The 72,089-nt window shown below is 39.2% G+C and overlaps 1 protein-coding gene and 1 long non-coding RNA gene across 2 annotated transcripts; both read left to right on the forward strand.

The window, feature by feature from the left end:
• The first annotated feature begins 1,263 nt into the window (after nt 1-1,263).
• On the forward strand, nt 1,264-47,945 carry CLVS2 (clavesin 2). Its single transcript, XM_079297989.1, has 5 exons — nt 1,264-1,720; nt 10,054-10,228; nt 40,189-40,299; nt 42,807-43,027; nt 47,645-47,945. Exons 1-5 carry the CDS (start codon nt 1,332-1,334, stop codon nt 47,730-47,732), a joined length of 984 nt encoding a protein of 327 aa, XP_079154115.1. The 5' UTR covers nt 1,264-1,331; the 3' UTR covers nt 47,733-47,945.
• Nucleotides 47,946-50,081: 2,136 nt separating this feature from the next.
• LOC306798122 lies at nt 50,082-55,872 on the forward strand. Its single transcript, XR_013773282.1, has 2 exons — nt 50,082-54,190; nt 54,243-55,872. It is a non-coding gene; the product is annotated as an uncharacterized lncRNA (long non-coding RNA).
• The last annotated feature ends 16,217 nt before the right edge of the window (nt 55,873-72,089 follow it).

A 72,089-nucleotide genomic window follows, 5' to 3' on the forward strand; every position in this document is an offset into this window, starting at 1 on the left:
ACTGCAGCATCAAACTTCCCTGCATGACAAAAGCCATCTTTCACGGAAATAGTAAATAGTCTGCATATAGAAACAATAAATTTTTCCCTTTGCAATATAATGCAACTAAAGACATGCCGCATCCAACACGAGGACACAAAAGAGGGCTGCTTCATTTTATTCCCAGATTTTTAAACTCACAGTGTTTCATGTTAGGAAATTCAGGCGCAAGACAGGATTGCTCGGAAAAACAGATTTTGATGAACAGCATTTCGCTACTGTCACGGCCCCGACACCGGGCGCCTGGGATGCTCCGTGGGGGCTTACGGGTGGCGCCCCTGACCCCGCAGCCCCCCGGGCACCGCCCCGCACCGGCACCACCTTCTGCGCACCCGCGGGCTGCGCTGCTCCGCGCTGAGCGCTGTGCGGGGAGCGGCGGGCGCGCTCCCGTGCCCGCGCTGCCTCCGCGGCCGGGGGCGCAGCGCGGCGGGCGCGCTCCCGAGGCGGGAGCGGGCGCGCGCGCGAGGCGGGGCCGCGCAGCGGGCAGCCCCGGCTGGTGCCGCCTGCGAGCCGGGGCGTGGAGCGGAGGAGGGCGCGGGAGGGGGCACGAGCATCCTCCAGCCAGGCCGGGGCTCCGCTTGGCTTTCCGGGCTCCGCGCCGGCGAAGTACCTGCGGATCGGCTTCCCTCCTCCTCGCCGGCTTTTTTTAGTTTGGTGGTAGTGGTGCTTTTTTTTTTTTTTTTTTTTTCCTTAACCCTCCCTCAAATCCAGGGAGACGCTTCTGAAGCGGGGCGAGCGCTGATCTTACGTAAATGGTGCGGCTCCGGGGAGGGCATCTCCCCTGCCAGCCGCGGGCCAGGGGCGCATCCCCGGGCGCCGCTCGCCCTGCCTAGCGCCCGGGCTCCTGGCTGCCGCCCGAGATCCGCACCGGCAGCGGCAGCGGCAGCGGCGGGGGCGGGCGGTGAGCAGCAGCCGGTGCGCAGCCCGCAGCCCCGCTCCCGGCGGGTTTCGGCGCCTCCGCGGAGCGGCTGCGGGGATGATGCGGCGCGTTGGAGCCCGCGGCGGGGAGGGCGCTATGTCAGAGAGATAACGCGGCTCCGCCAGCAGCCCGGGGGCAGTGTCGGTGCCAGCCCCCCCGGGACCCGGCTGCCTGGGAGCCCCGGAGCCGCTCGCAGCTCGCTGACGGACTGGCCGCGGCGGCGGGGCCGGGCGGCGGCGGGGCGAGGCCCGGCGGGGCGGGGGAGCGGCGGGCAGCCGCGCCGGGGCACCCCGCCTCCGGGGGGCGAGCGGCCGGGAGGCTGAGGAGCGCAGGCAGCAGAGCCGGGCAGGAGGAGGAGGAGGAGGGCAGCGCCATGACTCATTTGCAGGCAGGGCTCTCCCCGGAGACTCTGGAGAAAGCCCGGCTGGAGCTGAACGAGAACCCCGACACCTTGCACCAGGACATCCAGGAGGTGCGGGACATGGTCATCACCCGGCCGGACATCGGCTTCCTCCGCACCGACGATGCCTTCATCCTGCGGTTTCTGCGGGCCAGGAAGTTTCAGCACTTCGAGGCGTTTCGCCTCCTGGCCCAATACTTTGAATATCGCCAGCAGAACCTGGACATGTTTAAGAGCTTCAAGGCCACAGACCCGGGCATCAAGCAGGCGCTGAAGGATGGTTTCCCCGGCGGGCTGGCCAACCTGGACCACTACGGCAGGAAGATCCTCGTCCTTTTTGCTGCCAACTGGGACCAGAGCAGGTAAAAGAGCCGCTCGCCCACCTAAACCCCTTCTCCCCCGCGGCAAAGGGTGGGAAAGCCGTGGCAGAGCAGAGGGAGAGAGGGTGGGCAGCAGGGACACACCCGGCGCTGCCCACAGGGGGCTGGGCAGCAGCCTGGAAGGCAGAGGGAGAGGATAAAGAAGTAATACGTTCTGTGGTTTAGAGCCCTCTCAGCCAGCTCACCCTTTGGGATGTGAATTTTGGGAGGCCAGTAGACACTGCTGGGGTGCTCTTCTCAATTGTCTACTAAGAGGTTTACACCCTTCTGCCTCCCTTCAGCCGAAGTGAGCTGGCACGTAGATGATGTGCTTATCCCCCAGACAAAGGCTGATTGCACTCTTGGCTGGTCTTTCTGCTTCAGCACACACGGAGCTGCTCAGGTGCCATGGGACAAAGTGGGAGATGCTGTGTGTAGAACAGGAGTATCCGTCATGCATTTTGAGCTGAAAAGTTTGCCTGTGCAGGAAGCTGAGAATCTGAATCCTTTCCCTCAGCTGCAGAAAGCTCTTCCTGAGCCACCTGGAAATGCCAGGATGGAAGTTTCTGTAATCACTTCTTTTTCCACGCATGCTGCTCCAAATGTCAATTCTCTGCATAATAAAATTAAGAAAACAAAGCTTTGATAGCAAATTGAAGGCTAGTCTCTAGAACAGTTTCTGTTCTTTTTCTGGGGACTACTCTAGCCTGAAGATGATTTAGTAGGGTGATCCAAGAGCTGTCTCCCATCAAAGCCCTTTTTAGCAACTGGCTTAATATTATGTGACACTATTTGTTTATTCTGAATACAGTGTAGGGGTGTCATGGTCAGTTTCTCATGCAGTCTAAAATTATATCCACAAAAATGACTTGATTTCAGTACATTTAACTTCTCTCAAACCTGCTTCTGTGAGTACTGCATTGTTTTCTGCTTCTAACCTGAGTGGAGGTTTAGGACCTGAAGCACTTTTTAGTGAGAAGACTTAGAATCTTGTAAGTTGCCATCCTTATTGCAGTCAATGTAGCACTGAGTGCTCAGTGCAGACACCCTCAGCTCAGCTACTGTGAAACCTTTGGGGGGACTTAAACAACTGTCAGTGTGGATAGAAAGGACAAAATCTGGGGGACATGCATGTTTAAGTTTGCCCTTTAGGTGTTTGTTTAGCTGTCCTGTTGCAGGCTCTGTGGATTGCCATGGCAGGGAGCATTCCCACAGCTCCCTGCCCCGGCTGATGTTACAGCTATGGACAAGTTTCTGTCCAGAGGGATGCTGGCCCACCTTGGCTCTCCTCTCCTCCAGACATGGCAGCCACACCCACACTGTCTGTGGAAGAAGTTTCCTGTCCCTTGCTAACCCATGAATCAAAGCCGGGGACTAGGAGAAAGCTGTCTGGTAAAAATCAAATCTGCCCACTGCTAGAGTCATGACTAGAAAGGGTAGATGAATATGTGCTGAGCTGGGGCCAGCATCCTTGTTCTGCTTTGCTTTTCTACCACATGGAGCATAAAAGCTGAGTGAAGAGCAGTGGTGATGAGGCTAAGGACTTGCTGAGTGTATTTCCTTCCCCAGATAAGAACCTTGTTTCCTACATAAGGAGCAGGTCAACTTTTAATTTTATAAATGACTCCACAAACTCTTAAAAATCCTTGAAGGAAGAATTAGCAGAGAAATGGATGTTTAGGATTTTTATTAAGTTGTATGTCTATGATGAAGAAGTTGCCTAGTTAAAAGTAGCATGACCTACTGTATACTGTTGTTTCTTATTAATGAAAAAATCCTAAAGCTTTGTGTGACATTTGCCATATCACCTGACTTGATCCTAGTCAAAGTGATGCCAAGAATTCAAGTGCAGAGATAAAGTAACATTTAAAATAATAATTGTCATGTAGAAAGGTTTATTTTCTTCTTGATATTGAATATGCTGATATTTAAAGTACATGAGCTTAGCTGACACAGCAATAAATTTATTGTGGTATTTTTTCATTAACTCCTATCGGTATGATTAATATTATTTATGCTGTGATGACAAAGTGGCTGGGGTACACTAGAGTACTTAATGGACGTGTTTGCAATTGGTTGCCTACTGCTTTGAGCCCTGCGTGCTCACGGCACGCCTCTCCTCCAGAGCAAAGGATTTGTTTTCACGCAGACCACTCAGACAAAGCAGAGAGAGCTGAAGCCCAGCTGCGGGGAGTGGCTTGCCCCAAGGCACATGACAAGTCAGTGGCACATCTGGGAATGGAGCTAGGTCACTTTCTTTTCTAATTAATTTAGTGCCTTCCATTATCTGATGCTCAGTGGCTGAACCTGGGCAGGGAGCATTGTGGAACTTATGCCCGGGCTGCTATGCAATATGTCTCAAGCTTATGCCTTAACTGACTTGAGATCTTGCAGTGTATAAACCAGTGCTCCTCTTACAGCAGCAATAGGAGGATTACTTATCAAAGCCTGTCTTGTTAGGCCCTCTTTGTGTGCTTCATAAACCAAGTTAATGGAGCACAGCAAGCCTGCACATTTATCATATATGTGCAACTTGTTATGGCCAGGATGTAACAATTAGAAATAAAAAGTTCCAATTTGTTATTTAAATGAATAGCAGATATATACTAGAGATGATTTATATAGCACTGTCAGCCTATGACTTACATAGTTCCAATTAGAAAGAAAAGTGTGGGAGGCAAAAAAATCCTGTGGTAAAACAAGCCTGTGTACTAGATGTTAAATCATTAAATTAAAGCAGGGCCTGAAAACTGTACCAGATGTCCTGCCATCTGAACAACCCAATCAGACACATATTTAAAACAAACAAACACAAAAAGAAAAGGTGAAGGATAACGTGCTCAGCAGTGCAGCAGTTTTTTAGCAGGCTGCAGCCTAACTCTTCACCCTGTCTGCACTATGAGGAAAATGAAGGTCAGTGGCATTCCTGCCAGGAAGCTGGATAGCACTCAGGGAGGGATCAGCCTTCCCTGTTAGCTTCCAGATTGTTGACTCTTAGCTACATTTGGCTTGTAGGTGTCTATGTGCATTTGAATACCCTTTTGCTTAATATGTCCAGCTGGTGAAGTTTTTTTCAGTTAATAGTGCAATTAACTTCAGCTCTCAGCTGCAAGAGATCTGTTGTCATGCATGGTCTTCTGTATGCTTCCTGGCACCTGGCACAAATTCCCTAATCAGTCCATTTTGATGCTGTGTCTTTGAATTAATTATCTCAGGTTTTTCCCCAGAAAGTGCATTAGAAAGTGCAATGGTACCTAGTTCTGTCAGTGTCACAGTGGCCCAGTGAGCTCACATCATCCTCAGTGAATATGGAAATTCCCTGCACTCATTTACTGCTGCCTCTGCTGTTGCATCAGACAGTTTACAGCAGGGCAAAGACAGTGTCCATGGGTTTTGCTTTCAAAACCAGGCTTTCAGGTGCACAAGTGCTAGAAACTTTTCCTCCTGTTAAATGAAAATTTAACTTCTGTAGCTATGAGGAGGCTGGTCAACTCCTCAGCTCACTATAAAGAACAGACAAGATGGCAAGGTATTTTTCAAGCTCTGATGGAGGCAGTATGACAAAATAAATATCAATGCTAATAGTAGTAACATATTAACAGTAAAAAAACTGCTTAGCAGAGTCAGTTTTTGTTTGGAAGTTACATCTTCCAAATGATTACTATTAACTAGTGTAAACATTGTCGTTTTTTTCTACAGTTACTCCTGCTGACTGATGCTGTTTTAATGTTTCCTAGTTTTCCCCCAGGTAACCTGATCTGCCTATCATCCACTTGAATTTAGAGCAATGGAGTTTTGGCTAGGCAGACTTTTGATCGGTGTGAAATTTAGGGCAGCGAGTCTTCATCTGTGGCTGTGACTGTTAGACGCTGGGCTAATATGTAGCATAATGAATGGTATTAAACATGAATCTAAAAGATAATGTGGTAAAATATTGAAGCTGTTTCTATGTTTTCTATGCATTTGTTGTAACAGTGCTTTTTGCTTTTAGAATAAGGTATGCTCAGGGCATGCCTTCACAATTTAAGCAGAATAGCCATAAGAGAACTTTCAATCACCCATCTATTCATGATTGAAATCTGTACACAAAACTGTCAAACCAAGGAGATATGAAGCATTATTTCATCATTTCATTATTTGTGTATCTTGAGAGCTCTTGTTTTGGTGAAGTTCTAAAAATATTGAATCAGAACAGTAGCTTAGAGATGGGATAATGGCTTAGAGACTTGACCAGCTTTCTCTTTTAAATCACAGTGGGCATAAGAGCTCATTTGACATAAGCCTTTTCTTGTCCAAATGGTGAGGTGCTTAAAACACAAACTGCACTCTTACTGTGTTTTTGACCTTCAAGAGACATATGGCTCCAATTCAGGCAAAGGAGTCTTACAATTTATCTCTTTTAGTTCACATCATGAGAGGCAGATTCGTGTCATTCAGTCTTAATTCTTAGAATGACTTCAAATTCCTTTCTTTTAGGGAGGAGATGACAAATAGCCATAGAGATAGTAGGGCAACTCTGCTACATCAGATTATCTGTTATTCAGGGCAAAAATGAATTGACTGGAACCAGAATCTGGTTAAACAGAAGATATGGTTGATGCCACTCATTGTCAAGAGCATAAAGTATTGAAAACAGCTGACATAGCTGAGTTTGACATGATGCATCTGTATCTTGAATTCTCCCTGTCTCTTTATGTTGGCCTGGTGGAGATCACAGTGGATGCATACAAGAGGATGTATAGACCACATAACTTAGAGGTAAAGGTGAAAGGTCCTGGTGAAGTATTGCCAAGAGTTGATAGTCATGTCTGCCAGACTGTTTTCCCAAGAAATCCTTGAAAATATGTTGAATCTGTTCATGTCCCATAAAAAAAGTCATATAACTTTTCTTTTTTGTAAAGAAAGAATTGCTACCACTATTGCATTACAAGAGTAGGATGCTCGGTAAAGTGTTTGAGGTCTTTTTTTCTTGACAAAGACTCCAGTGAGGCATTTCCCTCCAAAGCTCTGTCACTGTTGGGGTAGAAATGGTAGCCAAAAGCTACCAAAGCATTTGAAAAATTCACTATCAGTGTGGCTGTTAAATTGTCACACCTTTTCAGGTTCTATTACTTTCAAGTCAACCTGAATAAAAAATTTCAAGAGGTATCAGAGTGTCTCGCACACCAGTCCCTGCTTCATTCAGTCTCAAAGTAGGACCCACATTAAGAGTGCAATATATATGTGATAACATATTTCCAGCATTTGTTACACACATTAATGACTGGACTGAAAAACTTGTCCAAGTTTTCCATCGAATTAAGCATGGTTCTATAAATGGAAGGCATTAAATGCATTTAAATTAACTGTAAGTTCTTGATTATCCTAGCAATTAGTAATATCTTGCTAGCTACAATATGTCCCGTAAGAGTCTGTTTAAACAAGTTAATGCAACTGGGTTTAACCATAAATAAATTAGGATTTATTTATTCACAGCCTAACTTCAGGCTGCTACAGAACATGCACTGCAGCCAGTTGGGCCCAGCACACCCTACATATCTGACAGCACTGGGGCAAGTCATTAAAAAACTGTGCCAGGGCAAAATGACTGGCTTGCTGTTCCCTAAGTGCACATTTTTACTTAGCACAGATTGGTAAGAATAAAACAGTACCATCTTCCCCTCAGACTGTACACCATAGTCTCTTCAAATCAAGGGCTATTATTTTCTTTTTTTTCTTTTCCTTCAAAGTAGAAAGGCAGGACCAAATATATTTCACACTCACTAGCTTGTCCTGTTTTTCTCACTTTTGAATTGTCGTATTTCTGTATCTATATGGAAATTAATTTCTGTGTGGAATTAAAGTTTCAGCAACAGAATCCAGAGTAATTTTTTTCAACTTCTTTTTATGTAGGATTTTAATTTCCCTGAAGCCCAGCCAGGGGTGGAGTGTATTTTATGGCAGAACCTGTGCATCCTAGTGCTGGCACACAGGGTAGTAGCAGTGAGGTGAAATGTTGGACAATATGGGGATGGAGTGGATTAAAGATGAGTGTTTACACAAATAACTCTGTGCTGTGTGAAAGCTTCCATGCAGATTCTTCAACCATATTTTTTGCTTGGCCTGTGCAACTGATACTTTCAATACTCAGCCTTTTGCACCACCTAAGATTTCATCTGGCACACCAGGTTTACATTTCTGGCTTACCTTAGCATGTATTCAGAGCAAAAGCTGCTTTAAGTGCTCACTAATGGATTTGTCTGTCGTTCTGGTGCTCTGTACTGCACTTAAGTAAGATATTGAAACCAAGAGAAGAGATCCAGTACAGAAGGAAGAATAGCTCCTATCTTCATCTAATTGCCCTGAAGGGTATTTGGGGTGGGAAGCTTGATTGTTAGTGACATGTCCCTGTGTACTCCAGATGTAGCTTTTTAGACATTAAGAATACTTTGGATACCTCCCTCTGGCAGAAAGTGTTCTTGCTTGCTTTTAGCCAGACCTGTTTTGTGTGGCACCTCTCTCTTATTTTCAGTGAGTAAACATAAATATTATTGTTGTTGTGGACTATATTTCTTACACTAGCAGACCTATAATAGGAGTTATGGTGATGGTGAATATGCCACAGATTTGTGGAGACCCAGCCCTGTCACTTATTTACTCTCTGTGGCAGCTGAAATCCTGTTCCCATCGCTGCCTGACAGTTTTTCTGTTGACTTAAATGAATTCAACACATAATTAGGTGTATTTCTGTTTACATGTATACATCTTGTATTTTACACCTAGATATGCATAAAAAAAGCATTTTATGGTCAGTCTTAGAGAGCTGACTGGCCTCATAAACAAAGAATCTTTATGTCTGATGCACCAGATTTCTAGCAACCTTGTGCCACCAGGAAGCTCTTAATCCAAGGCATGTGATGTCTCCTTAAACTCCTTAGGGAGGACATTAGAGATGTGCATCAGGAATTTGGGATCCTTATTCTGGGACTGAATGTAGGGTTCTGCATTGTGGAGCCCTTCTGCAGAATGAGATCTTTTGAATGGGACAGCCTAAATGTCAAGGAGGGTTGAGGCAATTTTAGAATTTGAACATTTTTAATGTCTATTCCTTGCAAGAGCTGTGGTCAAAATTGTCCTCAGACCAAGACATTCCAAACTTCCTGTAAATCTTAGTTCTCAGACAAGTAAAGCATTAGAAGAGACTCAATTCTCAGAAAAGTTCAAAGGAGAGGAGTGAATATGAAAAATAATAAAAACCCCAAAAATGTAAAGATGCAAGAAGTCAGCTACAACAGATTAATTTCTCTTGTGTTATTTCCTTTTGCCGATATTTTCGAAATACAGTTATGTCCACAACAGAACAGTGCACTCATTGCATTAAAGCAAGTTGAATTCAGTATTATTTTATGTAATTTCTCAGTAGGCAGATACACTCTTTGCTACCTATGCAGAATGATGAAGAATTCTCTAGGGACTCACAATTTTGAAAACTTCTATTTGATGCCATCATGGGGACATTTAAAGGGCCTTGCTTAAAAATATTTGTACACTGAATATTTAACTATTTCATTTCTGGAATATTTGTATTTCTGATTTTTTCAGGTTTAACTTTCTAATGCCTCATTTGATATTATGGTGTGGGCTGGCAAATTTATGTCTGTTTTGGTAACTGCTTATAAAATCCTACAATCCTAGAATGGTTTGGGTTGGAAGGGACCTCAGAGTTCCTCTGGTTCTAACTCTCCTGCCATGAGCAGGGCACCTTCAGTACACAAACATCTCAAAGCCCAAGCATGTGTTATTTTCTGCTTTTAAGACCCTTGAAATCAGTCTTCTGTAATTGTGGATTTAAGAGAAAAAAAATTACACAGAGTGGGATAAGGAGAGCATGTGGAAAATCCCGATTTTAGTTGATAATTTTGTAGGACCTGTTATTTAATTTCCTTAGAAAAATATAGGAGGAAACTTTGGATCTACTCTTCTGGTATTAGTCTTCATTTTTGTTATCATCATGATTTTAGAAAAATACAGTTTGTGTAGAAGCTCTTATACAAACATGTCATTACATACAAAGATATTAAAGCAGCTTAGAATACTAGGGAAGAGTTCAAATTTGTTTTTGATGTGTTACATTCTTGTGGTTTTTTCTGGCTGGCTGATGGTCTATAGATACATAATCCTGCTCCAGAAGAGCTCAACTAATTGAGCTTTTGAGGATTTCCCAGCTTTAGGTGCTTCTAATGAGGTCACATTTACGCTCTTTGATTTAAACTTTTGACAAAGGGAGGATACTCAGAGAATACTTCACCTCTGTGGCTGTTGTACCTTTCCTAACCACGTTCTGTTTCCATTCTCAGGTACACGCTGGTGGATATTTTGCGTGCCATACTTCTTTCTTTAGAAGCCATGATAGAAGACCCCGAGCTGCAGGTGAATGGATTTGTTTTGATTATAGACTGGAGCAACTTCACCTTCAAGCAGGCCTCCAAACTCACACCAAGCATGCTTAGATTAGCCATAGAAGGCCTTCAGGTAACATTATTATTTTCTTTCTTTTCCTAATTCTGCTTCATTTTGTAGTTCATTACAATTCTAGGTCAATAAAAAAGACTGAAACAAAACAAAATCCCAACAATTTTTGAATAGCAAGGCTATTAACACCTTGAGGTGTGGGTGTTCAGGCAAGCTACTTGTGACAGAAGTGTGAACTCAGTCAGCTAACTGCAGTAACTCCTGATGTGTAGCCTCCTTCCTTGCTATAAATATGAGGTAACTTTTTTGTCTTTATTCCAAAGTGACTGGCTTTCTGTAAATTCAGATGGCAGCTTCTGCAACAGGAAGTTAGAAGTAATCAGTTTATATTGTAATTATGCACAGGGCTAATGAAATAGGAGTTGCAGCTGCCATGCCAGGTTGGGTTTTTTTGTTGATTCTTTCACAGACAAGCTCTACATCATTTGTCATGAAAGTGTGGGGCCCTGTGATTGGATGGTTAGCTAGGACTTTTTATTTACTCAAGGTTCAGCATAAGCTTGGCTCTTTTCCTGGGTCAAGATTAATCTGAGCATCAGCTTCTGGGACTGAGTATGCAGTGATTTAAATTTCTTTCAGCTCGTTGTAAATGCACTTTACACGGCACAGGCACATTGGTGAAAGGATACTGCATAACTTGCATCTGTTTCCTATGGTATTTGATTCTTGTTAAAATGAGAAACTAAAGTTGTTAAAAGTGGTTGTTTTCTGCACAAGCCTGAGTTACCATGTTAAAAGTATGTGTAATGCACTCCTGTGGCAGTGTGCCTTGCTTTTAGAAGGACATGTATTCCTCTTCTGTGATGTTTATAACGTTTTTACATTTTTATAACTCCTAAAGCAACATAACAGACTTACCTTTGAACTTTTTTTACTGTGATAGTGCAATTTTTGAAGAAACATGTATAACAGTAATAAGGAGTTTTGATCTAACTGATGAAAAGGCTCAACTAGTATTCAGCCTGCTGTTGCACACAGAAGGGTACTGACATGAGACAAAGATCTCAGTTCTCATTTTGTTCTGTTTCCTTATGTAACAGTGTGATTTCATTGTCTTCACAACTACATTAGAAGGCAGCAGTGAGACCTGTGCTCCAGCAGTGCTGCATCTCCTTGTATTGCTTTCAAAGTTCTTTTCTTTTTTGTGCTTTTTTCAAAGTTAGTTCTCTTGTTTAGAACATGGATAAGTACTTTAGTAGTCTTTGTTTTCAAATGGTGGTGTTTCTTGGGCATTATCCAGAGGTGGTTATTTTGAGGAGAGCTGCAGTGAGTAATTGCATCTAAAAATATGAGGGGTGACCTACCAAATTTCAGGTGGGCTCTGAGACTCTGCATTCTTCTGCCATCAATTGGTTCATGACTGAATTAAGGAGAAGTCCTTTGGCTTACTTAACTTACCCATTACCCAACTTTGTAGTTTCAAAATACTCCAAGTCTGATGGTGATCAGCACCTATGGCATCATTTTGTGGCCACTGCCTTCAGTGCTCTTTGCTGCAGAGATGCAAAAGTGGGCATGAAATGCTCCAGAAGAGAGAAGGAAAAGTAATTTTAATTACTGCCTTTTATTTTGGATGAGAATGCATAGCGAAAATATCATTCTGAATGATGTCCAGTTAAAAAGTGCTTAATCAGGTAGAATGCAAAAGAACAAGAACAACTCACACACACTATTTATTTATGATCTTTGTAAATACTTTCTATTTAATCAGAGAAATGAAATTTACTTTGGCTTATAAGATTTAACAGGGCTCAAGATGCTGAACTTTACCATTTGGAGAATTTAAATATTTGAGTTGCTTAGGTGGAAGAGGACAGTGAGAGTGGGATTAGTGACCACTGAATTTGATGTTAACCAAATCCCTTTGCCTCCTGAATGAAATCTACTGAATTTGCATTATATTTGCTTAGCTTCCATGGTGAACAGAATACTCACTATGGTATGTACCAAAGACCTCACAAGCTATGGCATTTTTTGGCTTTTCACAATGCTTAATGTTTAGGAAATTGCTTTGAAGGTAAGATAAGTAAATATACAGTTTTCTACTGCATAGAAGATGAGCTCTGGTATATACTTTGTCTGCACACATGTTAAACGGGAATGTGAAAAGAATCATACCCCAAACTTACATGTTTAAATTAGAAACACTTCCTAGGTAGCCGTTTCCAAGAAAAGAGACTTTTGATCATGGCATTTACAGGACAGTGATTATCTGTATTAAGATGTGAAATTTAGCATACCCTTTGTAACAGTGCTGTGCCATACAGTTGGTGCAGTGTAGGTCAGTGCTGATTTGTAGGAAAGTGGTTTTGCTAGATAAGAAGAAAACTTTATGTGAAGGTGTGGGCACTTGTCTGGGGCTCTTGATGCTCCAGTCCTTGCTCTGGCTGTGTGCTTTTGGGGAAAAGGAGCAACACTCTTCCTTGCAGATGCTTGTGCCTACAGCACGCCTGTTGCTCCTCATCAGTGAGAAGGAGGATTTGCACTTAGAGCTCCTACACCTTTCCTAGTGTAAAGTCAGAAGGAAAACATTTATTGAGAGCTGAAACACATGCCTCAACTTCAGGACTTTGTGTTGACTCTCCCTAGTGTACTCCATGTGTGGATTTTTGTGTGTTCCAGTGTTTAGGTGCCCACTTTTCCTCATTCATTGATTTCTGTAGCCAATCACTGATTTTGGGCTTTATGAAGAAGCTCATATTACTCAGCACCTGTGTTCCTGAAAGCAGGGAGTGCTACAGTGCTCTGTGATTCAATACCTGAGTGCCCTTATAAGGTCTCTTTCAAAAACTTTATAAAATTTTGCCTTCTTCACCAGTAATGGATTACAATCCAGGTGCTTCAGCTATTTTTCCCATCAAAGAGAGAACTTTTGAGAGCTCTGAAGAAAACGAGTCCTAAATTTCCAGAGACAGTGATGAACTCTGAGCAAAAAACCCAGAATGTATCAGATGGTTTCTGTATAGGGAACAATTAAATTGGCTGGAATTCATCTGGATGGAAAGAAAAACTGCAGAGGGAAAGTACAGAAATCTCTAAAACCATAGAATCATATGATAGATAATTCAGCTTGGAAAAGACCTCAGGAACTTGGCAAATCTAAGCTCCTCCTCTTAAAGCAGGGTCCCTGATGAGGTCAGACCAGGATACAAACAAGATCATGGAGAGAGTGGACAAGCTGCAGATGTTATTTGTTATTTAAATTTTAAAAACTGGGTATCATCAGGTAATACTAGGAGGAGACCTGGCTCTTTATAAGACACCTTTGTACATCTGACTTGCAGAACTCTGTGCCATGAGGAATTCTGGTTGCTTAAATTTTAGCTGTGTTTAGGGAAAATGTAAAGAGAGATGAGCTGAGGATTAGTAAATATATAAAAACCAAATCAAAGTTCAGAATTCCTTAGGCTTTACAGTTGGAGATGAGATGGATGCTGTGTGGAAATAATCACATATGTAGTTCAAGTTTTATCTGCTCTAGGCTCTCTTTTTTATCCTCTGTTAAGGAAAGGATATAAAGCTAGGAGGACTTTTGGCATGGCATAATTAAATCAGGTGTTGTATATTCCACTCCTCTTCCCCTATTCTGAAAACTTGCTTTTTATTTTGCTGCTTCTGGCACTGCCCTGACCCCTGCTGCCAAGACACCTAGCTGAGAGCACTTAGGCAGAAAGAAGAAGGAGGTTGATAATTTTCTTGGTGATAGTCCTTTTTTACATAAGCCCCTATATGGACTTTTTCCCCCCTAGTTATCAAGGAAGCATTGTTTTCATAAGACAGATGAAAACAGTTTCAAAAACTGAAAATCCAGTTTGAAAATTATATTGAAAGTTTTGTTATTATTAACTCAGACAGCTTTGGAGGTAATTAAAATTGAGTTTTGCAAAATGGAACACTATAGGTATGCATGAATAACTTTAACTGATTAACTGATATTTAGTATTCTAAAACCTGGGCCACTAATTCCTTCTTAAATATTGATTTCTATTTAGTGCATAATAGTAATTGCATGCATAACAGATATTTTTCATGCATGTTTTCACTCAGGCAGGCTGTACATGCCAATGCTTTGCAAAAGTGTGTAGTTCTTGGTGGCTGTGAATGCTTTTCCTCTAGTTAAAAAGCTGGTGGAAAAGAGATGATGCACATTTAAATGGGGAGCTGAACATATGTGGACAGTCAGCATTGTTGCAGAAGACAGAAGACTCTTGCTTCTGGGACAAGGGTGTTTGGGAGGAACAGTGGTAGTGTTATGGGGGACAAGGCAGGGCTTTTAACTGTGTCGTTTTTTTTGTTTGTAACAGAGGAAGGTTTCATAAGCTAAAACAAACTCGCTCCTGTAAATGTAAAGAAAGTAAATGAAGGCAGCATCCTTGCAGCTACAATTACTTCCAAAAACGTCTTTCACACAGCTGTTCTTGTGAGCTGTAAGAGCAATATCCCCAACCAGATGTGCTGCAGCAGTGCAAGGTGGAAGTACCAAACATAGACTATGTACAGTCTGGTGATGAAAGTGACAGGACTTCCTATTTCCATTTTCTCCAAGTGTGAACTGTATCAGTGTCTTGTAGGGAATCATGCTGAACATCAGGGTTGGTTCAACAAACACAGAGTGCTTAAATTTTGCCACCTGGTTCTGGGCTGCATCTATGCAACCAGCATGTTGAAGTGCCAAGGATTCCTGAGACAGGAACTTCCAGAACTAAGGATGCCTCTGAAAACAGTATCATGACTTTGTATAATTATATGGTCACATGCTCTGTGCAGTGCATAATATTGTTAATAATGAGCTGAAGGAACAGTTAGTACTAGCAGTGAGCAGCAGTGAGCTGAAAAACACAAAATAGAGCTTTAAATGTTTTTGCATCCAGACTTGAAGCTATACAGCCCTCTCACTCTGTGCTTGAATTTTCCACCATTTTTTGAGAACAGGTTCCCGATGCTTCACTGCTTAAGAGAATATTAAGAAGTAGCAGACTCAAGCTTTTAATGGGACTATCTTCCATTTTTAGGAAGTCTAGTAAATAATTTAATTTGGGTTTTTTTTGATTGTTTGTTTTGTAAATCAAAGAATTAAGTTGTTTGTAAATACTAGGGTCCCCTGAGCCCAGGACTTCCCAGAGAATGGAGGGATGTGCATGTAAATAGTGCAATTTCATAGCAGTTCAACTCATGTTCTGTAGCAGCAGCAGTTAAATGGGATATTTTTCCTAAGAGCTTGTTATTTTCAACAGCTTACTTACACTTGGTCTTCCTCACTTGTAAAAAGGCCATAAAAAAGCTTAGCAGCAATTTACTGTGGAAACGGTGGACTGAAAGTGGTTGTTATTTCTAGCTCCTCACCTGCTGTCTGGATGAGCTTAACCTGCTGGGTGAGAAAGGACTTTATGACCACAGCTCGAGTTCAGCTACAAACAGGCACGTCTGTATAGACACAGCTATTATTCAGTGTGCTTCCAGGTGTTAACTTGTTGTCTGAAGACAGAATAATTAATTTCCCTGCTAGATTCTCTTACGGTGCTCATAAAAAAGTGTTGAAAGCCTTTGGACTGTTGATTTATGTATTCTCACAAACATACTTTTAAAATGAGGGGATGCCATCATCTGTTTTTCTGTTTATTTTCCTATTCCCTACCAACCATAATTCCACTGAAAGATTATTGTTAAGTGTTTTCTAATTTGGGGTGCCCACTGTGACAGGTTATGGTCTGATTGTCAATCACTTTTTATATATTCGGAGTCCAGCTGACATTTATTTTTGATCAGGAGGATTCAAGACTTTAATTTTGATCTCAAGCCCCCAAGCCAGGAGTCTGAGTTCTAGCATGGCTAAATTAAGAACTTCTCATTAGATTCTTTTTGAATGCACATGGTGCCATGTGGGCTGCCACCCCTGAAACAAAAGAGAAGAAGCAGCAAACTAAACTACCCCTTCCTCCCCCAGAAACTGCTCTGTGGCATCTTTCTGAAAACTGCAAGGATGCTTGTTGGAGTTAGATACCACCCTCCAAACACTGCTGCTGGAGCTGGTGGAGTATCTGCCTGCTGTGGGTTGTCATCCTCCATGTGAACCTGAACAACAGAGGGCACTTTGCCAGTGGTTTGCAGATATTTGCTGTGAGCAAGGCGTGATTAGTTATGGGGAGCTTGGCTTTTGTTCAGGCACTTTGATCTAACTGGCACAGACTCTTCTGCTCCTTCTTCCTGCCCTTTTTTGCTCTGAGCAGGCTTTGCCACAGTCCTGCTGTTTGCCCAGTTCCTCAACCCACTCCTGCTGACATTGCCTTACTTTGTTCTAGTCTTCACCGATGTGTTTTTTGTCTCTATTCTGATGGCATCCTCCAGAACCTCAGTCAGCATAGATGACTGCATGGAACATTAAGTTCATCTTAGACTCCTTAGGAGATTTCAGCCTTTTGGGATCTCACTGGCCAAATGCTCTCCACATCTGGCTTCCAATCACCTTCCAACTTCCCATCTCCAATCCTCTTTGAACTGATCTTCCCATTGCTCTTCATACCAGTCATGAAAGTAGCACTGGAGAGCAAGTCCTGATGTGTTTACATACCAAGTGAGTCCTTTAGGCACCAGGCTGTTGAGGAAACTCTCCTTCTAGTTCCTCACACCAGAGCTAGCCTGCTTGGTAAACTTGACTTGGTGCTCATGGGGCCAGACAGGAGACATTGGGAGCTTCTGAGGATGTTACTGGAATGACATCTAGAAAAAGAAGAAATTTTTTTTTTAATCTGATGTTTTCTTCTACATATACACATATACACAAAGTATATGTGGTCAGTGTAGAAATCAATGAAAATGCTCATAGTTGACATTTTTCCATCAGCTCTGTCAACAGAGAAAAATATCCAAATAAAATTGTTGCATCTTGGGAGAAAGAAAATAAACAAGACTACAGGACATGCAGGTTGCTTCTTTCTTGAGCTTTTGCTAAATGCTGTCCACTTTTCTGTTTTTCTTTATCAGGAAACTGAATCTATCTGCATTAACTAAGGAACGATTAAATTGCTCTGATTTGGCTGAGAAACTAATACAATACTAAGGTGACACAAACATGAAGGGCTTGTAGCACAAACTCGGTATAGACAATTAATTATTGTCACTGTGAATGACTTTCTGTTGTCTCTGGTAGACCACAGTTCAACAACTATATGGTTATAACAATTCCTCAGCTTCAAAATATCGGTTTTTGAAAGTGATTTTTCTCAGTCAAGGTCTCTTTTCTTCAGTATCTTAAGGCTATAAAGGGAATAAATAGTAGTCTTCCTTGTAAGGTCACTCAGAAATAAAACTAATTTGTTGTAAATTGTAATGTTAGAGACAGAAGACATGTTCTAAGATCATAGTTCACCTTTCTGCTAAGGCAAGATTATCCTGTGCATTATATTTTCTAGTGCTTCTCACAGTTTAATTTAAAAGCTTGGAGGCAGGTCTGGCACATTCTTTGGAAACCTCTCTACGACTTCTTGCTCTTCAGATTTCCTCTCGGCATTAATCCTAATTTTTCTATTTCAAAATGTCAACTCCTATAAAAGCCTTTTCTATTTCACTGTGTGCTGTTGGGTCCAAAGCAGGGATTGGTATGTGACTCTCAGTAACCCATGGAAAGGAATTATTTTGATGCAGTACCTATGTGCAGCAGCAGTGATTTGAAATCAGGACCTGGAGATGTTCCTCCTGACTATCTCCTCCTGGAGATAGTGAGATGTGAAAATAAGTGGGATCCTTTTTATTTGAATAGCCTAAATCTATTTTTATAGTGTTCAATTCATCTGTGTTATCAGTCCATTTTATATATGCATTTCATGTTTATTTCAAAAGTATACACCGGATCATTTGGTAATTATTTTCTGAAACCAGTCTAAACTTTATTTTCCATGATGCTGATAAATCCCCTGTGATCTTATTAGGCTGTGCAGAGTTGTCTTTATGTTACTGTCTTCTGCACATACTGCCCATGCATTTAGTGCTTCTGCAAGCAAAGCCCTACAGCACTCCATCCACAAAACAATACAATGTGTTTTTTTGTGATTTTGGTTTATATTCCTTAGCAAGCGTTCACCTCCTTTGACAGTTGTTTTTTATGAATCCAATTTGCCTTTGGTTATAAGCAAAATTTTGACTTTGTTTATAAGTGGTTGTTGTGCAGGAAGAACACTGCTGTCATAATTCACTGATGTTAAAAACAACTGTGGGAAACTTCTCTGGGGGAAGCACCATAAAAATGTGAAATTTTATGGCTGGTGATGGTTTCTCTCATCTCATGTTTCCTAATCATAAAACAGTTTAGGAAATTCAATTTTTGTTGTGTGTTTTAATAGGCATAACTGTTTAAATAAGTGGCATTTTGGTGTTCAGGAGCTGAAAGTTTAGGTATGTAACAAATGAAGAAAATTGTATTTCTGAAGAAAAAATAAAGTATTAATTCTTTATAAAGTATCATACTCCAGTGTGGATAATACACTAAAAAAAAAAAAAAAAAAAGCTCTCTTCTCCAAAAAGCATTTCTGTAGTTTTTTCCTGCATATTTCATAAAGATCAGAATATGTTCTTTAAAAAACATCTCTTCTTATTATGTGGAATATGAAATAGTGCTTGTAATCTTTTCCAGTGATTTCTGTAATTAAAAGGATTGAGTAGTAATATTTGTTTGCACATAATAAATATCCAAATGTGGATATGGACTGAAATCCAAGGTTGCTGAACATGTCATCCTTTTTGAGGAAAATAAATTTACATTTAATTGAAAAAAAAAAGGTTTCACTTCAGCACCTGATGCTGAGAAAGCCTCATGTCAGCATCTCCCCCAGCACAGTTCTGGCTATGCTTGTTCTTTTGGTTACATTTTAGTTGTCCCTCACAGTACAGGTTTGGACTATGAAATATGTATTCCTGTCCCTTATTTTGTAGGACTGACTCTAATATCACACAGTGTCATTGGAAAATGTCATCTTTAATCAGTGATTAAAGATTGTGTTTTCAGATGTATTAGTTATTTTCCTGCTCTTTTTAGTTGGTTCTCATGAATCCTTTATAGCTGTTAGAATCTTTTAGGGTGGGACTTCCTTTCTGAGAAGAACTGGATTTCAACCCTAGGCCTTTTCCACCACTGAAAATATTTTCTGGAAGGAGAAAGTAATTCTGCTGTGGTTCAGGGGAGTGGCTCCCTAAAGGTGTGTTTCAACTGCAGTTTTCATTACTTCTTACCTGACATTGCACTGAATGTGCCCTATTTTGTTGGGATGTGCCTTCATCTCATGCTAAGCTATTTCACTGAAAGTATAATTTAGAGTACTGCATCTTCTGACTGAAGGCATTGTGCCAAGTAGGAAACCCAGGGCGAATCATCAAGCACTGGTAGTCCTCCAGCATTCTCCTCAGAAAGTCTTTGCAAGGTACAGCCAGTCAGTCCTCTGAAACCTGCAGTGGATCTGTCTGGTCTTTATGCAGAAACTCCATGGATTATGCTGCAGAAACACTGGATACATTCAGTAATTCAAGTGCAGTTGTAAACCCAGCATTTGAATAAGGATTTTCAACCTGCAGAAGAGTATATGGCGAAAATGTAGATTCATTTTGTGATGAAGATGGAAAATATTTTGAAGGATAATGCTTAACAGAGGGAAAAAGAGAACACTAAGAATGCCAGGAGAAGACAGGATAGAGGAAGGTGTTGGGCAGAAGACAGACCTAAAACCTGCCCTTCACTTTATATTTTGAAATGTTTCAAATGAGACAATTATATTTCATAATTTATGGCTGTTATCAATCTCATTGAGTAAAATGTCATCTCTAAAACAAATTTTTTAAAAGTTATTCTGACATACCATTGGAAAATAAAGATTAACATTTTTGAAATCATAGCTATCACACATCTGCTGCAGTAACTAACCTTTACCAGATAATATCATTCCCCTCTAGCTTTAGTCAGTGAGCACACCACCATTACATAGTGACTTTGACAGGCACCAGGCGTGCCTTGAGACTGTGTTCTCCCTCAAATTCTTAATTCATTTTCCAGAAGAATTATATGGGATATCTGCATACCTCTAGCAACAGGTTTCCATTAACTCTGTCCAGGGGATGCAGTTAAATAGTTGTGCTGATAAGGGATTATGTATCAATGAGACGCTGCCTGAGGCTCTTAACCACTTATTTCCTCATCCTTTATTTTTCAGTGGTTTAGAGATGCAGAACTGCAAGCTAGGTTTGACATATGTTTTGGGCATTAGCTGAGATCCATTGGGTCATGCTTTTTAAAGCATTTTGTTAGGAATATTGAGCAATTGATTTTCTCTGGAAAACCCTAGGACGTCTTCATGCTATTGCTACCAGTATGATCCAATTCTGTTCTCCACAGAAATTCAGCAGGAGTGCAATTTAATGAGACCAGTGAAAGGAATCTGACTGCTCTATTTATAGCACACTAATTGATCAGGGTAGCCATGATAGGAGGAAGCTTCAGAGAAAATCAATGCAGTATCAAATGAAAGTAGCACAAAGGCCTTTAAGGACAGCTGTGTGAGAGCCAGTTAAGAATGAATTTATTTGAAGATCCATGGGAACATCTTGGACCATGTGTGTTCTTGCTTTAAGTTGTAGGAATGGAGTCAAGCTAAGCAGCATCTTACATGGAAGGTGAGCCTTAGTGTGTATTTTTTCTTCATCCTCTTGATACTCTGTCCCATTAAATCTTCTTGGTGGATTGTTTTAGTTATGTGTGGGGTCTGTAACTGTCTTCTTTTAAGACGTCCTCTTTCACAACCTCACAATTTTTTTGTAATGAGAATGGCAGCCACACTGTGTAGGAGAACTGCAGAGCCTCTTGGCTGTGTGTCCAGCACTCAGGCACAGTTCCAGGTCTCATGGCTTTCACTTAAATGCAGAAAGAAGAGGGTCTGTCTACCTCCATTCTCCTTCCTGTCATCAAAATACTTGTAATCGTAGTAGATATGTGAAGCATAACTGTTTGTACTTATTGCTAGTGTTTCTTGAATCTGTGTAATCAACCTTTGCTTCCTCCTCTAATTGCATTTTTTTCCTCATGAAATCTGCTAAAGTCCTGAACAGCCCCCTATTCGCCTTCCATGAAAATTATGGGTTTGTGGCAGGTATTCTCCTTTACTGGGTATATCCCCATACAATGGGCTGACTTCCCATCAGTACATTGCTTTTGGGCTGCTGTAGGAGGGTGAAGCTAGCAACAAACTACCATGAAGGCATTTTAGCAGTAACTTGTTTCAGAAAGAGTCAGAAGGGGAACATATGTATGCTCTGGTTACTTTGAATGTGCTTTTTGTTCTTGCGTTTGTACATTGACAAAAGTTTTACCTCTTCCCTAAAGAATGGCAAACACAACAATGATTACTAGCAAAGCTGTCCAGGCTGACAGTGTGTCTCCTTTCCTTCAATGCTTCAATGTGCTTGCAATTGCAGGAATAAAAAAATCTTGCTTCATTTTATGGCTTGTAGGATGCAGCATTTAGGTTTGCTTTCTGAGGAATAATGCACATAACTTTTTTTTTTTTCAGTAGGATTATTAAATGCATGACATAAAGAAGTAGATGCATGAATAATTCTGTTTTTCTGCTGTTTTGTAAGAAAGGAGTAAATAGTCTACACCTTCCATAAACAGTTAATTTCTGTGGGCAAATTTTATGTAGCACTAATTGCTAAGCATATTAATGGTGTTACATCTCCTATTCATTCAGTTTTGAGCATATGTAATGGCATGGAATTGTGGCTTAATTAGGTAGATGAGTAATGTCAGAAATATTGTCAATTATCAATATGGTCTTCATCTTTCTTTAAGCCCTGACTGGGAATCCAGTTCCCAATGACATCAGCAGTTGCCGTGGTGAACTTTCATAAGCTAGTCTTTAATCTTTCATTAAATCACAGGCTAGGAAAGCAGACATGAGGACTGAGATGAAAAAAACATGCATCTGCAGCACTGGTGTCTTCTCTGAAAAACAGGAAAGCCACACTTTTGTGTTTTTGGGAAAAAAAAAAGATAATTTGCTGCGTTGGTGAGCACACTCTCTCAGCCACATTGTCTAAGAAACACCATGCAAGGAGAATTTCCAGAATGTAAACAGAAGTGAGATGTGTGGGGCTTGAGAGCAGCTGAAATAAAATATTACAGGGTCTGAATGTGATGAATGACTCAGCTCTGTCATGTGCAAGGTTTGAGAATGGAAGTAAGGCTGGCAGGTTTAGGACCCCTTTTTCTTGCTACATTGGGCTTTAGCTGGATATTTCTTAGAGCAACATGCTGCAAATTTATGTTATTATTCAGAAGGGCACTGGGGATATCTCCATGTGAGCTACCAGCACAGAGGTGGTGTGTGAACTTGCACTCAGACTGACACATGGGGAAAAAAGAATGGGACAGAGGGCAGAGTACTTCAGGGCCCTTGTGAAGCAAGGTGGGACTTTAGAGAAACAGCTCTGAGATGGGAGGGGAAATGGAAACTGAGTTGTTACTGACAAGCCTGCAGGTGTTTGGTGCACTGAATTAGATTTTGAGCTGAGACTGGAAGAACAGAAATACCTGTGTTGTAAGGGACATAAAGGTGCAATATAAAGCTCCTGTTGTGGAACAGTTCCCCAGAACAGCACTTTGGGCCAATATGTATCTGTCTCATTCTGTGCTATGTTGTCTAATAAGAGAAAATTATTCTTCTCCATGAAGCTTAACGCACTTAGGTCATTACAGCATTGTGTCTCTAAGAATGCCATCATAGGAACTGTTACTGCTACAGCAGTTCATTCCTGCCCAGGTCTTGATCTAGCAATGCAAAACTCTGTCCCTGTTCTCTTTGTCCTAAATTAGTCCTGTGTTCTGTATGGGACCAGATGTTGAGCCAGTGCTTCCCTGCATTTATTCACTCAGTGCTTGCTTTTGGGGTAAAGTACAAAATATTTTTTTTTCCCCACAGTAGAAATGGGAAGCAATTATTTTGCGCCTTGAAAATGGAAAAAATATTAAAGAGGCAGAGAACAGACCTACAATTGCTTTGTTCTGTTTTGCAAATATAGTACTTCAAATTCAAATATAGTAATTAAAAAAACCCCTGAAAAATAGAAAAGCAGAATCTGGAGGATCTGGTTTGTTGGGGTTTTTTTACAGATTTTATAGTTTGGATTGATCTTCTTCAAGGTTATAAAGTCTTGTTCACAATCTTTTATGCTTTCCTCAAGGTTTTTTATTCCTGTATAGGTTTTTGAAAATTTAAAGTTAGTCAGAAGAAGTACACTAAGCTGTAATTTATGTTCTTAGGCATTATTACCCAAAGCCCTGCCTTTTCACGCAGGGGAGCACACAGGTGAAACTGCAGAATAGAATTATCTTTGCCCAGGTTGCAAAAAGAGAGCCTGTCCGTGTGAGCACTCCGTTATGTTTTCCTACCAGCATCAAGTTCACACTTATGTCCTTGAAAAATACAATTTGCTCGGATGACAGACTGTCACAGGCTGGGACATAGGTTATTGCTGTGAGATGAGAGCCTTTTGGCGTTCTTCTGAGTCACTGGCACCATCTGTCCCTGTTCCTGAGGTGAGGCCGGATGGGGCGAGCGGAGCCCTGGCACGCTGTTCGCATTTCTCTTGGCGCTCCCGACCTTGCATCAGTCGCGGTCTGATGGGGGCTGGTTTGGGATGAATCGCTTTGTTCCGTGTTCTGCTGTGCAGCCCGGGCATAATCTGCTTTGACTCACGTATTGAATTGCAGTGGATGTGTTTTGCTGCAGAGCAGATGGCTTCAGACTGAATGTTTTTGCTATAAGTGCATCATATTGGGCCAGGTGTTGCTTGCTTCTCTCACCCCTCCTTGTTCAGAACCTTGATTTTTTTTTTTTCCCAAAACCCGATAAAAACTTAGAAAGAATTCAATCAGGATTCACATAGATCACAGTTCTGGTCACTCAAATACTGTCAGCCTCATTTCCCTTTTTATTTTATTAGATGGGTGATGTGTTTGTGTCCTTTCTCTCTTGGTTGATCCTTTCAATATGGACTGAAATTCACAGCCCTAGGCTCATCACACCCATACTGATTAAAAAAACCTCAGCCCTTAGAATAACTTCTAGGCAGCAAAAAATGTGGTGGTGGTGTCACGTTCCCCACAGCATTGTATGTGGAAAAATGTGGTGAGTGTTGGCCTTGCAGACCCTGGTGTTAGAAACAGGACTTTACAGAGAAATGCAAGGCTGTGAGTTTGCTGGATTGAGTGCATTGTGAAGATTGCTGCAGCGCTAGGAAAAATATAAACTGAGTGAATTTGAGCTTAGTGCTGTTAGTGAGTTTTCAGATAAGTAATGATGGGTGAGGCTTGGCAGTGGGAGGCACAAGCTGAGGTTATATGCATATTGACACTGGAATGACACTGAAATGCTCGTAGGAAAAGGGACCTCTCAAGGGATGATGTTCAGTGTGAAGTGAGCAAGGAATAAGTGCTGAAGTCTGTAGGATGGTGGAAGGTGACCCACGGCAATGAAACCTGGGGAGGACAGCTGGCATGGATCAGGGAGACTGGGGAGAAGGCAGAGAGGATGGATAATGCAGCAACTGAGGGCATCTCATTTCTTGAGCATTAACCATAAAATAGAAATGGGATGGACAGCGAGTTCTTCTAGAATGAAATGTACTGTAATGAATTTATATGTTAATGAGAAGGAGCAGGAGGGGTGAAAATAGGAGCTGTCATTGCAGGAAAGTGTCATCAAGCATAGAGTTGGAGGAATTGGTGCTAGAAAGTCAAATTTCCATGATGTTTCCCAGGTAACAGGTGAGTGTGTTGAGGCTCGGAGATATTCAGCCTGTGAAGTGAGACTTGGGGATAGAGGCTCATGTCTGTGTGTGCCATTTGTCTTGCCCTCATTTTTAGAGTCCTAAAATAGATCTAATTTCCCTTAGTGTTACATAACAGTGAGTCAAACCCAGCTTTTAAATATCTTTAATTAGTTTTTCCAATCAGATTTCTAGCCAGCACATTTAAAGTAATGAATGCAGCTCTCCATCCTTGCAGAAGAGCCTCTATGGTTACCTGCAGTGAGTGTGCTGGTGACTTTCACCAAACCTGATCCATACCCTATTTCCTCTTGAGCTCGCCAAGATGCTCCAGTGGAGGAGTTCCAAACTTTCCCATCCATGATGCTGGTGTCTTTCTGTGTCTTTATGTTTTCTCTTTATTCTCTGTGCCCATCTTCATACTCCTGCAAGCTCTGGTGCAGCCTCCTGTGCTTCCAAAGCCCTGCAGCTCTGGAGAGTCGGCAGCGGTCGCCTGTCCATGGAGATCATCAGAGCTGGTGTCAATTTGATGTGGATTTGAACAAAGCTAGGCCTGCCAGGTTGGACAGAGAGTTACTTGCTTGAATTTCAAAATTTTGACTTCTGGTTTGATTCTTGCTTCAGGCATGATTTTAGGTCTCTCATTTGAAGAGAAAATATCTTCCCTACCTGGCTGGAAGCCATGTCCAGGGTAATGCAGTATGATCCTCATTGGGAATACTTTTCATCTGCAGAAACTGTAGATGGTGCACATACTTGTGCACATGCTTTGATAGTAAATAGCATCTGTACTTGTTACTGTTTTGTGTAGTACTGAAAAGCACATACCACTATGATAGGTATGGATCAGGAAAGAATTCAAGTTTGTGTGGACTAGGTAAAACTGTATACAGCCTGCTGATCATGCAACAATGCATCTATTTTATCAACTTTGTGCTCTATTGGAAATACATTGTGAGGTCTTTGCAGGGATGCTGAGTTATATTTATCTGTCAACACTTGTTTAACAATAGTGTTGTAGAAAAGATAATATTTTTTTTGCAAACACATCTACATCTGTATTTATGTTAGTGTCAAAGAAAACCAACACAATGAGGGAGAGTTTTATTTCAAAACTACAAAGTGCTTGTAAATATTTGTTTTCCTCTGTGAAATGCAAAATCATGCAAAGGTCTTGCTCACATTTTTTATTTACTATGAATTCAGCTTGTCCATTAATATAGCTCCTATTCCCACTGGGGTTATGCTGTTTACTCTACTGATGATAGGGAATAAGTTGCTTTTATTGTATGCCTCTTACATAGGAAAAAAAACCATTCAGTAGATATTCAGTAGTGGAGATCTGTTTTCAGTCAGGTATGTTGTTTTCAAAAAGGAGATTCACATAGCCCAGATGATTTTCTCTTTATCAGAAAGTTATTATCATTAACGTTTACAACCCTGCATGTGGATTTTATTTATTTTGGATTTATGAGCTGGGTACTCAGACTGGACTTGATTCCCACCTGAGAGTCGAGCTCCTCAGAGGCAGTTATGGAGAGCACTGAGATTCTCCAAAACCCTTGCATGCTCTCACTAGATCTGCTGATCAGTGAGCTCTGGTGTCCTTCACTTGTTACTGATATTCAGACCTGGGCTCTTCTCCCAAACTTTCCCCATTTATCAAATGTGGTTACTGATCCCAGGGTTCTTGGTTGAAACCTTTGAGTTACCTGCTGAATAAATTGGAATACGGACTGAACTTAATTAATTCATTATAACTTACATTAATTCTTTATAACTTACATTAAATATAAATGACAATACATTTCTCAGTGCTGTTGAAAAGGAATTGGGGTGCTGAAGACCTGATGGTTAACAAAGTAATAGCAATGCATTATTTTTCATGGAGAATTTTTTATATCTTGCAGCCATTTCTAGTCACCATTTCAGCCTATACAGAATATGGATAATAAAAGTTTCAACAGAGATGATATGAACAGAAGCATTTGTGTGATGCTAATTTTTGTAAAAAAATAAAAAAGCTATTCAGTAGAGATCATTCTAGTGGACAAAAATATTTCTCAAGACTCCTTAACATGTATTTACACAATAGACCTCATAGTGCTTGAGTAGCCACTCTGTTTAATTAAGGATATTTAGGGGGTATAATCTATGTAATGAATAGAATTTTAAAAATCCATAACTTATATTTGAAAGTGAATACATGCCCAGGGCTGCTCTCTTCTGCTGCAGTGACTATGTCCTGACTATTATTATTTTTGCTAACTTAAGCACATAGCTACATTCAAAGGTTGTTTTGGAATTGGTGCTTGATTTCTGTTTACCTTCCCAACTGTTTGGGGGAGGGATGGTGGCTATAACTTACTCTAATGGTTTCATAGTATTACAGATAATTTATTCTCCTCCATGAATGTTTCTGGGTGCTGTTAATTGTGCAGTATAGATGTTGCTTTGTAATTTTGTAGAGTGTTATTTTGTGTACCTTGGTACTTATGTTACATTTTATTAGGGAAAGGCATGTCTCTGAAGTCAGAAATGATGGAGTACACCTACTGCAAGTCCACACTGAGTTCGAGTGAGTGAGCTGTACATTGTTCTGGAGATCTTTGGTGGGCCTGCACTCACCCCTGCAGACTGATGTAGCAGAACTGGGATGCCTCAGAGCTGGTTGAGCTCATCAGAGCCACTTGCTATAAACTCTTACAACACTTGCAGTGATGACATGATCACATCTTACATGGGATAAGTTGTCATGTCTGGTGTTTTCCAGCTCTTGATGACACTTCGAGGCAGTTGAATTCTGCTGTGAAAATGCTGGAGTCAGCTGAAAGTATGGAGAGGATTTAGATAGGCAGACTGAGATTTCTCTAGTTGTTATTTGACCAAGTAATTGAGATTAATGCTTCGCTGCCTACAATGGCACCATGGGACTTTTTACACCCAGAAATGGTCAAGAACCTTCATTGCTTTTTTTCCTGCTGGAAGCTTGCAGATTCAGTGAGCACACCAACTGTTCAGTTGTGCTGGAATTTTGGGGCAGAGTTGAGGTGGGGGAGAGGAACCAATTACTGAAGTGCCAACAACCATTGTACATCACTTTGGGTTCCACCTGGAGGTTATTCATCATGGCCTCTCTTTGCAGGTGAGGTCTGTCACAGCCACAGGACTGGGCAATGAAATTTGCAGCAGTGTGACAGCTTAAAATAACAAAGCAATCTCTTTGAATACTGAGGGTGTCTTGGGACACACAGGATTGTGCTTGTCTGTGATTTATTTCATCACATAACTCTCCATATCAGATCTGCATGAAATTCAATTTCTTATCCTGGCATAAGCTTGTGTTGTGTATGATCACAGCAAGCAACAGAATGAAATCTTTTAGAATAGCACCAAGATGCTGCATTCTTATCCACAAAAACAAAGGCTATAGTTGTAAAAATTTAAACAGAAACATTATAACTTTTGACTCTAAAGCCTTTCTATGAAGAATCACAGATTTTCCATAATGACTAAAAGAAAATGTTTATGTAAAAGGTCTCCTTTCTAGAGTTTGGTTTTTTTTTATTTTTATTTTTATTTTTATTTTAAAAGTATCAAACAGGTCAAAATTGAAGTGTTTAATTTTGGGAAAGCTGCCAGCATTGAGTGGAGCATTCAGACACCTCATGTCCCCATTTGCCTCTAGGCTGTATCTGTTCTTGTGTCCAGGAGAGGCTGTTGTGCACTGTAGGAAAAAAAATATTTCAACCAAATAACATTGTCTCTGTAAGGAAATGGAAGCTTAGAGCACTTCAACTACAGCTCCTAGGGCAGTAGCAATAGCTGGCAAGAATTTCCCCCTTGTTTTTTTTAAATACATCTACCTTCCTTCCCTCCCTCCATCCAGTGAACTCAAATTCTACGGTAGCCTTCGCATTTTGTATAGTGGCAGATTGAGCTGCTGTGTTCTTGCCACAGAACATTTAAATATTCATGCTGCCTTTAATTTTAGTGCTGAAAGACTGTAGTGGATATGGTGATGCAGGAATTTGGGCCCAGAAAATCGAAGATTTTTTAGTGCCTCGGCTGCGTGTGAAGGTTTATCAGCCAGGCTCCAAAATGAGCAGAGCTGACTGAAGTACTGCTTTAAATGATCTATTTCAGTAAATACACAGCCAGGATCTTTAAATGGCTAAGCATACAGCTGGTGTCTGAATGTGGCTCGAAGTGTTGTTTATTCAAGATGAGAACAGGTATTATAGATCTATAGTACTACTCTGTACATATATATACACATCAGCAAATTTCTTTGTCTGAAGTGCCAAAACTAAGGTTGGCAAAGAAACATGTTAAAAATTATCTTACAGTTATTCCAGGTTGGGTTTAATTACGTTTAAGGGAATTTAAATTATTTATCTGTGTGTTTCTTATTTCCCTGTGTTCTGGCAGTAGGCAGCCTGTCCTCTCACTGCCAGCATCTGACTGATTAATTGGTCTCTTGCTTGATTTGTTTTCATTTTTGTTTATGTATAACTTATTCTAGTGCTTTCCGTTTTTAATATGGTAGCATCAAATTTGTTTAAGGTCTGTGAACTAATGTGGATTAAAAGGCAAGCAGCAGCAGCTCTAATACATAATTGATCTACCAGTAGGGCACAAAGAACTGATTCTGGTTCCTAGATAGGAAATGCCTTTTTTGTCCGACGCTGATAATCTGAGCTCTTAAATCTATGTTAAAGGAATAGGCTACTGGAAATTGCCAAATGATCCATGTTATTATTTTTTTTTTGAGATCAATTTGCTGTTTGAGGCATAATGATTTTTATACATAGACACAGACACCATGCACTCTATTTCCTTTTAGATTTCAGTGCAGTTCTGTTCATTGGCAATTGAAGATGTTTTATGTCTAGATGTGGTACATTTTGAGTCTGTATCTGCATCTTCTGTGACCTGTTAATACCTAACAAGTATTTTGCTTGCCTAAACTGTTTTTTTGTACAGGTGAAAGAGCTTTGTGACATGGTCTCAACAACAGCTTCCATTTGTGAATAGGTGGGTTGGAAGAGGCTATGTCTGCTTATATTAGCATTGGCTCTGATTTTATTTCAGCTTGTCCTGTGCTGCTGACTCTTGAGTGCTCCGTTAAGCGGGGCTAGAAGCTTGTTTAGTGTTTAATGTTTAATGATACCCTGGCTGAAGAGGGTAGTTCTGTATTTCCAGGCTCCTTGTGAGGTACACAGGGTGTCACAGCGGGGCCTTTGCAGCAGGAGCAGCGTGGATGGGGCTGCATGGCTGTGGCACCCACAGCACGATGTGCCGGGCAGCACGGCACCGAGCTGTGTGCTGCTAATGGATGGAGGCAAGAGACAGCCAGCAGGGTGCCTCTGCCTTCCATTAAGTCCACTCACACATGCTGTATGCCATCATCCCTGTGCTGGGGATTTGATTCTCTGCTTAGCATCAACTGGAGCGGCAGGAGTAGAGGAAAGCAGGAAATGTAAGCTGTGCTGTAGAAGAGGGCTGTAAATCAGAATGTGGCTAAATCAGAAAAGTAGAATAAAAGGTGAGAGAAGGAGCATCTTTTTGCATACATTCTTAGACTTCCTATAAAAAGTAGGTTACACTGGTCTAGTATATTGCATTGCACTTAAGATGCTACAATTTGAGGTTTTAGCAGTAGAGCAATAAACATTTTGCAATCTCTAGTTTTAAACATCTGAAGATGTTACATATGCAGAAGCAATATCTTTGTAAATAGTGCTATATTTAGAAAAAAGGACATACTTTGAGGTGCAACCACCCCTTGTTAGGTTGCTAGAGCTAAAAGCAGAGCAGCAAATTGACAGTTTCAAAATGGAAATTGAGCTTCTTTTCTAGAGGTGTCATTAATGAATGGAGTTAAGACTGCAGATGACTTTCCCTGGTGTGTGAGCTGCCTGTGTTGCCCTCTGACATTTCTGGAAAGGTGGGCTCACTGGTGGGTGTCAGAACTGGGGAGACAGCTCATTCCCAGCCTTTGGAAACTGAACTTGTTCAGTGTTGTGCAGACAGCTTGGCAGTGGCTATGTTTTGTGATGCTGGTTCAGAGACTGTGAGGCATGAAATGTCAGGGTTTGCAGGTTAAGGTAAGCCTTAGTTTAGGTGGAGAAAGCCAAGCACATTTTTGACAGTCACTTGTTAAGATGAGTGACCTAAGCCAAGCCAAGAAGCTTGAATAACTTGCATAGGGTAAATATTAAATATCTACCTGCAAATAATTTTTTAATTGCCTTTGAGGAGTTTATCACATTGATTACTTCTGCTGCTGAGGAATTCCAAAAATAGCACAACTGTGGTAGGTGGTTTGAAAAATACCAGGTAAAAAGACTATTTAACCTCAGTGATTTTACATTTTTCATCAATGTCTAACCTGTTTAGAGCTGTGTGCTCTTGTATGGTTTCCTTATGTTCAGAAGGACCCTTTTGTGTTTCAGTTTGTTCCCATGGCCTCTGATCCTATCACTGGGCACCGCTGAAAAGAGTCTTGCTCCAGCTTCTTACACCCTCCCTTCAGGTGGTTATGTACGTGGCTGAGATTCCCCTGAGTTTTCTCCATGCTGGACCTTCCCAGCTCTCAGTCTCTGTCCATATGAGAGATGCTCCAATCCCTGAGTCATTTTCCTGGCCCTTTGCCAGTCCAGTATGGCTCTGTCTGCTTTGTACTGGGAAGCACTGGACCCTGCATTCCAGACTGTTTCAGGGTTGAGTTATTTTCTCTGTGTGTATCCATGTGATGTGAACTGAGGCTACTGTTGTTTTCTCTTGCTAAGAATACAATCATGTGAGTTCCACTTTCGTCTTAGCAAGAAGACATCTGCATTTCTGGTTTTGATCTCCCAGCTCCTTGCACATGAATTTTCAAGAGTTTCAAAGTGTGGTTTTAGGAGAGATCCTACCATCACATTTCTTCATTACTGGCACATCCTGATAGCACAGCAAATGCATTAGCTATGCCCTAGATGTATATGGTAAAACATGCAACTGTTTTCCCAGTTGTTGTGAATCTGGTTTTTACTGGTAGGTTTCCTCCATAGAAGCTGGCACAGACATACTCATGCTTATATGGCTTTACAAAGACAGGGAGTTGATGTTTGAAGTTAGAATTCAACAACAGTGATTTATGGGCCTCTAGAGTAATAACTTGAATGACAGTTCTCCCTCAAACAATATTGAAATTGCCTGTACTCCCAGGCACATGTTGCATGTGTGTACCACCAGTAGTTGCTCAGGAGTGCAGAAGAGGGAAGCTGAAGTGGAGTTAGAATGTAGGAAATCATATCTTTTCAAGCACCTTTGAAAAGATAAAGTGTAGCTGTGCAGTTCAGACTAAGGCTTTCTTAAAAGCTGAAAGGCTGAAATAAATCTTCATTCTGTACTATGACAAAGATATTTGAACACTTTTGGAACTGGAAATAGATTCATCCTGTGGGGAACTGACCTCTTGAAACTATATGTGCTGTATAGTTCATGATACCTCTGCTCTTAATAAAATACAATACTTATTAATGGATCTCAAGTCAGTTATTCAATTTCATCAGTAATTTAAAGCTTAATTATGCTGCGTTCTAGATCTTAGTGGCTGTTCTCAGCTGATTTTTCTTAAATCACTATCACTCCAATTTTACGGTTCAGTTCAATTCTCAGGACTGTGATTTGCATGGACTGACAGATTAAAATTGGATGGCTAAAATGATTATGGCTTTTAGTGCTTACTGCAGTGATGAAGATTGATTCCTCATAGTATGAGGAAACACATGGCTCATGAAATAACCCTTGAAACTCTATACTTTTCAATTTATTGTATTGTTGTAAATTGAAACTTACAAAGGGCTAATCCAATTTTAATGCATCTTGTCTGAAACTGAGAGTTGCATTTCTGAAGGAACTTTGAATAATAAAATTGTAGACACCAGTTTAGAAGTTCTTCATTTCCAGGGGAGAAAAAGTGAATATTATGGTAGGAGAAATGGTGTCTTTCAAGTCAGTGACTTACTGGCACTGGATAGCTATACACTGGTATTTCAAAACATGCATTTTTGCCTCTCTGCAGGATCTTTCTTCACCTTATATATCTGCAGACCTGTGCACCCTATTGCCTGGACAGGTTCAGATTAGCTTCTTGCAATTTTGGCAGAAGTCAGTCCTGAGCTGAAAATACTTAGGCTGGATCTGGTCCTAGAAGATTATGAGCAGGATTGATGTATGAAGTTACATGGAAGATATAAGATTTGGTATTTATTTACCCTATTTGAGTTTAGGTCTGCAAAATCAGTCTTGACATGTGACTGTAAAACATGAGTCCTCCATGCAGGAATACTTTATATTTTTCTTTCCCTACCTTCCTGTGACAATTTTGAAAAGGGGCTAGAGAGGGAATAAGATGAATGCTTTTCTCTTGTGCATCACAGTAGTATCTTGATATCTCTCTCTGAATTACTTTTTAATTTCATCTCTTCTGCTCCTCACTTTTACTTTATTACTATGGTTTCTGCCTTACCTTATTTCTTTCAATCCTCATCTTAACATTATCCTAAAATATGCCTTCATTGCCAGGTTCTGCTTAACCTCCTCATATTTGAAAGTGGTCAGGTACAAGGAAGGGGGGTGGTATTTGGTAGCTACTAATGCTCCTCTTTGAAATGACCTCAAGCCTGTGGGAAGCTTTCTGCATGATGAAAAACATCCTGACAGTAATCCTGTGGTCAGCAGTTTGGCAGAGATCAGGGGCTGTTTGGACAGCCTCACTGACAAAAAGAGGGTGACTTCAGGACGAGGGTGGTACAAGTTGAGATGCTGGTGTGGCACTTCAGCTCTTGCTGTGCAGTCCCTGCCCAAAGACTTCTGCCTTCAGGAACTGAAGTGTGGAATCCTTTATGAACAGTAATTTTCCACATTATTTTTGTTCCACTAGTATTATGAAAGTATTGCTACTGTATTTATGCACAGCAGTTTGCAGCATGGTGTTTTTTTCTCTTTGTCTGTAATCTTAATCTAATAAGGCATTCACAAACTGCCTGGGAAGCAGACTTTTTTCCCCCCCTATGGGAATTTCCATAGAATAAATCACCATCTGATAATTGTCTATTGTAAATAATAATTTTCATCACAGGGTAGAGAACAGAGCAGAAGAACCTACTTCTACCCTCCTTCTTACTCTTTTTCTGGCTTTGCTAATTTGGAAAACAGCATCAGGCTGTAAAAATTTTTGGGTTTCTTTCCCCCTTTTTAGTATTCCACATTCCAAAAGAAGTGTTAGAAAAGAGGCAGCTCAGTTGAAAACAGTATTGTCCTTGAAAAACAGATGTTTTCATTTCTTTTTTAGAATTAAATATATAATTTTCAAGGTTTAAACTAAAATAAGCCAAGAATCAATGTTCAAAATCCTGAGTGCCCATTAAAACAAAAAAAAAAAATCTAAAAGAATTTCACAATTTCTAATTAAAACTTGAAAAATAAAATAAGGTTAAAACCTACTGAAGGTAATTTACAAAGAAATAAAGTAATTTCAAATTAAAATGAAGGTTCTACATGAAATACTTTCTTTATCAAGCCAACGTAATTAAAAATTGAGAGTGATGTAATCCCTTTATCTAAACAGTGAAAGCACAAAATCTATGTAGGTTTTAAATTTTATTATATTTATATATAAACATGCAGACACATACAGTCGAATGGCTTTTAAATCCCACCTAATGAATTTAAACAATATATAATTTTTATGAGTAGCATATTGAAATAAAAGGTGGAGCACTATTTGAAATTAAAACAGATACTCCAATAAAAAAGCAATATTCTCCCTGGATGGATACCATCTCTCTTCTCATTTCATTCAACTTAACATATTTCTATATGAGCTGTAAGATAAAATGACTAATATAAATGAAAAGGACTGCCAAAAGTCAAATTACTTCACTGGGAGCTTCTTAGCAGAATGACAACATCCAGTTCTAGATAATTAAGTCTTATTTTGTAGGAATGTCACTGAATGATGGTAATTTGCCTTTAGGTACTATGCTTTTGGTTGAACACAGTAACAAAAATCTATTTGGGCACTTTTTGTTTGTCTTAGAAATTGCTCAACATTTTATAATAAAAATGAAAAGCTTAGACTTGGGAGAGAACAATTTAGCCTTACAGAGGGAAATCACTAGTGCAGCTGTTCCAGGAGTCAAACAAAATTTCGCCACCTGAGACTTTTCTTTTTCTGAGCCTTAAAGAGCCTTAACAAAGAGGTGCAAAGGGAAAGTCTCCTGTTGTTAGACAACCTGACCCTTAGCTTCTTCAGAATTTACTAATTTTCTCAAAATGAGTTAGGCTGCTGGCCTAGGGTTAGGGTGCTGGTCCCTGCCAGTCTTGTTGCATGTTTGGTAATTCAAAGCTGTCTACCAGCTTCCAATCTAGTTGTGTTCCTGGTCAGCTTTCTCTCCTTTGTGTCAGCATTCTCCTTTGTTTTGAAAGGTTCTTTCCTCACCTGTTACTTATTCTCTCTAATGTGTTTAGAATCTGTTACCTTTAAAAAATCCAAACCAAATTCTTTTAGATGCCAAAGATTCACTTTCCAGTCTCCTCATCATCCAGTCCTCACCACAGGTTCCAGTCATACCTTGAGCATAGATGATCCGTATTGACATAAAAGTTTGTTTGTTTTGAGGCATTGAAAGTACTCATATCATGGATGGATGCTGGCAGGAAGTTTGGCATTAAAAATGCCTTGTTCTTTCCTACCTTTGGTGAAAGTTGCCATTTGGTAGCAGGATGGAAGTGCTTTCCTGATGTAGATGGCAGTGACTCTTGGCTCCTGTTCAGATCTTGAATGCTAAGAATGTGATCTATTCATTCTAGCTAGAGCCTTTTCTTTCCATGAGTTTCCATAGCCTTCTCTTTAACATGCTAAAAATTAGGTTTAGTTGTGATGCATTTTGTAGCAGACAGAGTGTTTCAGTTTCTTTCTAGTGGAGCCTTCCATTATAAAGATACTGTTTTGGTTCATCATAATACATTTTTTTTGTCCCTGAACCGCTTGGCTTTTCGAAAAAGCTAGAGTACTAATGTGTTATCTTCAGCAAAAAGTCTTTAAGTTAAGCTGTTAATAGTTGATATACTTTCTTTGAACTTGCAGTTTTTGTTATGAAGATACTGCTGTTGCAGTTTTGACTTTGTAACTTCTTGTTGTCTGCAGATGCTACAGCTGAATTCATCAGAGCGCTGAAGTGCAGCCTTAAGTAAAGGGTGTGACCACATTCATTATGTTTGTCTAGACTGTCCTTTGAAGGACGTCTTTAGACTGTCCACAAAAACAATTTCACTGCACATAAGGACAGCAAATAACCTCAAAACACACATGCCCACGCACTCTTTCAATGTTAATATATGGCAAGGTGTCCAGATAGTCTGCTGTAAATGTGCAGCATACTTTTAAGGCTCTGATGACAATGGGCTGCCAGAGCACCTGTGGGCACAAAGTGGTCTCAACAGTTTCTGAGACTACACTTGTAAAAGCTGTGCAAACAAATTTGATTACAGTCCTGAGTTCAGCTAGGAGGGCTGAACTGAAGTAGGCTTCAGAGATTTCAATCAAGGAGTGAAGAATGCTGTGGCCTTTAAGAAGTTCTTTGATTTTTGGCATTTGGTAAAGATAAAAAGATGGGTCATTTTTATGATATGATAACAGTCCTGACACCATTAAGAAGACTCACATTGGTTTTCAGTAGGAATTTGGCACTTTCCTCTCATAAGTACTGTTGAAAATTTCATATATTGGTTTTGCAGTTACTACCTGTGCTGTAAGAGTTCCTGCTGGCCCAAGGGGGTCTATGTCTATGGCATGGCCAAGTCAGAGACAAACTGTGCTCATCAGAGACAAGCAAAAGTTATGTTCTGCTGCTGAAACAGAGGTTATGTGAAGAGTGAATATGAAGAAAAATCTAACCACTGTGTATACATAATTAGTTCTTTTTTGCAGTTTGGTAATACCCCATCAGATTTATTACTTTTCCAGTCAGAAGCACAGCTCACTTTACAGCTGATCTCCATTTCTTACTGTTTTCTGCCAAGAGATTCCTTTTACTTAGAATGTGATTCATGGGTTACAGGCTCATCTGTTGAAGTACAGTATGTCTGCAGAGGCAGTTGTGACTGCCACTGTGCTTGTAACCTAATCTGCATAAAATCCCAGAAGAATCAGTGATTTGAAAGAAATTCCTGCCTGCTGTTTGTGTAGGTTGACCATCTGTCTGGCAAATCCTCATGTGGAAATCAGGTATATCTGCGAAGAGCAAGACAACCTTCTGACACCTGTTCCTCTAGCAGATGTAGTTGCATATTCTGCTTTTTTATTTTTTCAGCAGGTGCTTTTGAGGTTTGCTTTTGGATCTACTTTCAGCAGCTTTTGAATGTTAGTCTAAGCACTGTGTACAATGCAGGATCATTCTGACCAAATCACCCTTTCTCTTTTTGGCACAATTTTTTTTTGTGGTCCTAACTACACCTTAGGAAGTGTTTCTGAATCTGGGCACCTCGGTTCAGTCTCAGAGACTTATAAATACCCACCTTCTTTTGTTCCAGAAAATGTCTTTGTAATTTCTGAGAAGCACTGAAACTGGCTTTTAAAATCAAGTGGCATCTTCTGTTTGAGGATCATTCCACATATATTCGTGATCCTCCATGTAAAATGGTTTCCAAGAGGCAGGAGAAGATAGTAGATGTGTCAAAGGGGTACTTTTCAAGCATAATCCTTTTGTGTGCTAAAAATTGTGTATCTTTAAGAAGATACAAAGCATTCTGAGGCCACATTAGAATACAAATGCCGTTGGCACTCTGCTCTGAATCTGTTTGTACATGTCAATTTGCCTATTGAGATCTTCTTATTCACAAGTTGTTCTCAGTTTCTGTGTGGCCTCAGCTCTGCTGAGATTTCTGCAGAGTGTGCGCTCTCTTGTGCATGGTTTGCAGCATGGAGCACCAGATTTCTTTATTGAAGAACTTGTGATAATCCAAATAAACACAACCTTGTGTAGATGAATTGTATCTCCTCTAAGTAAAGGTTAAGGTGTCATCTATGATTTATCCTTCCTACTGGATTTGTTGGATCACTGTGATACAAACATAATTTACTACCTTTTGCACATCATAGCTGGGTCCTTAGAAAGGTGTTTGTGGATTTACAGTACTGAACAGGGTGAATTACATGTCAAATTATCAACCATCCTGTTTGACATTTAGTTAGTGGTGACAGGAACTGGGCATTTAGCAGAATGAGGCTTCTGCAGCAATCTTTCAATAGGATTGTTTTCTTTCAAAGCTGCTGTTACTCAAAAGTTTCTGGAGAAAAGCTGCAAAACAGACCATTGATTACATTGGCTGTTGTGCTCTGGCCAGCCAGATGTGAGTGGTGTGTGTTGTGGTTGTCATCCTCACTGTAAATTATTGTCAAGGTACTGGCTCCTTGAACGAAAATCCAGCAAGTTGTTACAATTTGAAGGCAACAGGTACTTTCCTGTAAAGAGCTCCTGGGTTTGGTGTGCCTGACAGGATGTGAATGGATCCTTGGATTCTGTGATTTGTACTTCATTATTACCACAGGTCTAAACACATTCAAAGAACTTGAGACATTCTGTGGATATGCAGGCAGTTGAACTTTTTCAAAGTATATTCCTATCTGGAAATATTTAAAAATTTCCTTCCTGCAGTTTCTGCCTTCCTTTTGTGATAGTTCTTGATTGGTTGGAATAGTTTATAATTCTTTTCTTGGCCATTTTGTTGGTGTGTGCTGTATGACTCTATGCTTCAAGTGTTGCTTTGCAGATTACACTGAAGCAGCTTGGTGCTTCCATAGGGTCTCCACTCTTGTCTCAAGAGGAGGTAAAATTGGTCTATTTGCACAAAGCACCATGTTAGACCACTTGATTGCCTCCTTTTGAGCCTTTGATCCCAGTGGCACAGATCTGAAGTTGCCTTTATTGCATTCACATAGGAGGAGGAAAAGAGGAGAAGAGGAGGAAGTGTAGCTGGAAGGGATGTCCTTGTTTGTCACCTGTATGGTCAAACAGGAGCTGCTGCTGCTGTGAGAAACCTGGTTTTCATCTAAGTGACTACCCTGGCTGCCTATGCTGTGTCACCTGTTGATTTAAGCTTCAAATGAAAGCCATTAATTTAGTAAGTCTGTATAACTAAGAGAAGGCTCTTCACTGAGAAGGTTTCAGACATAAGCCATGAAAACAAAAGGGGACATGCATCAACTGCACCTGTTTACACCTCTTTCCTCCTTCCTCAGTGAAGCAACTCTGGGAAACATAGGAGCTGGCTTATTGTTTGTGCATATGATGAACCAGGCAAAGTGAGGACAACACAAGGAATTTGGCAATTTTATTCCAGGACAGAGTTGCTGCCCTCCTCAAACTGCCAAACCCTCTGGCATGTTCTCTCGACTTAGAAATTGAAAATGCATATCAGAATTTTTTCCTAGTGTGTTATCTGCCCCTTGTGATTTTCAGCAAGTAAAAAAGAGAAGCCATTGCTTCATTACAGATATGCTATCCTTACATTTGAGTTCCCAGAAGGCCTCTGACTATGTGACAAGAATTACTGTCATGGATATTGCATAACGGTTTATGCATAATGTTTAATGCAGTCTCAGTTTTATGAAATATGGATAATATTGAAGACATTTTGAATAGTAGTTTAGATTTACACTTTCTTTTTAAGGTGGAGAGGAGGGACATTTTTAGTGACACTCTTCAATGACACTAGAGAAGTTGAGATTGTTACTATTAAAAATGAATAAAATGCATAGAAGTGGAAAAGAGAAAAATACATTGCATAGATGGATTATGGGCAAATCATAAATGTTTAAAGCATTTCTGGAGGCTAGAAATGTTGTGCCTTTATTTGAATAGCAAAGCTGTCTCAGCACACTTCCTCCAGACTTACTCTGTCCAAGGTGTGTTGCTCCTTGGTGTGGAAGGTTGGAACTCAGCTGAGAGGACACAGTTTTGAATAACCTTTCTTCTTGTTAAAAGTTTTTTATTAAGATGAAGGCATTTGGGGGAAAAAAGAGAAGAAGGTATTTGATGCATGTGCTACATATGTTAAGAACTGACTCAAATTGTGTGCATTTGTTTTGTGACACACAGGACAGCTTTCCAGCTCGGTTTGGAGGAATACATTTTGTCAATCAGCCGTGGTATATCCATGCCCTGTACACAGTTATCCGGCCCTTCCTAAAGGAGAAGACACGAAAAAGGGTATTCTTCTTTTCAATTGTCCATTTCCTGACAGTTGTCATCAGCAGATGCATCATACTCTAGATTAACCTGAGATATCAGCTTGCTATTGGTGGAAAATGTTTAAATATATCTGTGTTGTAAAGGGTACCTTCAACTGTTTTAGAAACTTATGCAACATTATCCTTTAAGGACACAGTCAAGCAGTGCACTTAAATGTATGTTAAAATGCAAGCATATGTTTGCTCCTGGGGGTTATATAAAAAATATTGCCAACATTACAGTTTCTATTAAGATTGTATTCAATCCCATTCTGTTTAATTTCTGTTAAAATTATTTGTGTCTTCCTTTTAAAAACAGAGCTAGTGACTACAAAGTCCTTTCCTAGTGTGATTTCCTTGACATTAGTATGAGCTAAAATACCCAGCTGGCATCTAGTAGTATTAGTTTGCAAATACTAATTTGAATGAAAGCCAGTAAAAGGGCATTTGTGTGCATGCATCTGTGCATAAGCATGAGCAGCCTCTGAGATGTTTCTGAATTTGTACCATTTGCATCAATGCAATTAAATTAGAGCTTGGTGGTGATAGCATATAGAATGATATTATTTCTGTAACAGGAACTTTGTCATCCAGGAAAACACAATCAGCATCATGTACAGTGGTACTGCAAAGAACATGATGATTTTTTTTTTCTTTAATGGAATCAGCTTCCTAAGCAGCTCTGTATTTTTTTTCTCCTCAAACACACTCTGCAAGGCCACAATGATCCTTGGTGTTGAGCTGATTTTTTACTGACAGATTATGCTCAAGAGGCCTCTGGTATCTACAGATTTTGAACTATAGATCACAAAGCCCTTTATGTAATATCTGTTATAAATATGTAAATGAAGCCCCATTTTGCAGGATTCAGTTGCACTCTGTTGACTGCAGCTTCTGCAAAGAGCATTATAGTGCTGGGTATGTCTGAGGCCTTTTCAAGTGTTGCCTATGCATAACTAGGGAGTAAAGTGCAGCTCATAGGAGTGTTACAGCATTAAAAATAAGTGACAAGGCAGTTGAACACAGAGGCTTATCAGTTACCATCCAAATTTTTATTTAGACACCTGAATCAATGGCAAATATTTTCAGAAATGCTGACTTTTTACAACTGTTTTTTGTCAATACTGAATGCCTATAAAAAGTAGTCAGGTGGTTAAATATTAATTTACAGTTCTAAACTTAGTGTCAACATGTGAAAGTTATGACCAGCACATGAAATTTAAAATCAGCTTTAAAAAAATTTTTAGATGCAGAGCAAATGATCGGGAAAAAAACCCCAAACCTAAGATAAATCTCATTAGATTTTTTTTTTTAATTTAGGCTTATTATTTATCCATTGTTTTTATCCTGAATTATTATGTATTTTTTTAATTTATCATGTAGATTTGCAACTGATAGTTGTATTCAGATAAATGCAGTACTAGGCTATATATAAAAACAATTGCTAAGAAGTGAAACACTTAGCTGTAAAGGCAACATAAAGCTAATTAACTTTCACCATCAATAAATGTTATTTCACAAAAGGATAAATTTCTTTCTGAGATGGAAGAAAATCACTTTTTGCACAGTCATATTAATTTTCCTGGGCCCACAGCTGACTGGAAGGTGGTCTGAAGTAAGCAATGAAAGACAAGCATATATTTTGATCTTTGTCTTTCTGTCTTCTGAATTTAACTCTTACAAATTATGCTAAGGCTATAGCTGCCCAGAGGAGTCACTGCAAGGTGAATTGGAACGTGAAAGATCTATGAGGGGAAACACTAAACATGAACATAAATACAAGTGTTCATATCATATTGTACTAATACACAGATATATTAAACTAAAGTATATATGAACATCATTTTACCAATACATTGATGGAAAATATAAAATAGTCCATCAGCTATTCGCTCTGTGTTGTCACAGGGATTATTTACTGTTATTACTGACTTCATGTATTGTCAAGTATAAATGGCAGTTACTGGTATGACTAGATTAAGGAAGAAAATATTTCCAGCACTGTTATCATTACACTGAACGATTTATTTTATTTATAGAACTCATGTTTGCATGCTGAAAGTCAATATGTATTCCTTGTTGCATATGGTGAATATTATATGTATTTATTTATTATAGTCTTAATTTATTCACTTAATTCACAGAATTAGGGAGAGGAATTGACAAGAGGTTAACAAGGCAGCTTGTCTACCTAATGTTCTGTCCATCTAGCTACCAAACACCAGTTCTTACCCGCCCTAAATCCCTTTCCCTGCAAACATTTTAAGCTATTTATACTTTAGTCACTTTGGCAATTTATGACCATAGTATGACCATGCTTAAGGCAGAGGTGGCATGTGCCTTTCTCTGCACCTCTGCTAGCCCAGCACAACCAGAAGGTTTCAATTGTACAAAATCCTCCTAACAATGATGGTGCCATTTGGGCTTTGATGGTGATGGGCTTTTTTGGTGATGCCCCTGTGTTTTTACCTGCATGTGTACATACAGATATTCCTGCACGGTAACAACCTCAACAGCCTGCATCAGCTCATCCACCCTGAGATCCTGCCTTCAGAGTTTGGAGGAATGTTGCCCCCCTATGACATGGGGACGTGGGCAAGAACACTGCTGGACCATGAGTATGACGATGACAGTGAGTGCAATGCGGACTCCTACAACACTCCTGCAAAGGATATAGAAAAGGACCTCTCTCCCAAATCCATGAAAAGGTGAGTTAAAGGTACTGCTGTTTTCTAGTATTGCCATGAGGTTAACATTTGCCTTCCTCCTCCTTTATGAAGCTGTAGGTTGTTTAGTCTATTATATAGGAAGACCATAGTTTTGTTTTTCCTTTCTTAAAAAGAATAGTGTTGATGAGAGATCATGGCCTCAATTATTACCCATGTGAGTTCTGAACTCAGTGCAGCTGATTATTTCTGTGGTGCCATATAGGTTGTGTACACTTTGGAATAAGATGCTGTCTCACCTCAGCCTACAGTATTTATTAGAGAAAAAGTGCTAGCTGGAGTGAGCCTCCATGCAGAGGGTAAATTTGGGCCAATTATCTTTCTGAGTGGTGATGTTAGCTCTTATCTTCCTCCATCTCATAGCCCACTGCCTGGTATTCACCAGCCTGTTGGTGCCAGGGCATTTGTAGCATCTGAACCATCAGTCACAGTGACTGCATGCCTGAGAAAATATGAGGAGAACCAGGACCAAAATCAATGCCAGTTCTTATACTCTAGTCTGGCAAACATCCTTGCATTCTATTTTCTTCTCTTTGAAAAGGTACAGTGTTACTGCTTGCTGCATTTTATCATTCAGAATAAAGTATAGGAAGAGCTTGGTTACCTCTCCAGTAACTATAGAAGCAGTGAGGTCATTAGCTTGGAAGGGATGAATCTGATCCCAGTTTGCCAGGGCAGTAAGAGGAAAAAAGGTAAAGATTACAACTGTGATAGAAAAGGTAGCAGAAAGGGCAGCAGAGAGGGTAGCAAAAGTCAAGAGTGCAGCCCATAAAGGGCAGGGCTAGCAATGGATCAGAAAAGAACAAACAAGGCAGAAACCAATATATAAAGCCATTAAATTAAGTTAGGATATGCTAGGCTGGGAACCCAGTTTCAGAAGACAGCATGCAATGAAAAAGGGAAAAGAAACTCTGGAAACAGATCAAACAGGATAAAATATTTTCAGATTTCTCAGCCAAGAAGATGAATTTGGCTGGAAAATATTGCCTAGACTAGGAAGGACAGTGTGGTTTTAAAAGGAGATACTTCTGTGGAAACAGAGGAGACAAAATAAGATTGCCGTAAAAAAATTTAAAAAAGGAAAAAAGCAGTAAAGTTTAAAGATTTTGTGTTGAAAAAAACACTCCACTCTATTGAAAGTGGGAAATAGCAAGAAACTGGGTAGAAATAAGCTATGATACAAAGCTAAAAAAGATTCTGAAACTATATGATGGGTGCTGGAATGGCTGCAAACCTGGTCTCAAATTCTCAGTGAGTGAGTTTTGGCCATAAATTCCCAGAGCCTTCAAAATCCCCAATGCCCAGATATATGAAGCTAGAATTGTGTAACTCACACAATTAATGGAGAAAATGGGACTTAGAGCCAGAAGAAGAAAAAGGTGAGCAATACACTTGTATATGATTTGCACATAATACAAGAATTACAAGACAATAGAGAAGCTGTCTGAAACAGAAGGATGGAATTAAGGAACCGAAATGCAGAAGTCTTTCTGCTGCAAAAAGATTTTGTGATAGTAAATAACTTTATCCAAGAGCAAAGCAAAAAACTATGAGAAGGCCTGTGGCAAGTCATTTTGTAAGCAGCATCTTTGGAGCAATTTTCCAGGTTGTCCCAGGCAAGCATATTATTAAGTGGAAAAGCAGTGAGTTGACCAGATTCTTAATTCTTTCTCAAATAATTTTTATTTTCATTTAACTTGTTATTGAAAACTCTTTTCATACTGTATTACACTTCAGTAGAAGCTTCAAATTGACATTCTTTCAGTCTGGGTGAACTAACACAGTAGGAGACCTAGTGCAGAAAATAAACATATTGAAATCTGTATTTGGATAATATTATGCTAAAATTTCTTCACCTTCTATGCATTATTTCTCAGTTAGCATGCCTCCAGCATCTGTTGGAATCCTTGTCCTCACTGCTGGACATAAAAAAATACTAAGTAGACTTACTGTGCTAATACTAAGACAGAATGTCCCAAGACTTCAGTGCATTAAGTGCACAGACTATGTTAAAACACAAATAAAAAAGTTAAGATAAAACAGGTAAAATGTATTTCATTCAAAATTAAATTAACTTGGATTCAGCTATTGATGGGTTGTTTCTCTCAGTTTGAACCCACAGTCAGTATATGTTAGCACAGATTTTTAACATACAGGAAAACTACTAAGGCAATTAAAAATGCTTTGCTTAGAACAAATTTCATGAGCATCTAGCAGATCTCCAGAAATTATTTTATTTAATTTAGCTTACTATTTTAAAATTAGATCTTCCAGATCTCCTTGAAATTTGGATGACCTTACCTTTGTATGACTGGGAGAAAAGATGATGGAGATAAGGAGGAATTAATGCCACCTGTAGCACAGACCCCTGGGGAGAATTTGTTTAAGTCATCTGGCTACACTGCAGCTGTGCATCCCAGCAGTCAGGTTTAGCCTGTGGCTGTGCCCACCTGTGGCTGTCATCCTGAGGCACCCAGCTGGACACCTGCATCCTCCTCTCTCCTAACCCAGCAGGGCAGATGTTTGTGTTGGTAAACTTTGCAGAGGAGCTGTGCTTTGTTCCTCACCTCTGCAATGGGACTTTGTGGTATAACTCTATAGAATATCTCTGTCCCACTGTGTTTTCTCAGAATGTATTCAGTAATGTTCATAAAGTTATTTGGGAGATGTAGGTAGAAGAGAAGGAGCTATAGACTTAAATGTTTTTCCTTTCACATGCCTTTATTTATGAGTTGGTGCTTAATAGGATGAAGCATGAGAGTAAATTTTGGTTTAAAACTGAGCACAAACTATTTAGCATTCTTCAAGGCATTTGGGCATCTGAGCTTACAAACCATAGATCAGGATTTGTGCAGTTCAGTTTTCCCACCTGCCTTGGCATTGGGGGTTTTGGAGGTCCTGGGAATTTGTGGCCAAAACTTCCTCACTGGGAATTGGAGGCCAGGTTTGCTGCCATTCCAGCTCCCTTTCAGCTTTCCCCAGATGAGAACTGGAAATCCTGTCTGCTCAGTCACTGGCAGCCCAGGAAAAGGCTCAGTTTTAGCACTTACATCCAGTTGGCAAACCTTTGAAGTTCATTTGCTTTCACAGCAATTTTTATCATGATGAACTGGATTTTCCATGAGTGCAGCTTCCCACCAGCAAATTTTCAATCAGCTTTGCACTGGCACGGTATCCTGTGAAGATTTTAAAAAAGCCTTTTTAATTCAGTGGTTTAGTTTTCTGCCTGAGGAACTGACTGGTGTTCAGGATGAGTATTATTGTACACTCTTAATTAAAAAAGTTTAAGTTATGCTTATCACAAGAGAGATGAACATATTTTTAAAGCTAATTTTCTTGATTTTTAGTATTAGTATGAGAATGGGATAAATATTATTAGAAAATATCCTTGAGTTTAAAGTTTTCACCTAGGCTTTAAGTCAGATGTTTCTTGTGGTGTTGTAAGTTTTCTTTAGATTTTTTTTTGAGAAAGACCTAATTAGCTTTATTCATTGGTTTCACTGGATGATGCCAGTTTAATGGGGGGGAGGGGGGGATTGACTCCATATGCTTATCTTAGGAAAGGTTAGAATTTGTAAAGGTTTTTCTCTGCACTGTAGCCCTCTAAATGGCCAAATCTGTAGTAATCCTGCAGGCACAGTGTGCTTCCACGGATCAAAAATAGATGCCTGCACTGGAGAGATGTACACATACTCTTTAGTCAAATCTTCTTCACAGAAAGAAAGAGAAGTAGGCATTTCCTCCATGAGGTTTTTCTCACTAAAGGAAACAAACTAAAGGTTGCATTTACTGTGCCCCAGAAGTGTCAGCTTTTTGATGAGCTGAGCCATAGCTGATGTGAGACCCCATCTTAACACTCCAGGCTTTGTTTTCAATGGAACAGTTTGATTTTGCTGGAGACCTCATTTTCCTCTTTGCCCATCACATATGGCTGTTGCAGGGCACCAGTGCCATATTATGCTTCTGAGCTGAATCAGAGAATCTAGAGAAATTTTACAATCATCACTGAATTTGCCCTGATTGTCCTTCCCTGCCCTTTTCAGTTGAGCTGAAAAGTGAGTTTGACACATTTGTCCACTGCTCCAGTAATCCTGCTAACTATGGCATTATTCCTAGGTTTGGCTTAGGATCTCACACTGTTGAATTAAGACACTATTCAGAAAAGGAGCAACTTGTGCTTCCAGCTAACACATCCTGCTAATTGCAGTGTGTGATTAGCCAGCTGAGTGGCTGAATTGTACCTTCTTTGCCAGCATAGGGTTGTATAACCTTCTGGAGAGATGGTCAGTCACTGCAGAGGACAGCTTAGTTTGCTCTTGTGTATGGAAGATATTCCCTGCTTCATGATTTCACTGAAGAGAGGATCCATTTTATTCCACCTTTTGCTCCTATCTTTACAGATCAGCACTGAGCCCTTTAAAGCCCTGCTATCCCTCCATGAGGGTATTTCCTGATGATTTGCAATGGTCAGATGCTTGGGGAATGCTGAACCTTTGTTTTTATGCCCTGACAGAAATTAAAATAAACAAAAGAAAGCTGAGGTTTACCCTCATTTGTCTTGATCTAGAAATGTCAAGTAAACATGTTGTCCTTCTGCAGGTCTCAGTCAGTTGTGGATCCTGGGGTGCTGAAACGCATGGATAAGAATGAGGAAGAAAACATGCAGCCTTTGCTTTCACTTGACTAACAATTTTTGAGCATTGGACATGAACTGAGGTGGAAGGCATTGCCTCTCAGCAACAAGCAAGTCATTGGGAAAGAGTGTAACAGCTGGAATCCTATTTTACTCACGTTAATGTAGCATATTGGCAGCAGGTGTTACTATTCTGCCTGAATTCTGGATGCCCTTTGGTGAAAAAGAAGTGGAGAAAAAAAAAAGAAAATTAAATAAAAAAGGAAAGGAATCAATAATTTATTCTGTAAGTGCCAACTTGTTTGTAAATACAATATAATCCTCCAATTTTACTTTGTAAGTTATGGTAAACAAGTGCTATGGAAATGAGTGACTATTAAATACGTCAGTGAAGTGCACCATAAAAAAGAGAAGAAAATGTGTGTGTTCTCACATGTACATACACACATGCACATAGAGAAATGTACTGAATAAAGAAAACTATCAAAGCCAATTAAATGTTGTCCTTCCCATGGGAAGCCAACTGATACATTGACTACTGGATTTTTTCTGCAATGCTCACATAGTGTGCTAAGATAAAGAGGGAGTATAAGTACCTGGAAGATGCTGTTTTTAGTGGAATGTGTCATAACTGCAGGAATTGGTTTCTCAAATAACTCTAGGGTTTAGGATTGTGATTTAGCACAAACCACGTGCATTGTGAGAAAGATCACAGTTGAACTGGAACCAGCTCTTGGATAGATTTGTCATTTAGCTGTGTGGGTCTCTGAGGTTTCTTCCTGACCTTTCATTTACACAAGTAACCTGGCTTGGTACCATAACCTGAGTGTTGTAATGTGGGACACACTGGAATTCTCTTGCATTTTGGGTGCACATCAAGAATTTTTCCAGAACTCTATTCTCCCTTGGAGTAAGACATTAGTCCTCTAAAACAGTGTAATGACCAGTATCTGAAAATAAAGCCTGGCAGCAGAGGTTAGTCACTGAATCCTGTGCACTGGGAGACTGGATACATATATATATATATTTTTACCAATCTCTGACAAGCATACAAGGTGACATTGTTAGATAAGTATATTTCATTGAAGGTTTATACAAGAAATCATACTTATTCAATGTACTTAGATATATTATAGATTGTATATTGAGACACTGTCATTATTAATATAGTAAAACTTTCCATAGATCAACAGCATCCCACTCCAAGCAAGGATTAATGTGAATAAGTTGTAGTCTCAGCCTATAGTTTAGGACACCTTTGTTTTGGTTGTAGTGTAATTGTATATACTGAACATGTGCCATAATAGAGAAATACATTTTACCTCAAAAGTGCAACAGGCTTCACTAGGGGTTGGGTAAATCAGCTGAAACATAGGGGCTCTGTTATCTCTGTGTGCTGGCTGATGTGTGTGCAGCCTGTGGTGTGCTGAGGCGAGAATGTAATTTCTTTTTAGGACTGAAATCGACAGTCAGAGTGGGGAGACACACAGGGTGCCCATCAAGACATATGAATCATTAGAGGTATTGTAAGAACATGTTCAGGCAGTGCAGGGATTAGTTAAGAAAACTAATTCACAGGGGAGGTGATAGCTCACGGCAACCCTGCCTTCCCAAGTTCTAGAGTTTAAAACATTTCTTCCATCACTCCAGTGATCAGTGAAGTTACTGGTTGTATGTCACCTCTTCTCATCCAGGATGATTACAGCTGTAAGATTTGGTAGACTGAGATGAGTTAAGTGCAGAGAGTGAAAACTTGCAAGTCTGTCATCTCGAGTTTAGCTGTAACTCCTGTGGTGGCAGCTTCAGCCTTTCTCAGGGCTGAGACGACTCTGACTCTTCCAGCATCACCCTTGATTAGCTCAGACAACATACAGATAAAGCTTTCCTACTTCACAGGTCATTAGCAGCACTGGTAAATAGTGTGTGCCCTAATACACCATCACCTTGCAGGAACTTGTCTGAACAACTCATTGCCTTTCTGCTTTCCTAATTCTGCTTTCATGGTAAGGGTTAGGAAATGCAGAGAGGAAGGATACGGAGCCTAAACTTCTTATCAGTCTGTCCTACAAGTTGTCAGTAGTAGAATCTGTCCTAATACTACTTCTGTGGTTTGAGAGACTTGAAAAAATGATCAATTCTTATATACTATTTTATTCAGTTCTGTATTTCACATTCCTTGTAATATCATGCTGTATAAGTGAGATGTGTCTCCAGTACTCGCATAAGTGCCATATTTGAATGTATGTTATGTATTTCCACACTTCTGATTAGTAGAATAGTATATTGTCATAGTTATGATTTAAAAATTCTTATCAGATAAAACTAAACATCAGTAGAAATTTTCTCCTTATAAGGGCTTCAGGATTTAGTCAGTACTCCACATGTATACAAGCTGTGACACAGTGGTGATCAAAATTTTCATGGATCCTTTTAGATATATGGGCTAGAGTGGTGTAAGACAGCAGAATGCTGATTTCAGAGTACACCACCTGTCTAATAAAAAAATGCAAATCTGTTCCACTGAATGAAGCTTAAAATTTATTTTGAAGCTTATAAATTTTTGTTTGAAAATCCTTTATTTATGCACTTAACTGTAATTTATGTAATATTTTCTGATGTCTGATTTAGGTTTTAAGGTAATGAGTATTAATACATTCTTTCCAGAAAGGGAGAGTTGGATATATTATAAATTTGTGTAACTGGGACCTCATTTGTCACCAAGAACAAATTTGCTTTTTCAATAAGATTCTCTCTGTCAAAGAGTTGGGCTACAGGTCTTCTTGGCTGCAGCTTTTATTTCCCTGAGGCAAATTCTGACAGTGGTAACTGCAGTTGTGACATTGGGAAAGAATATGGAAATGGGTAAGAGAAATAACTATACTTTACCTGCTCTCAGTATTCTTTGAAGGCATTTCTCTTTTACATATCAGGGTACATAAAGGGTTCCGCCTTTCTTGTAGAAAATCTTTATAGGTAGTTCAATTTTTATTAGATGAATTTGGACTGAAAACTTTTTCCAATCTTTATTACCATAGGAATTGCCGTCTAATTTTTATAGCAGAATTGAAGTGCTAAAAACAGAATACACATGCTTGGGAGGAGCTCCTTTTAATTTCTTACCTTTCTTGTGTATTGGGTAGAATAAAACCTTGTAATTACGCATGCTGATATGCATATAAAAATATCCTGCAATATGAGGAACTTAGTGGAGAAACTTGATATACCTGTCCAACTATGTAAAAAAAATGAGGATTAAAAAAAAGTGTAAAAATTGATAGTTTTGGGCCTTTGATAAGATCTAAAAATATCCTCCTACTTTTCCAAGACACAAATGTTTGAAAATATATGGAAAAGTTATGGAAAATTCCATGACCAAAACCTCCTTGTAATCAGAGATATCAATAGACTCTTGGCTTTATAGAGACAGGTAATCAGACCCACTAAGCTCCAACAAATACACAGACTCCCTCCCAATAGTTATTAGTTGTAAAATAGCTTGAGATGTCTTTACAGGAATGTAAATTTACTGTATAGTATATTTAAAAAGATGTTTTGCACTCTAGAAACATGCTATGCCTAGTCACAAACTGAACACAGAATTAAGGAAAAGAGGAGTAAAAGGGACCTCCAGAGGTCACTGATATGTGGAGGAGCAGATTCACTTTAATGTCGCCCTCAAATGTTTTAGCTCAGAACCTTGCATGGAATGCTCTTTGTATTATTTAATCACAGTCACAGCCAAGCCTAAGCACATTACCTGACAGAATTGTAACCTGACAGTATTTTGTTCATGCCTTTTATTATTTTCCTGTTCTGTTTGGGAAATTAAAGTTTGTCAAGCACCATAAGAACTACCCTTTAGCATTACTCGGAAAACATTTTGCAATAACCTTTGGTCATATTCCCTGTTATTATATTGTTTCTGTTATGATTATCAATGTATGTGTTTGTCAAGTTTTTTTATGAAGTCATGTTTGAAAGAGCATGCAAGAAAGGAAAACCAAAATAATCAGGCTTCAGGATTTTATTTAGAATATTAAAATGGGATTTTAGGGGGATACTGTGTTTGGATTTTATAATCTTTAATTGTGTCCGGGGAATATCCTGCTGTGCTATTGGCAGTGTTGGGTTCCAAGACAAATTTGGTAGATAAATATCAATATGAAAGACAAGAACAAAGGTCTCAAAGGATTGTACTGATAAAAACACTTAATCACACAGCTAGCTGGATCAGGTCCCTCAAAAGAAAGATATTTTGTAAGTAGCCTGTATGTGTGTGTGTGTACATGTGGTGCTGAGAATAGTTCTTTTGTCCACAAACTTAAAAACGTATGAAATTGAGAAAAATAATAGTTATCCCATTTCTCAGGTAGTAAAACAGAAACACAGTGAGTTAGAGACATATCTCAATGGAAGACATTTTTCTATATGGAAAAGATGACACTTTGATCACTCAGTCAGATTTTAACTGAAGGAGAGAAAATAATGTGTCCCTATTTTGTGTAAGAAGGTCGATAAACTTATGCCTGGTTTCTTTAGAACACTTTACCATGAGACCTTTGAACCAGGGGAGATCTGCTTTCTGTGGAGTTAAATCTGAATGCACATTTAACCATTTCTGCTGAGGAGATGGCAAAAAAGGTGTATGTCCCCCAAATGAAATGCCTTTCTTCCCTGTCTGATTGTTGGGAAAAAAAGGTAGTTTAAACCAAACGTTTAATTCAAATTTCTTAAAAGGAAATTTGCCCCGTAAGGAATTCTGTCAGGGATGAAACAAGATACTCATCTCCCATAACTGTACAAGGAACATCAACATTTTGTTGAGAGGCATGCTCAGGTGACCCCAAATGAAAGTGCAAGCCAGGTAGATTGAATCCCACATCCTCTATTGCCTTGTAACTTTGAATGATCCTGTGTCAGAAGTCTGTGTTTAACAGGTTGACATCTACATTCCCTTCACACTGAATTTCAGCTTTCAGTTGTACAGGAATTTTTTTCCTATCAGCTTCTGGGATCTTAATTAGTTTCTTTCATAAGGGTAAAATGGCATTGACCCCTGTTGGATTGCACAATTTGGGAAGTGGTTTCGTTGTTAAAAAAGAACAGCTTGGGCATGGCTGTGCAGTGGTGAAGTTGAAACATGGGTCAGAAGTTACCACTATTTAGTCACTCCTCCTGCTGTGTGTTAACTGTTTTGATTGATAAAAGATGTGTTAACACTTGCATGATATGAATTTAAAAATAGAGAAGAGGTTTCTGCAGTGAGTTCAAAATCTGAATTGATCAGCTATTACTGTGGAATCCAGGGGATGGGGGGCACTGCACACAGGTGAAATAGAGAGACCTTCAAAGGAAGGTGCTGATAATGCCTTATGGTACACATTTTGTTAAAATGTGGCCAAAGTATTTTATCTGCAGGGACAGTGGTCAGCCCAATCTGTTCTCTCTGAATAAGTGGCACACAGAAGGTCCTCTCTAATAAAGGTATGACAAAGCTTCCTTTTGCAGAGAATTCACTTCCAAAGAATTGACATATCTGTCAATTTGCAGTAGACAAATTGTGTGAGTTAATTAGGATTTTTATTTGATATGGAAATGCTGCTGTGATTCCTTAAAGAGGCTGTGGCATCATCAGCCACAAACAGCAGTGCCTAAAGGCAGGCATCTCAAATCGGGTCCCTTGGTTAATAAAAATTTAAGAGTAGAAAAAATCAAGGGAAGAGATTATAGAAGATGATAAAACACAATAATTAAAAAATCAAAACAGAAGCAAGTCTGCAGTAGAAAGCTGTATGAATGGCAAAAATAATGGGATAGAATTTGCATTAACACTTCCAGGAAATTAATCAGTAGCCTATTATGAGTCCCTCTACATTATGAGCAGAGTTTCCATTTTTCACATGGTCTCCCATCTATGGCCACGATGGAGTTTCCCAAATCTTTAGAAAATGACCTACCATGTAAAATGGTAAGTGTTATAGCTGAGCTTGTAAACATGATTTAAGTGCTCAGAACATGACAGCAGAGCCTCACCTGTAGAGGGTCCCATGAATATGAGAAGTGCTGTATCCTGCCCTGCTGAAGAAGGAACCCTATGTCTGTGAGGAAAGGTGGCAGGAGAGAGAACAACATTAGGGATTTGGAGTGAACTGCTTAGCCATTTTAACAGTGAGGGAGGCTTTCACCTGCTCAGTAATATAAGGGAGGACTTACAAACCCATGACACATCTGTCATCAGGAAGGAGAGATGACATGTTTCTCACTTTCCCACGCAAACTCAGTTTCAGTATATTTAAACCTGATGCATATTCTAAACCTGAAGTGCCTCTGCTGCTGCTGTTTCCAGGGTAGCTCCCAGGATGTGGCTGTCATGTAGCATGTAGAAGCTGTAAGGGTAGAGCCCCCTAGCCTGCCCAGAGGAAAAGAAGGGAGGGATGTATTCTGCTGCAGAGAAAATTTCGTGGGAGAATTCAGCACTTGCTCAAGTTACAGCCTGCCTTGCCCTGACATCAGTGTCTGCTCTGTGGAAAGCTGAGTGGAAGTGGTGTGGGAATCATCCCTGAGAACTCGGTGTCTTGTGCTAATTATGCAGCCTTGGAGCTGTAGCTGGTGATCTGTGTCCCGTGTCTCTAAACAGTGCTGCTGGTGATGTTAATTGTAGCCATTAGTCACCCAGAGCAGAGATGATTTAAAGGAAACTGACAACTTTAAGCATTGCACTTAACGCCTAAGAATATTAAACTGGTGATTGTTACAAGTAATGCTAAGATTATGATAACTTAAAGACTTCCAGGGTTTGGTTGCATTGTATTCTTGGTGGCACTTGGTGTATTATCACTTTGCTGTAAGTATGGTTGTCCTTGAGGCTCACATGCATCTTTGATGCAGCAATGGTAGAAGGAATTAAAGAGTAGAAAATGTCATTCTAAAGATATGAATATATTCAGAGGGACACATTTAGATTACCTGACACTATTAAAAAATAGTTTTGCAGTTTGCTAGTGTTCAGTTTGAGAATAATGGCTCTTTTAAATAATTTGCTTCTACAGCTCTTTCACCCTGTAGATTACTGTGTGAAATGTGTTCTGCAAAACATTCCCAGATTTTCATCCCTTCTCCTACCCTCTTGTATTCAACAGCAACTTGTCTTCTGTGTGTACTTTATTTCATAAATAACAGAAGAAAACTGTAAAGAAACTCCAACAGACTGATAATCTGCAGACTAGATCTTGAGGATCAGTATTTTAAATATTCCCCTTGTATAAATCTCTGGTCAACTGGGTGAGATGGAAAATGCGACCAAGGCCAACCACATCATAGGGGAATACAAACTGAAAGATTCTGACTAGGAGTGTAGATGAAACAGCTCTTGTGATTTAAGATGTTACCTTCCCTGTCTGTTGTCACTCTTCACATAGGAACTACTGCCCCAACATTTAATCAACATGTTGTGGAAGTAGTCATGTCCCAGTGAAGGCTGTGCACAAATCATGTTGACTTTGTTGATTCTGCACTCATGAAAATACAAAACCACTCACATAATCTATTCATACAGCTCTGTTATGAGAATAATGATTAACAGCTAGTCATGGTGACATCTAAAATTGCAGATTGGCAATCTGTGCCTTAAGGCTCTTATGATCTGTAGCACTTGCATAGCAGTAACTACTGAATAATGTTCTTTTTGCATGCAGCAATCTACTTTGGAGCCTTATGGAAAATATTATAGCACCATATCAAAATTCAAAATCAAATTACAGGAGTAATTTACAAACAGTGCTTGTATCCTCAGGATAAAATTTGTTTGTTTCTCAGTTTAGTACTGTTAGGACTCAGGGGGTCTGAGATTTGTAAAGCCAGGACAAGTTTATTAATCATGTTCTTTCTCTGTAAAGTTTCAATAACTAGTCTCTTTTCACAACTTGTTGTCAGTTTGAATTTTATTCTTGGACCTAGTGAAATGGTTAATTTTGATCTGTTGTGTTCTAACCTAAAGTCTGAAGATAAAGCAACTTTGTGAAACATCACTGTTTATATTGTATATTTAAATATCATCAGTTCTCTGTGATCAATGGGCTGCTTTGGAGAGTGCTACTACTTTAAATCATCATTGGTTATTGAGGAACAATGACATTCTGTTAAATAAAATATGACCAAATGAAAATTAAAATACATATATATTTTCGTGTTTGTACATGGGAGTGTTTGTCTGGCTTCCTTGTGCTAAAACATGTATGGATGACATTAACAAGGTGAACTGCATTTTTTTTACCAAGGTATTGAAAAAAAAATACTGAGTGGTATGTCAGCAGGAAAGTCTGGTAAAACTGAATGTCTCTTTCCACCCATCAGCAAGTTTTAGAGAGTTAACATATTTCACATTTACAATTCCACTTTGAACTGTGGCATGGAAGTCTCTCCCATCTCACAGGTGAAGATCATGTAGAGATGCAACACAAGAAAAGCTCATTTCCCCCTCCAAGAAAATTCCTACTCTCCTGCCTCTAGGCTTCACCTGTAGTGTGTTCCCTAGCATAATCTCGTGTTCACTGACTTTTCTTTTCATGCCACATCAGGGAGAAGTGATATTAGCTCTTCAAAGAGATGTCCATTTCTCCAGGAAAATGTTTCTGTTCTCAGAAGAGATTAACCAGGATAGGTTAGATCAGGCTGTGTGACATTGGAGCACTGCCTGCCAAATGACCATATTTCATTACAGATTTTGTTTTTCCCACGGGAAGGGAGTCCCAGTAAATTGCAGTAATGTGTTTATGTGATTCTTTAATGTCAGTTTTGTAGTATGCCTTGCTTTAGACACAAGGACACTAATTCACCTCTTCAGTACATTTTCCTTTTCTTTCTGTATCTTTCTGGTTTACACAGATTAAAAAAAACCAAACTAAAAATAGGCTGCAGTAGCTTCCTGTTTCACACATAATTTCAGTGGTGTGTGCAGATGCATTTCTTATGCCAACAAGTTGAAAAGTGTTGATGGATTCTCATCTATGTGGGGATGCAGTCCCTCATCTCCCAGGTGCTGCATGGTTGTACACAGTATATAAGCCATTGCTGCACAAGGGTGCAATTCATCATGACATTACTGTACAAGCTACATGGCAATACAGCTCTGTGCTCCCTCGGAAATCCCTCACTTGCATCCCTCTGACTGAGCAGAGCTGGAGCCCCTGTAATAGTGTGGTTTGCAGTGCCAGTGTTCTGAGTTACAACCACTACCCATTTGTATGTTGCCAGGCTGCTTTTCCCTGCCAACAATGTGTGTGCATTTTTGGGGACAGTGTGTGTGCCTATGTCTGCTTGTCTCACCCCACCTCCCGTGTTGGACCCCCTTCCCTAATGGTGTTTTCTGTGGGAAAAAGACAGAGAACTCAAATCTGGCATCTTGTGTTGACCTGTGACTGTGTTGTAACTCCCATCATTGTAGTGTCATGGCCAGGAGGATCTGCAGGTGTATGGGAGGCTTGTCTGTGGAATTAATTGCCTCTCAGACCATCACAGCTCTGGTGCAGCCCACAGTAGTGCTGCAGTGATGAAAGACAGATGAATGGATAGTGAAACTGGGAGCTGTGCTAATAATTTCAATACTGACAGTGTTTACACAAATCTGTTGAGCACAATAGAAACAAAGTGTTCACAAAGCTGAAAATTCTCTGTGTCAGTAGCAAATAAAGTATTTTGTCACATTGCCTGCATGATTCTTGGCAGTGCTGTTTTCATTCCCATGAGCTGAGTAGTGGGGAAAAAAAGCCTTTGTCCTTCCAGATGTGTACAGATGGTTGGCTGGTCAAAAGCCCTTCCAGTACCTGAACCTTGACCAACAGCATCCTTTCCCCTCTGCACAGATTGCCAGGCTGTCAAGAAATCCTCTCCCCATCATCCATCAGCTTAACTGCTGAAACCTCTGGGGATTAGCAACTGAGAAAGTGCCTATGTAGCAAAAATATGTCACACTGGTCAAAATGGAGATAATATTTTGTTTTACACAATTATTTTCTTCTATTTAGATATACAACTTTGCAGCTTTTATCATTAAATTTACAGAAAAAATATTAATTAAAAAACATTATTTAAATAAACTTGTTTAAATTTTATCTCTAGCAGTGATATTGCCTCAGAAAATAGATAATCATATGGTTTGATAGCATTAATTTTAATTTCAGTCTCTGAAAATAAAAACATTTTTTTAACAGACATGTAATTTCTTCCTTATGGAGTAAAGAAGTAAAAATGAGACTGATTTTAACCATATCCCAATCCTAGAATCACCAAATAAAGCCTAACCCTGATGAAGAAGCAGTTGGGATGCTGATCTTAATGAAATTTTTTTTTAAGATTTTGTTGTATAAACCAAAATTTATAAAATGTGAATGTGAAATATGAAGCCTCAAATTAGTTCCTTAATAAACACAATAGTGGAAAATAACATATTCAAAGCTTTACAGTTGTTTCTTTTTCTTTAATTCATATATCCTTTAATAGTTTAGATCAAGTGACCACAAGCCAAGAATACACCCTGAAATCTGAAAGTGCTCAGAATAAAGTATGAGGTACAACTGTGCATTATACTATCAACTGGGTTTTTTTCTGTTAAGGTTTTATATTATTATTATTAGTTCCTTTAGATGACCATTGTTTTATTATTTATTTATTACATTTTAAAGCTCAGGTAAGAATTTATCTATTGCAAAAAGCTGTCAGGGAAAGTTGGGCATTGGTTGGGTGCCATATAATGGAAAGGCACCTGCCTGCTGCCTTTTACCACTGCTTGTTTGCAGAGTGATATTTGTGGGTTTCAGATTGCAGAAGTAAGTTTGTTTGGCTGAAGTAATTAAATATGTATTTAATGGTTTGCATTTCAGATATGGAAACCTCTTCTTTATAAATGGTACTTTATATGAGGTTTTTTTATGAGTTTTAGTTACCATGGGATTTTTGTCACATAGCTTCACTGAGCAGAACTGTGGCACCCTAGGGAGAAAAGTATCAGTGCCATCAGAGAACTAATTTTGGGAAAGCAGAGAATAAAACTGTCAGCTTTTCCAGGCTGAGTTTCCCAAGGGACTTTTTATTTTGTGATGAAAACTACCAGAGGCTAGTAGCAGTACTGGTATTGATTTTAATGTTCAAGTTTGCAGTCATTATTTGCAAGAGCATTTTGATTAAAATGACCTGACTTTGATTTTCCTTCTCAAAATAGCTTTGATTTTCAAATTGATTTTCTGTCTGTTTATAGCCTATACTAAAACAAAGTGTTTTGTTTCTTTTTTTTTTTTTTAATCAAGCCTGCTATTCTGCTTATTAAAGCAATATCATGAGTCTGAATGATTAGCATTGCACATTTTAAAGGAAGTTTTGTTCTCATGTCTATTTTGGTTCTGCATTTCATTTGCCAAACTGCCACAATTTCTCATGGAAGAGATCATCTTAAATTGAATGTGCTCTGTTGCTTGACTTCTGTCACATAAAGTCATAAGTTGCAAATATATATTGGTTCCTATAACAGATGAACTGAAATAAGATTAAAGAGCCTGAGAGGACACTAAAAGTCAGTTACTTGCTGATTTACTAAACTAGAAAAATAATCGCGTCATTAACTCCTATCTTAAAATGCAAGACTAGTCTTCTGAAAAGTTTGGTTAATGCTTGCACCTGCTCTATAAATTTAAACAACACACTCCTCAGCTTTATTGCCTCCATCCTCAGATGGTGAGGTCCATAATTCCAGGGCACAGATGATTAATGCCACCCTCTTTGGATTCCTGCATCTGCGTGATGAGTCAGGCTGTGTGGGAAGGGACAGATTTAAGCCTTTGAATTGTTCCCATCTTTCTCTATTCTCCCAAGTGAGACTGGTCAGAATTTGTCCAAGAGGCTCTTTTCTGCTGAAGATTTTGAATCTTCATTAACTTAAAAAAAAAAAAGAAAGTTGAAACTGCAAAACATTTAAATGCCATCCACATTTTTGAAGTAATTTGTTCAAATAGCTTAAATACATTTATTTTGATAAAATTATTCCTTTTATTATATTTTAGTTAAAACAGTAGCATAAAATACTTCTGCTTCAACTTGGATATTTTATTTTGTTACAACCTTTGAGATATTTACAATTCATTATAATGTGAGGCAAGTATAATTTCAAAATCCATATTCTTTTCTTATGAACTAAACTTATTTTTTAATCTTTTGTTTGGGCCAGCATCTCTTATTTGCTGCAGGTGCTTTTCAGAAAGGTCATGATTTGATCAGTGTGTGCCTCCAGTCCTTCAGAACCATACTCATCCATTTAAAGGTTTGTTCTATTTTTTCTTTTATCTTCATCCATCCCAAAGCTTTGGCCTCATCCTCTGTGACTCGGTGACAGCCAAAGAGATCTTCTGACATGAGTATTAAATAAATAAGTTTGTGGCTTTGCATCTTTCTTTTCAGAATCCTACAATTCTGATGGGTATCAGAATCACTTTCTAATTTTTCACATGTGAAAACCAACAAATTTTTCAATACAATGGTAGACAAGGAGCCCATGTGTATCAAGGAAGCAAGAATAACCACTAAAAGGGAGGGGAAGGGGGATAGATAAGAGAGAGGGAAAAGTGAAGATCTACAGCTACAGTGATAGCAAGGAAATAGTCGTTAGGATAAATAATGCCTACTCAAAGTATTTATTCCAGCATGTAATGGTTCCCTTTCTTTTCTGATCAGCTCTCAACTGAAAATCAATTTACATTAGCAGAGAGCATACAAAGTTATTGTGTTATTTATTTTAAAACTTGTATTCTCTTTGCAGCATTGTTGACTACCACCAACAGTTGGCCTAGAACATACAGTATTGAGCTTGTTTGCACAGAGAGAATATGATAAAATTAAAAATGCTTAATAGGGTGATACCAAAGATGATGTAATGGTATTTTCACATGGAGAGGAAATGTGATAAGACATTTCAGCCCTGAAAATAGTCAGTGTGGTCTGAAGTGTGATAAAAGACAAAAATCATATGATTGGTTTGGAGAAATTTAATAACCTGTTTTGTTTTGTTTTGTTTTGTTTTGTTTTGTTTTGCTTTGTTTGCTTTGCTTTGCTTTTTTACATGAGCAAAGACTAACCACACAAATTTCTCAGGCTGCACATTCAGGATGCATTAGAAAAAATCAGTCTTCGTTCACCCCCTAATTAAAATATTTTTATCATTACCATGCAGATGTTGAAATTATATATGACTTCCAAAAATATATCAATTAAAGGGTTATTTATTCAGGGTCATTAAACACAAAAGGAGTATGTCTGCTGTTTCAGGAATATCTTGAGACAGAGGGCTCCAAGTATTTTGACAGTTCACCAGGAGAACATCCATTCTCATATATTTCCTTGGCATCAGCTGCTGCCCTCTGTCAGAAACAGGACTAGACAGACCTTTAGTTTTTCCCAGTATGGCTTTTCCTGCCTTCACTGAAATACTTTGTATAGTAGGGACTTATTTAGTGTCCAACTCTGTGATGGATTTGAGATTTGCTGGTTGTAAGACCTGTCCTCTTTTGGGATTCTTCAAAGACTGTTATGCTGCAGGGGCCTGCTGTCATTAAGACAGATGTGGGAAATTCACATTACCTGACTTGAGACATCTATATGTGAATCCTTGCTCTGATCAGTGGAGAAGAGAATTCATGGTTATTGTCATCTCCCCTAGGAGATAAGCTGTGTGCTATGAAACACAGAACTCTCTGCAAGGGAGCCAAAAGATTAAATCACAATGCCTTTGACTGGCATCCACCTTGGAGAATATGTGAAGGGAGAACTGGCTAGAGAGGGAAGTAAGTAGAGAGTTGTATCTTGTATCCCAGTTCTACTTCCTCCCTTGTGGAGCACATTGGAGAAAAAAAAAAAACAAAAAAAACGTGGCTTAGTTTTTTTTTTTCAAGGAGAGATTGGTATATTTTCTAAAACATGAGTGCAAGGGCAAGTCAGCTGGAAAATCTCTCTGTCATACAGACTTCAACCAATTTTGGGGTCCACAAAAATGTTAAAGACATCTTTTGTTATTCAGAAAGATCCTTTTCTTCCTTTGTGAGTGTAATTTCTGCAAAATATGAATTTGACTAGAAAAAATATCTTAATTGCTTGATTGTCATGCATATTCTCCAAAATCCCAGTTTGACAATTCAGAGGGCTAGCTAGGAATGAGAAAAATGCATTTAAATAACTCCTGGCCGTGAAAAGCTGTATAATGGAAAGGTAACTCCCTAAGAATAATGTTAGACAGGAGGAACACACAGAGCAGAGCATCTCAAAGGCAGCACAAGGAGGAGTAGGCTGCTGTTGCTTAGGTTCAGAGGAACTGGACTGTGTATCTCCTGGAGGTTGAATTCATTCACAGTGGAATTGTATCAGATGTATAACATATTATTTTGACTATTGTTCAAGATAAAATCATCTGTATTTCTGCCGCATGGAAAGAAGTTTGATACTCAATGTTTTTCCTATCACCAGTGAAAAACAATTTCCCTAATATCTGTCTCTACACCTGCAATTATACCTGCACCTTTTACTATTTATATATTATTTTCAAAGCCAAAAATCTTCCCCTTCAATTCCTCTTCAATTCCTCAATCTGTATCTATAATAGGCCATTTTTTCTTCATGATGACACAAATTGCTCACCACCCCTTCTTCACCATCTGCCTTGAGCCAGGGCTCTTCATTAAATCTATGTCCCAAGTGCTATGTTTGGCATTTTTAATCTGTAGGGAAGTTCTTGCTGTTGTGGTGTTTTGATGCAAAAATACAGCTGCTGGATACTTTCTTGGAGGAGAACATACAATTATAGCAGCTGACAAATAACTACTTCAGTCAAAATGGGTGGGATTTATTTGGCCGACCTTTATTTACATGTGACCTAACTCAATACACCCTCTTCAATAAAGAGGAACAGTCACTTCTAAAGCACTACTCATCATATCCTAAAGCAGAAATTTTAGCTAGGGCAAGCTTTGGTATTACTGGCAGAGGAGGCATAATGTGAACCTGAAACAGGCCATGCACTGCACAGAGGCAGTCCACAGGAGAAAAAAATTGTTTCTTTACAAGTTATTAAACAGTGAAGAAGCTGTTCTTACACCTTTTATTTGTAATTAAGAGGTAGGTCTCTAAAGGTTAATAATTGCTTAATAAAATGCAGTTAATAAGGCTTGTGTCATCAAAGAGGGTCTGCTGCACACACATCTGACCTGTCCTTCACCTCCTCCAGAAGATGGATCACCTCGTGCTAGATGCACTGAAATGTGCTCCAGCTGCTCTTCTGAGGGACAAGGCAAAAGGAATGGACTGTGATGTGGCAGGAAACCTTTCCACATTGATCTTTATTATGGTGAATATTCATGTCCTCAGAAGTGTGAATAATATGAATTCAGGCTTCCTGAACAACTGATCTGCATGGTGATGGATCAATAAAAGACACAGTGCCTCAATAAATTGTGCCTCTTTACATTCAACACATGCTGAACATCAAACTAGTGTATGAGATGGGTGTATACTACAGTGTGATGTTTTTCTTCTTTCCCTAAAAAGTAAAAAAAATCCAAAAATCATAGGGTCCTATGCTGGATCCTTGTACTCATTGCCTATGAAGCTGGAGAATACTTCTTGTGTAGTCAGCTAAGTCTCTTCCTTGAAAAACTCAGCCTCTATTCAAACAGCAGTGGAAACCCAAAGGCTTCTGTCAGAGGATTCACTCTAAGATCTCATCATCTTTTTGCTGAGGGGGTATCATAACCTAGGTATACACAGCTATTTTAATTGGAGCAGACAGAACTTACCACAGCTTTAAATTAAACATTTCTCTATTTTTTTGTAGAGTGAAGGAAATATTCAGAATTAGCAATGCTTACCCACTTGGGATTGCAGTTACTATAACTTGTTTGGGAGATGTCAATAACTTGGACCTTTACTCTGAGCAATGATTTTTTGTGTTTGAGTACTAGCTGAACATTGATTCAATGGAAACAGGGAGTGGAGATGCAGGTCTGGTTCTCTTGACCTACCAGTCAGCAAAGAAAGAAAATTATTTTGGTACTCACTTGTTCTGTAATTTAAAAAGACAACTAGCCTTGTATGTGGAGGATTTAAAGCAGACAAAAGAGTAAAAGGGAAGTGAGAGAAGGGACGGCAGGAAAGTGTTTAATGTATTAGGATGTCTATCTTGATTTGTCTGTTGGGGCTTTACTCTATCCAATGTTGGAAGCTGCTCTAAAATGTAATAGTTCTTTAAGCAGCCACCCACCCTTTGCCACGGGGTGCTGAAAGCAGCCAGAGGACTGCGAGCTGTGCAGACACGGAAAGCTGGAGATGGACCAACATTTGTATGGCTCTCCTTCAAAAATGACAGGCTGCATAACCAGAGACAGTCTGTGCATAGCTGGTGTCTGAGTTTGGCTATTTTTTTCCTGAATGATTGAGGGCAGCATCAGGAAATCTGGAAGCCTGAAAACCAAGTGTGGCCTGGCAGTATCCATCTCAGTAGGAATAGGAACTCCTGCAGCCCAAGCTGATTTCAGAATGACAACTTCCTCCTCTGAACAATTTAAAAAAAACCCTCTGTCTGAGTTCCATGAACTGTTTGAGCTTGTAATGCTGGAATAGCTCTTACCCTCTTGTGCACCCTTACACTACATTCTTCTGGCTCCAGCCATGAAAGTGTTTATACATCTGAGTACGTGTTGTTTCATTATACAGTCACATTTCTGTGAAGTGTTGGATGGCAACATTTTCTGTAAAGGTTTGAAGGATATTTTCTTGTTTGTTATGAGAATTCTGTGACAGGGCCACCTAAGACTAATGAATGAAAAAGAAATGGTATCAGTAGCAGTTAAAAGGTAATTTAAAGAATTAACAGCAGGAAAAGAGAGTGCTGTACACAAACTACTTTATAACTTTCAGACCTTCTTTTTAAACAGAAGCAGGTGGTAGCTTTCCTATTGTGATTCCAATGCTTTTTACTGGAAATCAATCACTCCTTCCATGGGAACCCATTAGAAACTTTAATAATAGCAATTTATTGCACCTCACTGAGGCTTTCCAGCATTCTAATCTTCTGGACTTGTGTTTACCAATGATTTAGAATGGCTGGCTTCTTTAAAATACATTAATTGGTTGTAGTCCTACTGTGTTTAAAGTCTTGCAAAAAGACATTGTATATTGATTATGGTCGTCCTCTGGGATTCTAGGGAATGAGCGCGGTGTGATTTGGAGCTAGCTCGGTTTCATGCTAGAGGATTGGTGTGTTATCCATTAAAAAAAAAAAAAAAACAGCTGTAAATGCAGGAGAAGGAAAAATTTATAACACAGATCAGATTTAGGTGATTTTGGCACTTCAGACTGCAGCTTCAGGCCCTCCTTTGAGAAGGTCGGCATTATTTTCCCCATCCCCTGTGATATTGCAATCCTCTGCTTTAGACCACAGCCTCTTGTACTCTGTCTCCAAAAGGGATTCCTGAGAAGAGCAGGCTAGAGCTTGGGTCTGCAGTTTGGATGGCATGGAGCTCCTTGAAGAACTGAGAGGATGTAAAGGACAACTCAAAACATCTCTTTTAAGGACTGATAGACATTCTATTTCCAGACATTAGTTTTCACTGTGATTATAACTTACGTTCACTTGTCTCTGTCTTTGGATGTGCAGGCAAAGCACCCTTTCAGCTGGGTGGAGAAGGCCCTTCTGTCTGCTTTAGGAAGAGGAGTGTGTGCTTAGTGTAAGGAGCGTGTCTGCCTGCTCTCACATATGGGCTGGTCAGGGGTCAGATTTCTTGTCTGATGTAGAGATGACCTGAAGGCTCCTTCATATCAAATTCAAGTGTATGAGAGAGAGTATAAGGACTCACCATGTTATTGTGCTTTTCAAAATTTGATATTTCAATATTTAAGAAGGTATTTACTAAGAATGTTTTAAGCATTACATATTCAAGCAGAAAGCAGGTATACTTTTGGGTGGATACCTAAAAGTTTTGAAGATGGTACTTGGACATTGCATGTAAGTTCATTTAGTGGGAAATATGTACCAGTTATAGTAAAGTAACAAGACTAATTTATCTAGTCATGTATTTATGAATGAGTCTGAAATATTAGTGTGAGCAGTTGAAGTTAGTTGATTGGGAAGTTTCAATATCAAAAACCTTATTAGACATTTCTGTGTTTTCTAAGCAGCTTGAATCTTAATCTTCATTAACACTGTGACTCCAAATATGGTAGATTTGGTTTTAATAATTTGTTATATTCCTAATCAACAGTAGTAGTTTATATATGCCTATTTCAGCTATGTACTGTGATGAAAAGAAGATGTTGAGGAAGAGGGAAGTTGTCTTTATAGCATAAATCTTTAATGTGTTTGTAGTAAGAAAAGAAACCTTGTGGGTCTAGATTTGTCATTGTTAGAAATTTTATTTTACCTTATTGTTTTACTATGCAAACATAAATATTTTTTAAAATATCAAGAATGTGATGGGTGTGCGAAGATTTAGCTTACAGAAAAAAAATGCATATCTGATTTCTGCCTGTCCAAATGTCCCAAAACCTGCAGCCATACATCAGCCTCATTGGCGAGATAAATACTTGCATGTTTTTTGATAAGAATGAAGGAAGTTATCAGGCTGTGGGGGAGCATGGGTATGGGCTGAGTCCGCAGCTTCATCCTGGGATGGGGCACTGGGAGGGCTGGGAGCACAAAGGAGCAGGGGCAGGGGGAAAAGGGCTGCAAGCACAGCAGTGCTTTGCTGCCCAGTGCTCACAGCACTCTTCTGCTCCTGAAACAACTCCCAGGCTTTGTCCAAAGGATGTGACACAGGAAAAGAGGCTGTGATGAGCAACAGACCGTGAGAAGGTTGCTGCTTGTGTGTGAAGATAGTGGCAATTGTTGGAAATTCCTCCACCAGTACTCATGCTGGTCTCACCAGTGTCACATAACAAAGAACACTCTAGTCCCCAACCACAACTCCACTATTTGCATTCTGACAGTGACCTCATTTGCTCCCTTTCACCTCAGCATCACTCTGGAATCTCATGCTCAGTTGCTAATTCTGTGTGGTTCTCACCAAGTCCCTGTTTCATATGCAATGTTTAATTTCCCAGGCACGGTCCAGATGCTTTTGTCTAGAGATACTTGGCATTTAAAAAGATCATTTGTTTGAGGGGCCTAGACTGACAAGTTAGACGTCTACATCATTATTATCTGCTATTCTGACAATCTATGTGTCATCCACACATTTTACCAACAGTGATATTGTGTAGTATTAGAGAGCATTAATAAAACATTATTGAATTAATCCCTGTACAGGGATCATCCTGTTAGAATATTCCTCACTTCAGTATAACTCTCCATTGACAGCTGCATTTGGGCATCTGCCAATTAGTGCATTCTTAATCCATTTAATGTGTTCTCTCCTGGTGTATAAGAGACTAATTTTGTAATAAGACTCACATGTGGCACTAAATCAAACACGTCATGAAAGGCAGGCTTTTTCAATTACTTTTGTCAAACAAGTTAAAAATTTCAGAAAAGAATATCACAGCTGCAGTCATTTTGGGGACTGAGTTATAGAATCTAAATCAAAATGTCTTTTAAAGAGAAAACTTTTAAAATATTTCTTTAGGGCTAATTTCACTGAGGGAATTTAGAATCACAAGTGTGATCTCTAACCCAGGTGCAGTCCACTTTCAGGTAAGTTGATGAAAAGTGAGTTAGTATAAGTTCTAGCATCTCAAGGGGTAGGGAATGGAGATACCTTTTGCTTCCCTCTTTCTGACAGTTTCCTCCCTGAATACATTATTCCTCAAATGAGTTATCATAGGTTGTGAGAGAGATCATAGTACACCTTAGTGTTGAAAAAAAGGAGAGGGAGCTTGAGTGGCTATGCAGGGCTCTGTTCCAGGCATACTTAAAAAACAAACAAACAAAGCACTGTCTCTTCCTTATGTTCTGAAAGAAAGATGGCAGAACAGGACATGAAAGAGGTACAAAACAGGATAGAGTGCCTAAATTTTTCCCTGCTCTCCTTCCTGCCATCTCTGTTTCTGAATGATTAGTTTAAATATCTCCCAAGTCTGCCTTTGTGCAATCCATTTTTGGACACCTGAAAGGATATCTGCTCAGGCTGCTGTCTATCACTGTCCATGTGCAGCCCCCAATCTAAGCCTGGCTCTCATTTAGCAAGGGACTGTGTGTGCATTAATGTCCTTTGAGTCTCCAGAAGGAGCAACCTTATATTGCACATAGCAGCTCTTTGTCTTCCTGGCCCTACTGCCAGAAGGGAAAATAATGAACTCTGGGGTCTTCAGCCTAAGGGCAGGCTTTCAGTGCATTAAGGCTTTTGTGCCTCTAAGTATCACTATTTGGTAATAGAAGGAAAATCTACCTTGAATGTGTAATATTAAATAATTTAGAATAATATCACATTAAACATTTCTTTTAACTTGTTTTAATCTAACATGGGCCTACAAACTGAGAACAGTAGCTGCACCAATCTTATAAATTTTAATAAGCCAGAAACAACTCTGAAGATTTTCCATACTAATGGTGATATTATGCAAAATAACCACATGCAAGGAAAATAATATAGACTTTTGGGAACCATAACATTCCATCTTTCCCAATCTATCCATAGGTCTATCTGATCTATGTCACAATTTTTAAATGCTATAATTCTTTTGTATATGGCATCAGTCAGTTTTATGATTTTTAGGATAATTTAATTGTGCAGGTCTTCAAAGATTTAGTGTTACTGTCATCAGGCATTCCTTCAGGTAATTATTGTTACTAGAGAAGATGAGAGGAATTGGATTCAAATATCTGATCTTGACAAGTTGGCAAAATGGTCAGAAAAAAATAGGTTGCAGTTCAATAAGCTTGAGAACAAACACTGTACTTACATGAAAAAAAGAACAGAACAGGGGAAAGGAAAACAGAAATTCTCAAGGAAAGGATCAAGACATATTATGAATACAAGCACATGGCCCAAGGTCATCAGTCCAATGGTGTCTGTTTCTGACAGTAAGCAACACTTCACACTACAAGATACAGGAAGGACAGAATGCCACCTCTCCTGACTCTCTGCACTTCTGGCAGTTGACATTAGAAGCTTAGTCGATTGACATCTCCAATGTAATATTTTAGAATACCTAAGTGTAGCTCCCAAGTTTTATTAAAAAATCTCTGGACCTATTTTTATTTATGCTATCCAAATCGTCCGTGGCAAAAGTTTTATTATATACCTTATAAAAACTTGCATCCTTATGTTAATATTAAACCTACTGCCTATAATTTCTTTTGAAGTTCTTTATCTTATATTTTATGAGAAATAATATATCATAGTTCTTATGTTTTCCATTATTTCTTCTGATTAAAAAATTTAAAACTTTAAAACTTAAAATTTAATTTAATTTTAATTTTAAAAATAATCCACATATAATAATTTTTTGTAACTGTTACTGAGTACTGTGCTTGCATTCCCAAAGAACTGTTCACAGGATCTCCACAGTCTTATTTTTGAGTCATAAAATCTTATTGCAAGCTACTGCTATACATATAGCATTACAATTACTTATCTTCATGATACTTACTTTGCATTTATTGCTTCCTCCTGAAATATTTTCAAGCTTTATTATGAGACTTCTTCAGCAATTTTCAACCAGTTTAGCTGTGACTAACATGAGTGTGAGTGTTTGTGCTGCACCCATGTCTCATTTAGGAGGGGATCTGTATACCTATGTCAGTTTGCCTATGTGCAGAGCCACTCACCATATAAGTATATTTGTGTGCAGATATCTGATTTATGATTACCCAACTGACACTTATGCACATAAATCAGGCATCCACAAATATCTGTATTTGCTTGTCACCAAAACTCTGGTCCCCAGTGAACTAAATGCCATCCTAGCTAAAAGCATAACTTCATGCTGAGCAAGCATTAGGTGCTTCAAGGTAGTTCAATCCTTAAATCCCAAAATTGAAAGAAAAGTCACTTATAATCTCTGCAAGTTGGTGCTGTTGATATTGAATTGTTAAAAAAAAATTAATAGATTTCTGTGGAATGGAGACTGTAAACTGATTAATGACATGAACATCATGGCCTGAACCTTGTGTAGTTTTCAGGCAAGACTGAACTGGGAAGAAAAGTAGAAAAAGGCTTACAGGCAGTGCTGCTGTGTGTTCTTTGTGGACAGCTGTAATTACCCTTTGTCCAATTTTATAACTGTGAAAGAATTACTATAGAAACTTCACCCAAAATGTTAAAGGTAAGCAGAAAACTGGGAAAATAATTTTCAAAATGTAGTGTGCCCAATTAGGCATGAGTTAGCTGAATGCCTGACTGCACACCCAATTGGAACATTAAATTTGTCATGGTTTCTTATTCAGTTTGGGTAATCGTGCATGCAAATGAACAGGTACTCATATAACCTGTAATTTCCATAAGTAATTGGCACATTTGCATGTGTAATGACTTTCTTTGTAACTGAAACTCAAATTTTGACTATCTTAATGTTGATCAAGAGCATGAGCTTTGATCTTTTCAGCTGGAAAGTTCAGTGATCAACTGATGAATTCACAGCAGAAAACTGAAGAATTATCTCACCAACCTAGATAATCCTAAATTGTTCGTTTTCTGATTTAGGAAGGAGGGGTATCAGACTGCATCAGCAGTGATATGTGACAAGATCCTAGCTAAATACAAACAACAAGATTCTAGATACAAAATATTATTTTTAATAGCCAGTAAGTCCCTAAAGTTGTTTTTTGTTTTTTGTTTCTTTTTTAGGAAGAATGAAAATAGGAATAGTTGGTCAACCCATCAAAGCTTCCTAGACTAAATGCCATAAATACTGTATAGGCCTTTATGTATTAATGCAAAGAACTTAATCATCACTGTTGTGAAATAACCAGCATAATAGAGATGGGATAACTCATAACTATAATATGATCAAAAATTGTATACTATGTTCAGGGAACACAAATAAAGGAGAAGCAAAAAGAATTGTCTTGCATATACAAGATAAGGTACTTGGTAATGGGAAGTACAAAGCATATCCCAAAGTCTCTGAATAGTATCAAGAATAGGGAAGTAACACTGCAGGTATGTAGACACATCTTCACAATTTAGTCTGAAAGACAAAGTTGAAGTTTAATGGCAGGTATGAAAAATAGTCAAAACAGAAACAGGATGAAATAGTTGTCCTTTGAGGCAGAATGTGGTATGTGGTGGATCACAAGCTGGACATAAGTTACTAGGGCTGTCCAGCTGTGAACATTATGTCTGGGATGTATTATCAGGGATGCAGCCCACAGGGTTTCTGTTCCTCTCAGACCTCTCTTGCCAAGCTACATTGCTGTGTCATTACACTTTGAGAAAGGCATGAGAGAGACCAGGAGAACATCTAGAAAAGGATAAGACGGAATAAAAAAGATGTGTGACAATGTAATAGATTTTATGCATGTGGAAGTCCGCTACAGAAAAAGAGAGGGTAAATAATTTCTCAAGCTTTTAGTGGATAGAGAAACAGTAATAAGGTTTGTTTTTAGTATAAATGATCAAGTTGGATATGAGGAAACACTTCCTCCTTATAAAAGAAACTGACTGCTAGTTATAGCTTTGTTCTGTATGAGCAGGCATCTGCAATGGTTGTAAAATCTTAATTGTTGGAGATATTAAAAACAATTTAGCCATATGTCTTTCATCAATGACACAGGGATAATTGATCCTGCCAGAGCTGGGCTAACTAATATTCTCAGGGTGTTCCAGACTGTTCTTTATATAATTCTGTTAATTTTACAGTTGTATTTAGAATTATGTATTCTTAGTAATTGCACAGCCTTTTAATAACACCAGAATTGAAAAATTTTAATGGGCCAGTGGGATACAGTTTCACAGACATTTACAGTTCCTCTTTGTCCTCTAGCCTCTTTATTTAGTGTCTGCTTCCAGAAAAAGATGGCTTAGTGGCTTAATATGCTTGTCCCTTTGTCAGGTCCCTGAGGACAGTTCGCAGGTAATTTCAGTGTCCAAGAGAGAAACAATCATGAAGGCTTTAGCCCTCTGAAAGTTGGCTAATCCAAGCAGTCAGGGCTGTCAGGGATGGATAATCCATAAGGTCTCTCAAGAACAAAATTACTTTGACTTTCAGTCTATTTTTTGTCATTTCTTATCCTGGCTTTGAGCTCTGAGTGTTTCTGGGAGGTAACTGTGGGAATGGTGCTAACCCCCAGACTCATATGCTGCATTTCTGATAGGAGCTCCTTCTGACTGGTCCAGAACTGGGAAGCTGGAACAGCTACTGAGGAGGGAACACAAGTCAGTACTCATAGAGTCTTCCATCTTTCCTGAAATTTGTACCCAAAAAAGCCATGTGCAGTATCAGGCAAAA

This window comes from Erithacus rubecula, assembly GCF_903797595.1.
Source record: "Erithacus rubecula genome assembly, chromosome: 2".
In the NCBI taxonomy this organism is placed as follows: Eukaryota; Metazoa; Chordata; class Aves; order Passeriformes; family Muscicapidae; genus Erithacus; species Erithacus rubecula.

Excerpts from the sequence above, each read along its gene's own strand:
- CLVS2 (XM_079297989.1), top strand. The coding sequence starts at position 1,332 with ATGACTCATTTGCAGGCAGGGCTCTCCCCGGAGACTCTGGAGAAAGCC. Across the intron at positions 40,300-42,806 it reads AGGAGAAGACACGAAAAAGG|ATATTCCTGCACGGTAACAA; the intron begins GTATTCTTCTTT and ends GTGTACATACAG. Across the intron at positions 43,028-47,644 it reads TCTCCCAAATCCATGAAAAG|GTCTCAGTCAGTTGTGGATC; the intron begins GTGAGTTAAAGG and ends GTCCTTCTGCAG.